The sequence below is a fragment of the Chenopodium quinoa genome, unplaced genomic scaffold, assembly GCF_001683475.1.
Source record: "Chenopodium quinoa cultivar QQ74 unplaced genomic scaffold, ASM168347v1, whole genome shotgun sequence".
NCBI lineage: Eukaryota > Viridiplantae > Streptophyta > Magnoliopsida > Caryophyllales > Amaranthaceae > Chenopodium > Chenopodium quinoa.
Genome location: NW_018743977.1, coordinates 1755326 through 1827233, shown reverse-complemented (window position 1 = coordinate 1827233; position 71908 = coordinate 1755326). Strand labels below are relative to the sequence as shown.

At 31.0% G+C, this 71908-nt stretch overlaps 7 protein-coding genes and 1 pseudogene across 10 annotated transcripts; 4 read left to right on the top strand and 4 right to left on the bottom strand.

Moving 5' to 3' along the window:
• The first annotated feature begins 4387 nt into the window (after positions 1–4387).
• Positions 4388–6877, top strand: LOC110689927. Of its 2 annotated transcripts, XM_021866752.1 has the most exons (3): positions 4388–4705; positions 5257–5329; positions 6275–6877. In XM_021866752.1, exons 2-3 carry the CDS (start codon positions 5281–5283, stop codon positions 6625–6627), a joined length of 402 nt encoding a protein of 133 aa, XP_021722444.1. In that variant the 5' UTR covers positions 4388–4705; positions 5257–5280; the 3' UTR covers positions 6628–6877. The 2 variants fall into 2 exon arrangements, with proteins under 2 accessions (XP_021722444.1, XP_021722443.1); XM_021866751.1 differs by lacking the exon at positions 4388–4705 and having other exon boundaries at positions 4731–5329.
• A 10274-nt stretch (positions 6878–17151) lies between these two features.
• LOC110689735 (probable N-succinyldiaminopimelate aminotransferase DapC) lies at positions 17152–21928 on the bottom strand. Its single transcript, XM_021866518.1, has 9 exons — positions 21625–21928; positions 19924–20054; positions 19674–19759; positions 19448–19542; positions 19070–19166; positions 18748–18862; positions 18238–18392; positions 18012–18137; positions 17152–17524 (listed from the first exon to the last, which is right to left on the bottom strand). The coding sequence occupies exons 1-9, from the start codon at positions 21804–21806 to the stop codon at positions 17285–17287; spliced, it is 1227 nt and encodes a 408-aa protein (XP_021722210.1). The 5' UTR covers positions 21807–21928; the 3' UTR covers positions 17152–17284.
• Positions 21929–23214: 1286 nt separating this feature from the next.
• LOC110689734 (protein ROOT PRIMORDIUM DEFECTIVE 1-like) lies at positions 23215–25358 on the bottom strand. Its single transcript, XM_021866517.1, has one exon. It carries the CDS (start codon positions 24850–24852, stop codon positions 23605–23607), a length of 1248 nt encoding a protein of 415 aa, XP_021722209.1. The 5' UTR covers positions 24853–25358; the 3' UTR covers positions 23215–23604.
• A 1780-nt stretch (positions 25359–27138) lies between these two features.
• LOC110689733 (DDB1- and CUL4-associated factor 13-like) lies at positions 27139–37632 on the top strand. The gene is made up of 17 exons (XM_021866516.1): positions 27139–27336; positions 27445–27534; positions 27676–27787; positions 27911–27938; positions 31575–31673; positions 31767–31836; positions 31930–31964; positions 32070–32144; positions 32225–32320; positions 33281–33344; positions 34212–34265; positions 35358–35443; positions 35539–35599; positions 35698–35762; positions 35906–36011; positions 36319–36407; positions 37159–37632. The coding sequence occupies exons 1-17, from the start codon at positions 27271–27273 to the stop codon at positions 37319–37321; spliced, it is 1359 nt and encodes a 452-aa protein (XP_021722208.1). The 5' UTR covers positions 27139–27270; the 3' UTR covers positions 37322–37632.
• Positions 37633–38410: 778 nt separating this feature from the next.
• Positions 38411–40821, top strand: LOC110689864 (annotated as a pseudogene).
• An 834-nt stretch (positions 40822–41655) lies between these two features.
• LOC110689731 (pentatricopeptide repeat-containing protein At4g20090-like) lies at positions 41656–47509 on the top strand. Of its 3 annotated transcripts, none has more exons than XM_021866515.1 (4): positions 41656–43989; positions 45218–45435; positions 45731–45784; positions 46887–47509. In XM_021866515.1, the coding sequence occupies exon 1, from the start codon at positions 42020–42022 to the stop codon at positions 43979–43981; it is 1962 nt and encodes a 653-aa protein (XP_021722207.1). In that variant the 5' UTR covers positions 41656–42019; the 3' UTR covers positions 43982–43989; positions 45218–45435; positions 45731–45784; positions 46887–47509. The 3 variants fall into 3 exon arrangements, with proteins under 3 accessions (XP_021722207.1, XP_021722206.1, XP_021722205.1); XM_021866514.1 differs by having other exon boundaries at positions 45731–46310; XM_021866513.1 differs by having other exon boundaries at positions 45731–46383.
• A 4455-nt stretch (positions 47510–51964) lies between these two features.
• LOC110689926 lies at positions 51965–53724 on the bottom strand. The gene is made up of 3 exons (XM_021866750.1): positions 53110–53724; positions 52852–52917; positions 51965–52734 (listed from the first exon to the last, which is right to left on the bottom strand). Exons 1-3 carry the CDS (start codon positions 53446–53448, stop codon positions 52597–52599), a joined length of 543 nt encoding a protein of 180 aa, XP_021722442.1. The 5' UTR covers positions 53449–53724; the 3' UTR covers positions 51965–52596.
• A 10775-nt stretch (positions 53725–64499) lies between these two features.
• On the bottom strand, positions 64500–69311 carry LOC110689730 (mitochondrial amidoxime-reducing component 1-like). Its single transcript, XM_021866512.1, has 8 exons — positions 69138–69311; positions 67327–67476; positions 66942–67118; positions 66521–66609; positions 66375–66439; positions 65949–66051; positions 65143–65253; positions 64500–64936 (listed from the first exon to the last, which is right to left on the bottom strand). The coding sequence occupies exons 1-8, from the start codon at positions 69232–69234 to the stop codon at positions 64811–64813; spliced, it is 918 nt and encodes a 305-aa protein (XP_021722204.1). The 5' UTR covers positions 69235–69311; the 3' UTR covers positions 64500–64810.
• Between the last annotated feature and the right edge of the window lie 2597 nt (positions 69312–71908).

Genomic DNA, 71908 nt, shown 5'->3' with positions numbered 1-71908 from the left:
ATATTTTGTTGCACGTGTACAGTAATGGGTGGTTCAGGTTGTTCTATTTGGATTGTTGTATCATTGAGGAGTCATAGTTGTGCTGTGTTACATGTGTATATGTAGGAGCTTGCAAGAGAGTTTGAGTCTAGGTCAGTAAGGGCCATGTGTGTTCATGTGCTGTGTACATATCGTGAAGATGTTGCAACTATTGGGCTGTTTTGGTATGCGTGTGAGGCTGCAAGAAGTTTGCTCTAATGTGGCTGCACTTTGGGCAGCGAGTGCAAATGCTATAAGAGTGTTGTAGAGTGTTAAATGAGTGTGTTAAGTGCAAAACAGGTGGCTAGTTGTTGGGCCTGTTTGATGAGTTACCTAGTTTGTAAAGTTGTAGGTTGCATACATAAAACAATTGACACAACAATAAGATATGATTTAGTAGTTTATATTAACCAAAAGGAAAAGAACAAGTAAAAAGTAAAAGTGAATGAGCTGAAGATTAGAACATAGGAAGTTTAGAACATGAGAATAAAAAATTAGAACATTGGGTTAAGAGTTTCGTCCAAGATCTTGTGAGAGCTTGTGGTGCCATGAGGTGTTGGGGTGTCGGCTTTGGTTTGAATTTCAGGCTTATTGCCTTGCCTCCTAACTTTAGGAAAGCTCAAAGTATAAGAATAAAATTTAGAACATAAAGAAAGCTCACATTATAAGAATAAAATTTAGAACATAAGTAGAAAAAAAAATGAGAACATAGTTAAAACACAGGGGAAATTAGAACATTGGTTTAGAACATAGGATAAATCATAGAAAAATGAGAAAAAAAAGGGTTTAAATCATAGGTGATTAAAACATAGGGGAAAAAACTTTGGAACATTGGTAGAAAAAGTTTAGAACATTAGGAAAAAAAAAATTAATAAGAACATTGTTTTAGAACATAGGATAAAAATTTAAAACATACGAAGAAAAATTTACAACATAGTAAATAATTAGAACATAGAAAAAAAAAAATAGAACATAGGCACAAAGAATTTAGACATAAAGAAAAAAAATTAAAACATAGGCAGAAAAAATTAAGAACATACAAAAAAAAAATTAAAACATAGGCAGAAAAAATTTAGAACATACAAAATAAAAAAAAGAAATTTTTTAGAACATGGGAAAAAAAATTTAGAACATAAGAAAAATTTTAGAACATACAGAAAAATTTAAAGCATAAAAATTTAGCACATAGAAAAAAAAAATTTAGAACATAGGTAGAAAAATTTAGAATGTAAGAAAAATGATTTCGAAAATAGAAAATAAAAATTTAGAACATAATAAAATTTTTAGAACATAGAAAAAAAATTAGAACATAGACAGAAAAATTTGAAACATTAAAAAAAAAAAAAACCGATTTCAAACATAGGAAAAGTAGAACATAGGCAGAAAAAATTTAGAACATAAGCTGAAAAATTTTAAAACATAGGATAAAAAATTTAGAACATAAGTAAAATTTTAGAATATAAGGAAAATGTTTAGAACATGGGAAAAAATAGAAAAAAAAATAATTAGTTTATAGGTTTAGAACATAGATAAAAAATTTTAAATAGATTTGGAACATAGAAAAAAAAAATTAGAATATAGGAAAATTTAGAAATAGGTTTTAGAACATAAGAACAGAGGTAAAGTTTGAACATTCATATATTTTAAACAGAAGAAAAAAAATTAGAACATAAGTTTAGAATATAGAAAAAGGTTTGGAACATAGGTTTAGTGTATAAGAGAAAAAAATTAGGACATATGAAATAATATTTAAAACATAAAAAAAATATAGAAAATAAGTTTAGAATATAGGAATTAAATTTAGAACACATGTTTAGAACATAATGTTAGAACATATTCAGTAATTTGTAGAACATATGCAAATCAATTAGAACATACGGAGTATGTTATTACCTATTAGTTCAATTAGTAGAGCACTATGCAAATACGTAGGGATGTAGGTTCTGTTACTACATAGGTTCTCTTTTAAAATAACTAAAAAAAACTTCAAAAGTAAACCATAATAACTCAAAAGTAAATGAATAAAAAAAAAGAATAAAATGAAATTTTTTATCAAATTAGCACCACTGGGAGTGGGAGCAGTATTTTGGGCGCAAAATCATTTTTACTTGAAGGAATAAAACGGAGGGCGGATGACGGTATGAGTATACGGGTGTGGGATGAGGCATGGCTGCTTGAGAACATCAATTTTATTGTTCCTACATCGAACTTGAATGCTGATCCTGAGCTTAAAGTTCTGGATTTAGTCGATTTTGAGAGCATGCAATGGGAGTCTTGCCATCAAGGAAAGGTTATGCTATTGTCACTGATAGTAATTCCAGGGATGTGGGGCTGCTAGCGAGACTATAATACATGCTTTGATCTCGGGAGCTGCTCACTTATGGTATTGATGCTTCTAATATTTCCTGTTCTGTTCGGCTGTTGTGGATTGCAAATAGGCGTGAAAAAAACGAATTAACGTGTTAAGAGATGATGCAGGAAGTATTATAGTTGCTGCTGTACAAAGAGTGAAGGCAAGATGGGATGTGGAGCAAGCTGAAATTGCTCCAAAGCTATATGACTTTGGCGAGGCTTGATTTGCGTTAATAAAATTGCCTGCCTAATGTTTCCTTCATAAGAAAAAAAAATTATACGAGCAACAAATTGGCTTGAAATGATTAATGACTATAACTTTGTTACAACTAATTATACTCTCATACAAACTCTTGTCTCTACATTAGTACATTACATAAATGAACCTACGCGGGATTCCACCACATTTTGTGCATTTGCACAATGCTCTACCTATTAAGCTAGTAGGTTAATGTATATAAATCATTTGAAAAAAAAGAAAAACTACTGAAAAGTAAATCAAATTGGTATTGATACAAGCCAAAATATGGATTGAAGTGATTATTTGCTATGAAATCTTTGTTGCAACTAAACACATAGACATAATACCCAGATTTCTACTTGTGTACAAACCCAGATTTCTACAAATCAAAGCAAAAAAGAGCAAACCAAAAAATCAAATGCAATTAGAAACCTCAATTCAGAACACCAAGCTGATATGAACCAGACCTGGAGTTTAAAGCAATATCATTTGGGGATTTCATGCATTAAACAAGAAATTTACACGATGGCACATTAACTCCCAATATTCATTCATATGTGCAATGAGACAAGTTAGTTATCAATATTAGTCATTATACAAGTCATGACTCACAATGGCACAAGTTGTAAGCTATTTTTCAGTATTTTGTGTTGAAGATAATGCTCCCAAGTCAAGTTAGTTATCCAAACATTGGGCTCTTAGCTTGATTATAGGAGATTGTTTCCTTATTTATCAAGGTTTAATACTATATTTAGTAGTCATGAGTCATGACTAGTATATAATACTTAGCCTTTACCTTGTAACTTTAAGCTTATCAATATACTTGGATTAATCTTCTACATGGTGTCTAAGCATTGAAGATATATATCTTATTCTCCTTACTTTATTCCGCTGCTACAATTTTATTTTTTTCTTCCATGGCAACTTCCAATCAGTCTCTTATTCCTAATGATGACCCGACAAAAAATGCAAAAAATAAAAAATTGAACATTATTCATTGAAAAAAACGAATAATGTAGAAGTATAACGAAAAAATTACAGAAATAACCATATGATTTCATCAAAATCGCAATAATAATCCACAACTGTAGTAATAATCGTAAAATTTCAGCAAATTCTCAAAAATAAACCCAAAATATGATAAAAATCGCAATAATAATCGAATATTGAAATAAACTATATAAAAACAAAATTTTCTACTCAAAAATCAATGAAAATATGAACTGAATAACAAAAACAAACACAGAAATTAAAAAAATAAAAATAAATAAAGAATAGAAATTATAAAATTGAATAACAAATCCTAGTTTTTCATCGTACCTTGAAATAGACCAGAAACACGATATTCGGGAAAATTTAATGAAGAATTCGAACAAAATTCATGAATATTAACAAATTTTATGGAGAATTTGATGAATCTTAACAAGTTTAATGGAAAAATTGATGAATCTGGCATGAATGAGAGGAATTGCCAACGAAATTGATGAGAGAAGAGAAAGAAAGACTTGTGGCTAGAGAGAGAAAATGACGTAAAAAACGAAGGCATTAAGTGTTCACCTAAAATTACAAAAATGCCATTACTATCATATTCATGTTAAGCGGTTAGATCTACTCTAATCCAATGGTCTGCATTAGTTCTTATATATTACCTCTAATAACTTTTATGTGCAACTTTGGAGTATTATTTAAGAGATATAAAATATTCCAAAATTGCATATAAAAGTAATCGGATATAGTAAAAGAGTGTTCTTATATAGAGGAGGGTTCTTATATAAAATTAAGATCACGTGAGAACCAAGTCTTATAATAGGAACTAAGAACTCATCTAAGCCATTGATTCATTTGATCTGATGGTTGAGATGTTGTCTGCCTTTACTGAGTAATGACATTTTTATAAATTTGTTGAACTAGCAGAATGACTACCCTAAACGTCCCTTTTTCCATGATCACTTTCTCTCTCATCAATTCATTTTCTCTCTCCTCCTACAAACTCTCTCTTCTCCTATGATTTCTCTAATCCCATTCACGCACTCTCAATTTTGCAGATTTTCATCTTCCCATCTTCGTGCATCGTTCTAACAAGTTTATGGGCAAGTAAGTTGATTCAGTTGTCATTAGTATTGCTTTCTATAATTTAATTCGATTTTGAAACCATATTTTGCGATTTTGATTTCGAAATTAGGGTTTTCCCAATTATTTGTTTGAGTATTTTTAGTATCGATCAAGTTTAAAATTAGGGATTTTGCTATTTTTGTTTGATTAATGTGTGTTTTCTCTTTGTTTTTAATCAGATCAATATTTTGTGTTGTTTATTTGTTACATGGGATTTATGATATGTAAGTATGTATCCTAAGCTTAAGGTTTTCTTACTATGTTTATATATACTTTATAGATTATTTTATTTACTTTTGAGATTGTTTGGTTTACATATGAGTAATTTTTTATTAGTGTGAAGTTTTATATAGACTAGCCTACAAGCTCAATTTTTCATGTTGCCTTACTTTGCATGACTTATTTTCTCTATACAATTGGTAATACTTAAATAGATTGATAACGCTATTCTGTTCAAATTCAGAATATTTTGGTTTACCTAATCTTTACTTTGCATTTATTTTCTTGTATAATTCTTCTTTATATAAATGCAGTTAGGGGTTAGCAAAGAAAAGGTGATGACCATTACACAAGTTGTTCAAAGATATGGAAATCTTAGTGGTTTCGGTAAATATTCTGACCTTGCTAGTCATTTTCTCCAACTTATTTTGTGGTTTGTATTATCATGTCCTCTGTTTTAGAGTAGGCCATTATCATGTATAAATGCTAGCAAGGAGATATAGTCACATGTTTGATCTTGCTTGATGTACTGGCATAGATGAGGGTAGTTCGAGTTTTCTGTTTGATCTAAAAAGCGTTCTTGCTCTTCTTGTTTCATATTAGAACATTTACTTAGTCTTATGCCTTTCTTTTATTTGAGGGTTTGATTTGTTGGTGTTTTATTATGTATGTGTATATTGGTATTTTGTAATGTGGGAGTGGACCGAAGGTCTAAAGGTTTAGCGTATAATTTTTGGTAAAGAGTGGTTACATAGCTATGATATGTTGGTTTATAGCTCCTATATGCTTATTATAGGACTAGCTTGCTGTGATATTATTTGTTATTTTCAGAATATAATTTGAACTATATTATGAGCTATTAAGCGACTGAAGGAAAGCCTACTGTCCATAAAAGCTAAGAAGGTGGCTTTGTGGTGCCTTCATTTTATTTCTGTCTTCTATTTGAGGCTACTCGTATTATTGTTCGACAAGCACCCACATTAATATAAATTTATGTGAATATTCGCTACTGCAGGACCAATTACCTGTGCTATACTATTCTACAATTTTTTTTCTTTTTCTTTTTTTCTTTTTCTTTTTTTTTTTTACTTTTGTTATATTTTGATTTACCTTAGAGTGATTTTTCTTTACTTTGATACACTAGCCTACTTGCTCAACGGGTAGAGCATTGTGCAAATGCACAAAGATGTGGGTTCGAATCCCACGTAGGTTCATTTGTGTAATGTGGCTACTAATTCAATCTATACAAAGTTGGAGGTGGTGGCATTTTAAGGTGTGATAAAGGTATTTGGCAAATAGGTTATGCTATGAATTTTAATTCTATGTCTGCAGCTTCAGCTGAGCTTCTGACTATAAGGGAGGGTCTCCTTACTTCCTGGGACAGAGAAATCAAGTTCTTGGAACTAGAAACAGTTGTGGAGGCTTTAGGAAAAATGTTGAACAATCCTAACTCCTTTAGAGACCATGGTCTGGGAAACATTATAAGGGATGTGGCTGAGTTATTGCAGAGAAACTGGTCAGTGACTGTTTTACATGCTAGCAGAACAATTAACTTCGTGGCTCACAGACTAGCACCTATTGGAAGGACTAAAGTTCAACTTGGTGAAAGGGTGCTATTCCACTCTCCCCCTGCTGAGATCTTTGACACTTATGCTGCTGAAACACCAACGATTCCTATGGCTTAATCCTGATGATGACGTCTGCTCAACACCTTTTGCTCATCTTGTCTTTCTCTGCAGGTCTTTTGTTGGCATTATGTTGGCTTTAATTTTTTGTTGCTTAGTTTATTTTATGTCTTTCCTAAGTAGTAGGATGCTGGTTTTTTGAATCTCATTGAACAATCTTTTGTTTAGGTTGGTTGTTGTCACCATGATGTAATATATAATCTATTTCCCTTTAGCGTTAAAAAAAAAAAAAAAAAAAAAAAAAAAAAAAAAAAAAAATTGTTTTGATGTTTGAAAATCTGATTTCTAAATTTTTAGTTACTTTTGTTATTGTTTTATTTACTTTAAATATGAAAACCTTTACTATGACCTCATTCTTCTTTTATATTTGATCACTCTTCATGTTGTAGAGTTTTGGCTCATTTTATAGATAGTTGAAGGTCAATGATGTAGGGTACCCATGAAGATCGACTATGCATTCCTTTGTGTCATTTGATTATACATACACTAACTTTTATTATTTGAATAATTACTTTTAAGTGTTTATTATTTACTTCTGGGATATTTGATCTACTTTTGATTTCTTGTCGAACTATTCTGATTTATTTAAGAGATATTCTAATTTTGAAATATTTTGATTTACTTTATAGTATTCTACATCGACTTTTAAGATATATTGGAGGCATGTATAACAAATTTCTTATTCTCTTTCAAAGTATAATCTCACAAGAAATATTTTAATTAACTTTTAAGATAATTTAATTTACTTTTAATATATTTTAATGTACTTTTGAGTTTTTCTTTTTACTCTTGAGATGTATTAATTTACTCTTTTGTATCAATTGGCGACTTTAAAGTACCATTTTCTGAATTATGGTAAAAAAACAAAGGCGGAGTCATTTTATAAATTGCTTATTCATGTAATGCTTGCATATTTTGATTTACTTTTGAGGTATTTTGAATAACCTATGTAGGATTCGAACCTACATCTCTATGTATCCGCATAGTGCTCTACCACTTGAGCTAATAGGTTTACTTTAAAGTCTTTTTTATTTACTTTAATTTCTTTTTCATTTTACTTCAGAGACAACTGATATAGCTAGGAATCTACCTTTCTAATCTTATTCGTTCTCTAAATTTTAAACCCCAAAAGAATTGGTGGGATAAAAAAAATATATCCATTACAATCATATATCTCTCCGATCCTAACCTTTTTCAAAAAAAAAAAAAAAAAAAATATAACATATCTAGGAACTCTCTCATTTAAGATATTCCCACCACAATCACAAATTTGCATGACAACAATATCAAACTGCAAGCCAGGACACCTTTGCCTTCACTGTTTGATCCAAATTATGTGCCATAGAACATGCTTGCTCACACACTAGAATACAGTCCAAAGCCCCAAAGGTAATTACATTTAAAGCATGCCTGCTCACACACTAGAAGACAATCCCAATGTATTTACCTTAAAGCATAAACATGCAATATAGATTGCAGGCATATTGTTGATTTTGCATCAATTTTGTGCCAATCTAATGAGCATGTTCACGTACAAGTCAATCCGATGAGGAAAATCTTGACGGTTTTGAGGTGAATGTTTACAAGTCAACTCTTGATCAAGTTTCAGTTATACAACCTGATTCTCACGCTCTCACTTGCTGCTCAAATGTTAGCAAGGTAGATAAGGCTTGCCTCTGAGAGCATTTAGAGGAAAATTGCACTAGTAGTTTATGATGTTATAATTTAATGCCAAATTGTTCATGCTCTGACAATTCAGCAGTGTTTCTCAACTTGTTTCTGAATAATTTGACAGTAGTTTATAATTTTCTGAAAAAATCTTATATTTCTAATTTTAGTTGGAGTCTTAATTATATGTTACTGCAAAATACTTAATATACAAATTGATTTACATTTACTTTTTATCTACTTTTTACAATTTACAATATCATGAATTTGTATTACAATTTGCAAACAATAAAAAAGGATGAGTAAGCACTAGTTAAAAAAGTTTGCACAAAATACAAAAATCACAACATGAATCCTTTAAAGTTGGAAAGAAGAATAAAATCACAACATAATACTTTTGAGACTAATTGCATGGTTTACTTTGACTAATTTTCTATCTACTTTTTGAAATAACAGAAACAATAACCTTTCAACTTAAATCAATTTGTAAGCAAGATACATGGATAATTCTCAGACATTAAAAAACCTCCAAATTGTTTAATTTTATAATTAGTTCAGTTGGCAGCATCAAACATCAATATAGGTAGCTACCATTGGGATTTAGGCAAATCAAATAGGGAGGTCAAAGATTCGTAGTTGAGCATCTCAAATCAAAATTTCCTTACAACATATTTCATAATTCGCACAAATTCATACACAAACTATCCAAATTTGAAAGCGTAATTTGCAAATAAAATCGACAGAAAAATACCGCTCCTAATTTTATAAATCTAGAATTCACGAACTAGATTTATAAACCTAGAAATATAGCAAATGGAACTAAAATTACAATAAAAATATGGAAAATTTTCAATGGTAGCCCTCTACTATTGCTTATTTCCAATGGTAGTCAACTTTTATTTCGATTATCTTTGGTAGCCATATACTTTTAAAAATTCTCAACCGTAACCTTAATGATATTTTTCCGTTGAATCTAACTAACAACTCAACCACAGTTAACTATTTCAAATTAAAAAAAATAAAAATAAAATAAAATACTTAATCATGGTTAGTTTTCTAACAATTAAATTATGTTTTTTTTAAAATAAAAAACAAAAACCACCTCTTCCCCAACTAGCCCAACTACCCTCTTCCCCTCCCCTCCCCTCCACAGTCGGCGGCCCGCGACCGGTGCCCAGGCTTCCCTCCCTTTCCCCCACCTCGATACCCACCCCCTTCGATTTTCCCTCACCCCTGAACCGCCCCTCCCCTTTCCCCCCACCCTAAAACGACCCCCTTCCCCTTCCTTACCCACCTTGAAACCAACCTAAACCCAATTCCTGAATGTTCACCAACGACAAACGGCAAGCAGAGAGAATAGGCAAATGCGACACACCTTCAATAACTCATCATCCAATTCCAAAATCCCACTATTGTTTGCCACCTAAATAAAAGTGACGAATGAGATTTAAGAATTTTGTCACGTAAGTAAAAACAACGAATATTGATTTATTAGGATTTAATTTATTTAAAAACTAAAAATTATCTTTTAAAATAATCATCTTTAGATATAGGATTTATATACCTACTATTATAAGATAAATTTTAATAGTGTTTATGATAAGAAATAAAAATTATTCCTTAATTATAATTAAATTAAAATTTGTGATATTTACCATTATAAATTGACGCATCATATGACACCAACAAAATTTCGTATCAATACAAAACCAAACCAAGAAAATTTTGTGTCATTAATTTTGTGTCAGTTTTATTAAGTCATCAATGGCTGGATAATTCTTAGCTTGATTATTAAAACCCATGTTTAAATGTATATTTGTGATTATTGCTTGAATTGTGTTTATTTGGGATACTTAATGATTATATGGTTATGTTTTGTTTACTGAATTTTATTTTTACATGCAGATCTAATTTAATCAGAGAATTATATTCGAGCAAAAATCTTTGGAATATCAAAGTACTAGTTTCTCGCCTGATGATCCTATTGGATGAGGAGGTATTATATCTTTCTAAATCGTTTACATTTATTTAATCTTTTAATGAACCTTTTAGTTTTTATCAATTAATTTATGATTAACACAAATTTTTTGTGATTTAGGTAGCTTAATTAAGTAATAAAATTAACTTAATTTTTTATTTTTAATTACAGGGTAATTACATTCATGCCTCAAGTAAAGTCAACTTTGTTCTACAATTTTGTTCAAAATTGATTGAAGGAAAAGTTTACTCCATTAAATACTTTTCAGTCGCTACAAATAAGAAGCAATATCGCACGCATTGTAAGCAACAACAAAATAATGATTAAATTTTCCAAAATACTATTGTTTGGGCGATTGGGGACAATGAAAAAATTCCAATGCATGGATTTAATTTTGTATAATTACAATTTTTAGATTAATTTCACAACAATTATTCACTTTCTGGTAAATATTTTAAATTATTTTATAAAACTATAATGATTAATTTTATATAATTATATTTTTGCTAACATGTTCAATTTATCCACTTTTATTAGATGGAAGAGATATGGGTGTGAACAAAGTTGGTGATCCTATCGAAATTTTTTTTAATACAAATTTTTTTACATCGAAATATTACATCTAATAACTATTATTTTTAATGTTCTTATCAAAATATTTATTAGGGGAATAAAATACATAAAATTAATAAAAAATTATCTTTAACAAACAATAGCAAAGTAATAAAAAATATTATGAGTATGATCTAGTTACAAAAATTATTTTTTCGAGCTTTTATGTATAAAACACCGTGGGATATTAGGATTTAAATTATTAAAAAAAAATAAAAATTATCTTATGAAATTAATGGTTTTATCTAAATACCAGATTAATAAGGTGTTTTTTTCATAAAAAAAATTTAAAGCTTATAATGCAGTAAAAAACTTTACCATCTTTAAATATTTTATGTTTAAAAAATTGAAAAAACAGATAATTTGTTAGAGATCACAAGAAATATACAAAATGATATATAGATTTGAGGGTTTAATGTCAAGTGTAAAAAGCAACGAATAATGATTTAGGATTTAAATTATTTTAAAAATAAAAAATTATTATCATTTCACATTAAAGATTTTATCCTAAAATGTATCAATGAAATATCATATTTACAATTTTTTTTTTTTGAAAGATATCATATTATTGTCATATGACTAACAACAACGAATAAAATACAAAACAACAAATAAATTAAGTCGCATTATAAATTACATTAAAAAAAATTATACTTCTGTAATTGGCTATATCATTTTAATTAAATTATTATTTTAAATCTCATTCGTCACTTTTGTTTAGGTGGCAAAAGAATTTTTTCATCTATGTACCAAATTTGCGATGCACGGTTTTTTCATCTATTTTTAATTATTTGATTTATAGTATTTAATAATTTTAGACAACAAAAGTTTAATATTTTTTTTTCCTATAATTTATAATGAATTTATTAAATATAAATAAATTGTAAATATGATATTTTTTCCGTTGTATAAAATCTTTAATGTGAAATGATAAATTTTTAATAATTTAAATCCTAAATCATTATTCATTGTTTTACCATTTCTTTTATTTCGATAGAATCACCAACCTCGTCCTCAACCAACCTACTACATCAATAGATAAAAAAGTTAGCCAAACTGAAATTGATATAAATTAAATCTTTACATTTATATAAAGTAAATCAATATATTTACCAATAAATGGAGAATTGTTGCAATATAAAATCAAATCTATGCATTGGAATTTTTTCATCATCTCTAAAAATAACCAAAGCCATCCATATATTAAAAGTATACAACATCTAATCGTATGTCATTACATAAACAAATAATTGTTAAGTATCCTAAATAAATACAATGTAACTAATAATAACAAATATAAATTTAAACATAAGATTTTAAAATTACCCGGACATTGATGACCTAAAACTAACACAAAATTACTAATACAAAATTCGCTTGATGGGGTATTGTATTGATACGAAATTTTATTTGTGTCACATGATGTGTTAGATCTGCATGTAAAAAAACATTTAGTAAATAAAACATAACTATATAATCGTTGAGTATCCCAAATTAATACAATGTAAGTAATAATTAAAAATACTAATTTAAACATAGGATTTTAACAATCAACCTAAAAATTACCTGACCATTGATGACCAAAAATTAACACAAAATTACTAATACAAAATTCGCTTAATGGGGTTTTTTATTGATACAAAATTTTGTTTGTGTCGTATGATGTGTCAATTTATAATGGTAGGTATCACAAATTCTAATTTAATTTTAATTAACGAACAATTTGTATTTCTTATCATAAATACTATCAAAATTTATCTTATATGATAGGTTTCAAACTTAATTATAAGCGTTTATCATTTAAATATTTTTTAGTATATTTTTTTTGGATTTCTTATACTTGTAGTATTGAATTCTTTTCCTATATTTTTACTTTATTTTTTTCATTAAAATAATTTAATTCGTGGATTATAATTTACGTGGCTTTAAAATTTTAGATATATCAAATCTAATTCGATACTTTTATTTAGGTGGCGATGCACGGTTTTTTTTTTTTTCTCATACATAAATCTCAAGAAAAGATATTTTTCCTATAAACTCTAAGTTTATATATATATAATTATTTGATTTGTTTTACTATTTAATAATTTAGATGAAAAAAACACATAATAATTTAATTAAAGTGTTATTGCCTATTACAAAAGTATATTTTTTTTAAAAAAGAAATTTATTATGCGACTTTATTTATTGTTGTTTTGTATTTTATTCGTTGTTGTTAGTTATATGACAACTGAATTTAATAATATGAATAAATTGTAAATATGATATCTAAAAAAAAAATTGTAAATATGATATTTTATCGATTACATATTAGGTTAAAATCTTTAATATGAAAAGATAAATTTTTATTTTTAGAATAATTTAAATCCTAAATCATTATTAGTTGTTTTTGAAAAAATAGAAATAATAAAAATAATAAAAACATGTATACTATTTATCTTCTATTTCAATAGAATCACCTACTTCGTTCACACCCATATCTCTTCCATCTAATAAAAGTGGATAAATAAAACATGTTAGAAAAAAAAAATTATATAAAATTAACCGTTATAATCTTATAAAATAAATCAATATATTTACCAGGAAGTGAAAAATTGTTGTGAAATTGATCTAAAAATTGTAATTGTACAAAATCAAATCTATGCATTGGAATTTTTTCATCGTCCCTAATCACCCGAACAATAGTATTTTAGAAAATTGAATCATTATTTTGTTGTCACTGACAATGCGTGCAATATTGCTTCTTATTTGTAACAAATGAAAAGTATTTAATTGAGTAAACTTTTCTTTCAATTAATTTTGGATGAATTGTACAAAGTTGTCTTTGATTGAGGTATGAACGTAATCAAAATTAAGCTAATTTGATGACTTAATTAAGCTACCTAAAATCACAAAAAATTTGTTATAATCATAAAATTAATTAATATAAACTACAAAGGTTTATAAAAAAAATTTAATAAATGTAAACAAGTTATAAAGATATAATACCTTCTCATCCAATAGGACCATCAGGCGAGAAACTCGTACTTTGATTTTCCAATCATTTTTGCTCGAATCTAATTCTCTAATTAAATCAGATCTGCGTGTGAAAACAAAATTTAGTAAACAAAACATAAACATATAATCGTTAAGTATTCCAATTAAACACAATGTAAGAAATAATCACAAATATACATTTAAACATGGATTTAAAAATTAAGCTAAGAATTACTCGGCCATTGATGACTAAAACTGACACAAAATTCGCTTGATTTGGAATTTTTGAATTCTGAGATATATGTATAAAAAAAACCGTGGGATATTAGGATTTAAATTATCAAAAAAAATTAAAATTATCTTATGAAATTAATGGTTTTATCTAAATACCCGATTAATAAGATATTTTTTTCATAAAAAAAATTTAAAGCTTATAACGCAATAAAAAAACTTTACCTTCTTTAAACATTTTATGTCTAAAAAATTGAAAAAATAGATAATTTGTTAGAGATCAAGAGATCACAAGAAATATACAAAATGATATATAGATTTGAGGGTTTAATTTTAAGTGTAAAAAGCAATGAATAATGATTTAGGATTTAAATTATTTTAAAAATAAAAAATTATTATCTTTTCACATTAAAGATTTTATCCTAATATGTAAGCAATGAAATATCATATTTACAATTTTTTTTTTTTTGTGAAAGATATCATATTATTGTCATATAACTAACAAAAACGAATAAAATACAAAACAACAATAAATTAAGTCGCATTATAAATTACATTAAAAAAAATTATACTTTTGTAATTGGAAATATCATTTTAATTAAATTATTATTATTTTTTTTTTCTGAAATTATTAAATTGTAAAATAAATCAAATAATTATAAAAAAAATAAATTATCTTTTCACATTAAAGATTTTAATCTAATATGTAATCAATAAAATATCATATTTACAATTTTTTTTTTCAGATATCATATTTACAATTTATTCATATTATTAAATAGAGTTGTCATATAACTAACAACAAAAAATAAAATACAAAAAAACAATATTTAAAGTCGCATAATAAATTACATTAAAAAAAATTATACTTTTGTAATAGGCAATAACACTTTAATTAAATTATTATGTGTTTTTTTCGTCTTAAATTATTAAATAGTAAAATAAATCAAATAATTATATATATATATATATATATATATATATATATATATATATATATATATATATATATATATATATATATATATAAACTTAGAGTCTATAGGAAGATATCTTTTCTTGAGATTTATGTATGAAAAAAAACCGTGCATCGCCACCTAGATAAAAGTAACGAATTAGATTTGATGTATCTAAAATTTAATGCCACATAGATTATAATCCACAAATTAAATTATTTTAATGAAAAAAAATAAAATTAAAAATATAGGAAAAGATAAATTTATTAATTCAATACTACGAGTATAAGAAATCCAAAAAAAATATACTAAAAAATATTTAAATGATAAACGCTTATAATAAAGTTTGAAACCTATCATATAAGATAAATTTTGATAGTATTTGTGATAAGAAATACAAATTGTTCGTTAATTATAATTAAATTAAAATTTGTGATACCTACTATTATAAATTGACACATCATACGACACAAACAAAATTTTGTATCAATAAAAAACCTCGTCAAGAGAATTTTGTGTTAGTAATTTTGTATTAATTTTTGGTCATTAATGGCCGAGTAATTTTTAGCTTAATTTTTAAAATCCTATGTTTAAATTAGTATTTCTAATTATTACTTACATTGTATTAATTTGGGATACTCAACGATTATATGTTTATGTTTTATTTACTAAATGTTTTTTTACATGCAGATCTAACACATCATACGACACAAATAAAATTTCATATCAATACAATACCCCATCAAGCGAATTTTGTGTTAGTTTTAGGTCACCAATGTCCGGGTAATTTTTAAAATCTTATGTTTAAATTTATATTTGTTATTATTAGTTACATTGTATTTATTTAGAATACTTAACAATTATTTGTTTATGTAATGACATACAATTAGATGTTGTATACTTAATATATGGATGGCTTTGGTTATTTTTAGAGATGATGAAAAAATTCCAATGCATAGATTTGATTTTATGTCGCAACAATTTTTCATTTATTGGTAAATATATTGATTTATCTTATATAAATGTAAAGATTTAATTTATATCAATTTCAGTTTGGCTAACATTTTTATCCATTGATGTAGTAGGTTGGTTGTGGACGAGGTTGGTGATTCTATTGAAATAAAAGATATGGTAAAACAATGAATAATGATTTAGGATTTAAATTATTAAAAATTTATCATTTCACATTAAAGATTTTATATAATGGAAAAAATATCATATTTACAATTTATTTATATTTAATAAATTCATTATAAATTATAGTATAAAAATAAATAAATATTAAACTTTTGTTGTCTGAAATTATTAAATACTATAAATCAAATAATTAAAAATAGATGAAAAAACCGTGCATCGTACGGGCTTCCATCTAGTATATATATATATATATATATATATATATATATATATATATATATATATATATATATATATATATATATATATATAATAATTAAAAATAGATGAAAAAACCGTGCATCGTACGGGTTTCCATCTAGTATATATATATATAGTAGACATTTTTCAAGAGCATTCGACGCGCCACATAATAATTTATTTCTCTCCACATAATAAGAAAACCCTTATCTTTATTTCTCTTAAGCTTTTTATTTCTTAGGTTAGGTTACAATAATGTCTCCCTCGAAAAAAATGATTTATCTCCTTCGAAAGACAAGGTTTTTTTATCTCCTTCGAAAGACAAGGTTTTCTTTGTGTTTAATTTGGTCTCCAGTTGTGCGGGGCTACGATTGATTTTTCCTCGGATTCGGGTTACGAAATCAGCACAAGAATTTTCTATCTCACATAATTACAAAGCGCCGACGGATCCAATCAAAAAGTCGTATGTGACAACGAATCGAGAATGTGTCGAATTGTTATATTTATGTATTTGGATTCTTAGCCCTTCCCCAATCAATTCTTGTTTGATTTTGATAAATTCGTTTTCATTATCGTTAATTGTTAATTATAAATGTCGTATGGCTTTAATTAATGAAATTTAGTGTCCTTTAGGACTTCTTTAAAAAAAAATTAGTATGTATTTTTTTATATGAAACTATTAAATAGTGAAATAAATCAAATAATTAAAATAAAAACTTAGAGTCTAAAACATCTTTTTTTGAGATTTATATAGTAAAAAATCATACATCGCACAGGCTCATCTAGTACAAATATAAGTAAGAGAATTGAATTACCATTTTAATAAAGAACAACATAATTGGTGAATATGAATAACAGATTACAAAACTGTCAAAGAATCTGGGTCATTATCAGAGTGAAATAGCTTGAGATGACCAGACGAGTTTAGAAGAGCACTTATTCTACGGAGAGCAGCAATCAGTGTCTGACTGCTTTTGCAGAAAGCAAATCTGATGTACCTTCTTTGATAACCATCAGGTGGACGCTTTGTATGGAAAAATCCACATCCTGGAACTGCAACTACGCCTGCCTGTTTTATCAGTTCTTCAACAAAATCTATCTGCAAGAAAGTGAGCCTAAAATTTAGTGAAATTTAACAAACAAGTTTTTCCCAAAAAAAAGATGAGTTATTATTGAATTGGCAAAAATTTAGCTTTGGGTTGCTATGGACTTAACTATAAACGACTCAACAAACTCTGTGTGCCGCTTATCATCCCTAGTTATGCACACAGGTAGTCATTTCATTTTAATCCAGTGTCCAAGGGTAATAACCTCTGCATATTACAAGGGTTGAGGCGATATATACATCTAATTTCCCCAAGGGTTGCCAAGAGTATAGCCATGGTACGCTTGACAAGTTTGCGATTTATACGGTTGGTAAGTTGATGAATAATGCCTCCTCTGGTATAATCCGTATTAATAAAAAATATTTGCTATAAGACAAATAATCTTTTTCTTGGAGGATGGCGAATGGTGACAAATAAACTGCAAATGCATTCCATTACTAAAATAATGCAAATAGAATTTATTGAGAAGCAACAACTTACGTCACAGTTACTGTAATCCCTGGGAAGCTCTGCAAACATGAAAAATGAACCCTGAGGCTTAAACTCAGTCCGAAAACCAATCCCGCTGAGTAATTCTGCTATAAAATCCCTTCTGGATTCAAAGTCCTAGGAAACACAAGTAGCCGTATCAGTAGTGAGAAGTTTTTTTAGAGACTGCAGCACTGCACTATAAGCAGGAGAGATAATTAGCTGTTATAAAGCTTACTTCTCTAAGGGACTCGTAATATTGTGGGGGGCTCTGCAAAGCTACCAAGGCAGCTTCTTGGAAAGGTGCTGGAGCAGAATCTGTAAGTCTTATATGGATGTTTCTTATAGCATCAGCTATACATGCAGGGGCAATGGCCCATCCGATTCTCCAACCTATAAGAGTAGAAGATGATCCAGAAAATTAATTACCAGGAAAAACAATTTACCAAGACTAAAAAATTTAACGAGAGCAAATGGCCAATATTATAACAGGGAAAAGAAAATTCATATTTCATTACTTTCAGAATTCCCAAATTTAAATACAGATAATTGACCCCATTACTTGTTTCAAAAAAAAAAAAAAAAAAAAAAAAAAAACAGACCCCATTACTCCACAAGTCATAAATCTCATAATATGGATCCAACCCTGTATGTGAGAGTGCCAATTAAGAAGATAGGATCCATCCCTGTATAAGAAAGTGCCAAATATGAAAATGGTTGCATAGTATGGGAAGGCAGTTGAGATCACCTGTCACACAATAAGTTTTAGACAAAGAAGAAGTGATGATGGTCCGCTCTTGCATTCCTGGAAGAGAAGCAAGGGATATGTGCCTTTCATTATCATAGGTTATGTATTCATACACCTGGAAAACATGATTATCTCAATATAAGATGTGGGTTTCACTGTCACCTAGTACTTTAATAGATGTCACAAGTCTTATGGAAACTATTGATCATAAAAACAGCATTAGTATGCAAAAACAAAGACATGATGGGACACCATATAGTACGCTGCACCTCAAATAAAAAAGTTTGATGCCAATAGAAGTAAGAAAATTATCTGCCCGTACTTCATCTGTAACAGCTAGGCAGTCCCATTTTTGGCAAGCTTCAGCAATTATGTCTCGCTTGTCTACTCCAAACACTTTCCCGGTAGGATTATGAGGGCTGTCATTTTGTATCAGTATTTTACATTATATGTAGCAGTTTCAGTATACTACATCGTTGTAATTTGAAACATAGTCATCATACTCATCAAACTTTTTTCATCTTTTGACAAATAGTAATTTAAGCCCATTGTAAAGTTATTCAAAAGTGCGTCCTCAAAATAAAAAAATAAAAAAAAAGTTATTCAAAAGTGATCCTTTATTTTCTCCTCAGTAGCAAAGAATTTAGGGTGTGTGACCAATTGACTATTGGAGGGTAAAGAACTGCAAAAAATTCCAAACCTGTTCAATACTATAGCTTTTGTCTTGGAAGTACAAGCCTTCATGAGTTTCTCTGGGTCCAGAGTCCAATAAGGGGGGTCTAGGGGCACAAATACCTGGCAAAAAATTCAGAGTTCAGGCAAAATATCAAATAATATACGAAGTATGTTTTAGCCATTTTCTATTTAATCATTCGGGAGTAGTGAGCTGAATTAAGCCTTAAGCAAACCATAATAAAAAGGCTTACTGGGACTCCTCCAGCCATTCTAATGCAAGATTCATATGTCTCATATGACGGGTCAAGCACGATAACTTCATCACCTCGATCAATTACTGCACGTGGCATTCAGAGAATACCATTGAAAACTTGTTAGAACTACTATCTTAAAATTACTGAAACACAATGTAATGCAATTTCTGCCAGATAGTGTGCACGTCTTCCTTTTAGCCATTGCATTACCTTGTGTTGCATTCTACCAGGCATAAGTTGAACTTACAGGCAAACATTGCTGCAGCAAACGCCTCAGTTTGACCACAAGTAATCACTATATCTGTCACAGGGTCAATATCCAAACCGTGCATGTCCTTCATATTCTTTGCTACATAATCACATATTTCCTGCACATGTCTACTAATCTATAGTCAGATTCAGACTCCATATACCAAAACAAATCTCAAGGATCACAGTCCTATAACTACAAATTCCAAACTAGACGCAATAATAGGTCACCTTTTAATCAACAAACTTGCTCGTATAAGCTATAAACCTCAACACTGCTTTAGTCGATTCTAATCAACTTGGTTGCAAAAAAGAATTCTGTGTACACAACAAAATCTAAAGTTCTAAACCCTTACAACATCCATTCTGGTTACTGATTCTGGCCTTGTCCCAACTAGCAAAAACATATGCAGATAATCATTATATTTACTCATACTTCAACCATCTTTTGAGCACCCATAGTATAATTCCAGCTCAAAACTACCTATTAGGCACATTCAATTCTCCCCTTCTATGATAAAACAGAGATGGTCCTAATAAAATTTGTCCGCATCAAATGAAATCAAAATATCAACTCCATACCTGTATACAACATATTTACTTCTAGTGCTAAAACTGCTAACAAATGCAAACCATCAGAATGTCCATTATAATCCCGGTGTAATTACACCCTCTCACGTTCTTGTGTGGCATGATCATAATCTATCCAGTATGTCCCCTCCGAACAATTTTTTTTTTTTTTTTACTCATTTGCTTATTTGGTTGTATAATAGAAATTGTCTAATTTTTCAATTTTATAACAAAGTATCTCAGGAATATCCATCAGGAATAACCCATGAATAGGAAACTAAAATAAATTAATTATGGGTCTATTAATGTAATTTTACTCCCTCTCACGTTCTTAGGTGGCGTGATCATAATTTACCCACATATCCTTGGGAAAACTCATTCTTTTTACCCGTATACTACTTATTTGGAGCTTGGCCATACAAGCAAACGACAAAAATAAAATAAAATAAATTAAATAATCTTAGTTGTATTGTGCAACCGGTTGTACAACAGAAATAACCTAAAAATACTTGTAATTAAATTTACCAGTCTATAACAATCTATTTATAACTAATACTACAGTAGCAACCAATGGCATCATTTTATTTTAAAAGTAGACATATGTCAAGTTGTCATTAAAAATTTTCCCTCCAAAATTATAAATGATATCATCATTTTCTGATTTTTATTTTATTTTATTTTATTAAAATTCTAATCAGCTATGTACATTATAATTAGTATCAATTTTCGAAAAAGGGTATAATCTCTTCAACAATAATAATTTAATTTTTCTTCTTCAGGTATCCCTTTTATCATTCAATTTCTCTATTAGCTCTATTTTTTAAAAAATATTTGATGTTTTATTTGTTTTGTGATTTTTTTTTGTGTTTAATTTTTATATGAAAAAATAAAAAATTTAGAAAATTTTATTTGATCAAATCATGCATCGCACAAGACTAATATAGTAAGTCAATAACCAAGCATCTCAAGAATATTCATGAAGAATAACCCAAAAATAGGAAACTAAATTAATTTAAATCATGGGTCAAACCATCTAAGAAAATAACATTTTGGGGAAGGTGGGTACAAATAGATACTCAAATATAGAAGAAGAAAAAAAAAATAGAGGAGAGAGAAAATAATGTAAAACCTGTATTGATTAAAGTCAGAATTAATGGCAGAAACAGCAGCATTTTTGATATGGGAAGGAGCAGGAAAGTCAGGGAAACCTTCAGCAAGATTAATGGCATTGCAACGTTGAGCAAGATGAGAAAGTTGTTGAATTGGTGAAGGTGTTGATGATTTTGCAAATGATGATAATTTTTCCTCCATTTTTTTTTTTCTGGGTTCAAAGAAATCAAATAAAAACCTTATCTTATCACATTAATCAATGCGGGTCGTGCATGAAAAAGGGCGGCTTTTGTTTAAAGATTAAACGTGGTTGTGGGTATTAATTATATCATCTGAATTACTGTTAACACGTCTTAATCAGAATAATCACCAGCTGCGGTTGTACAATACTTGTACCCGTTTCCTTCAAGTTGAGTGGACGAGTGGCGAATCAGGTAGTTTGGATTGGGTAAATTTGATTCGAGTTTTATCTAGCACGAGTAGGTAATTTGGTGGGTAATTTGATTTCTCGATCATTCATGATAAGTATTTTCTTATTAATTCTTTTTTTGGGATTGTGGTTAAATTTTGAGCCAAGTTATATCTATTTTTTTTTTTTTTTGTCAAACATATACTTCCTCCATTCTTTTTTTATTGCATCATAGGGGTTTTGGAGGCAAAATTCGGTAGTGAGAAAAAGTAAGAGAGAGAAACGTAAAAATACAAAATTGTCCATGTAATGTAAAGATAAAATAAAAAGTAAGTGTGAAAAAGTAAGGGTATGCTGAGTATTTGCAGTGTGAACATAAATATTTTTTGTCCTAAAATGGAAATGATGCAATGTTTGTGAAACTTCCCTAAAAGACAAGTGATGCGATATTAAAAGAACGGAGGAAGTATCAAATTTAATTTTATTAGACTAGATTGTTTAAATTAGATTAGGTCAACTTTAGTTTGGGTCTAAATTGAATTTTGTAATTTCAATTATAATTTGAGTTTGGGTCAAGTATTTTTGGTGCATGTTTGATTAGTTTGGTTGACAATTTACAAAAATTCATATTAAGTACTTGTTTGGTTGACATAAAAAGTAAAAATGAAAGTAGAAATTTATGGGAATTTACATTTCCTACAAAACATCAAAAATGAATTACCAAGCCCATCTTAGTCAAACAAAATTAATTGAGATTTCAAATTCTCTTGTTGTTATCTAAACTAGTTAAATTATGATTTTCAATGATAATTTAATTTCGGTGACAACGAAATAAGCACTTAATCATTAGAAAAAAAAACTTGTAAAGTTACACTTTCTAACATGTGGAGTTACACAAAGCTATTTGGAAAAATGTGTAAAGCTTTCAAACTTACTATGTACAAAGTTTTAAAATTGATAATGTGACAAATACAAATATATTTCCTCCATTGACACGTTCAATTTAGACACACACTTTAAAAGAGGAGAAAATGTTAAAACAGGTGGGTTGATCATGTGTTTAGTTTATTTAATCAAGTTTGTGGTGGGGTCACTTAAAAGAAACTTTCCAAAAAGGAATTTACGTCAACTAAAAAAACTTCCCAAAAAGGAAAATGCGTCAACTGAATAAATGGAGTTAGTAAGATAAAAAAGCCAAGAGCAAGAATTAAAGATGTTGATTTTGGGTCAAACTTGTTTTTCTACTAGGAGTCTCGAGCAGGGTAAATATTGCTACTGATAAGCTGATTGCAGAGATTACATTTCCCATAAATGTCAACCAACACACTATACACAAGAATCGTGTTGCTGAGATAGCAATAGATTACCCTAAAATGTCCCACAAGATTGATAATTCAGTGTAACAAGAAATTACAAACCAGACAATTTAGGGAAAAATTCACTGTAAGCAATTTATTCCTTCTAGTCACTAGCCCTCAAGAACAATAAACATATCCAAAGTAAATCAATGCAGAAAGACGGACTTCATTCTGAACCATAAGCAGTTAAGCACATACGAGTAAAAGGGAACCGATACAGACAGACGTATATTCAATGTAAGTCTCGATAATTATGACTAATTCCATCAGCGAAACTTGAATCCTTCCTACCGCTAAGTGCTACAAATTTAGCTTTGAATTTCAATATAGGATATTTTTGGATCAAATTTGAGCCATCATATGCTTCCTTAAGGAAAACAGTACTTCGAACACCCTTATTGGTGATATAGAAGATACCATGATGCTTAATTAAACAAAGTATTAGCCTAGCAGGTAAGAGCAGCTCGGACTGAAAGGCACTCATTTGAAAAGATGTCATCCTCTTCTCAATAGTCAAGCTTAGAAGCTCATGGAGCACTGCCACAATTCTTTTCCTAGCCTTAGGGTCCGCCTGATTAAACCTTCTTGCATTCAAGTATGGAGAAGGAAATTCTGTTTTCTGCCATCTCTCGAGTTCTTCTAGAAAACCTGTATTTGGCCGAAAACCAGCAGGATAGCATATACGAAATGCATATGGACCAGGATAATTGCCATCCTTTGAAATCTTAACTTTCTTTCCTCTCCCTCCATCCTTTAATTCCCCTTCTCGAACCAAATTCTCCTCTCGAGCAGTTACTCCTAGTGAAGAATTCCAATTTTCCAAGTGCAAGTAAGCCTTTCCATTAATCTCTTTCACTGAAAAGAACTCAGGATACTTAGGAATCAATGATTTCTTGTAATCTAATGGCAAACCCAATTCATTTTCTATAAGATCAATCTTTTCCATTGGCACCTTACAATCAACTGTCAACATTAACAACTTCCTCAGATTCTTAACCAGAATAGGCTCCATAAGCATTCGCGCTTCATCTTCTTCAACTGCAACTCGTTGCGCTTTGTCAGTAAGCCGAACTGCAACAGGAGCGCGGTCACCACCACTAACATGAAAGATTGTAGGGTACTTTTCAATGGCAGCCATACAATTCCATTTCTGCACAAAACCCACTTCCTTTTCAAGATCCCTAAGAAAGATACACTTGTTTTTCTGGGATTCAATGATGTCTTTGAGCTGCAGGATTACAGCAGGTTTCTTCTGAAGGTCCATGACTTTGTCAAGTTCATGAACCCTATAATAGACTTTCTTCTTAGGTTTGCTACCTCCACTGGTTTTATGCCTGGTTTGTACCAACATATGACTCAAATTCTGACATGGGTTTGAACTCAATGCAGCAAAATTGTTCATAAATAACCCTTTGAAGCGCATCATGATCAGAAATGTTCTTTGAGGCCTTTCGTCGAACAGGTGGTGTGCAAAGTGCATTCAGCACCACTCCAATTTATCCTGATGATTTGCTAAAATAGGTAAATTAACCAAAGCAATTCTATGAATACTTTGTAATGTTGATCCCCATTATAAACAAATTTGATCAAGTTTTTCTCTTCTTTGAAAACTGTGGAAAACAAAAAGGGTAGAAGAAGGCAATGGCGGCGCTGTTTTCTTGGTAGCCATGAATTCGCTGATGAAATTAGGAGTGAATTCACGATCACTGAGAAAGGTGGGTTTGAGATAGTGGTGATACGGAGCTGCTGGTGGTTGCAGTGGACCAACAGAGTTGCTGGTGAGAGAGGGGTAGAATTGTAGCAACCTACCCTATTCAAAAGGAGAAAATACAAGTTTATAAAGGTCATAAACAAAATCGGTTGGTCTAAGGGTATACAATCGTCTATATATGTGGCCATGTGGGTAACTTTGTAATATCAAGCAAAAAAAAAGTTAAACGTTGTCAACTTAAGAATGTTTTTGGATTGAAGGAAATGGAGGGAAAAGAAGAGAAGGGAAATGGAGAGAAGGAGTTTCTTCCATTTGGATAAAAAAATTAGAGATGAAGGGAATTGGAGAGGAGAGAAATGGAGGGACTAAATTCTAAGAAAATACTCCCTCCAACAATAAAGAAATTTGGAAGGAAAATTCATCCTTCTTCCTTCCCCTTCCTTTCCCTTCCCTCCCCTTCACCTCCCTCCCTTTCTTTTCCTTCCCTTAACATTACCCAAACAAACTGTAAAGGCGTCAAAGGAGGTTGGGTGATGGATGAGCTTCAATGGAGAAAATCACGCAAAAATCGAGCTTACGAACAACATCAATGGAGGGGGAAGAAAGACCACATGGAGTTTATCATGACTTTATTTCTCTATTTTTCTTAGTGTTTTCATTTAATTCGGCGACAAAGCCGCCAGAAGCATTGTGGTGGTTCATAGGGAGGACGCTTTCATGGAGGATGAAGCTTCAATGGTTCCATTTCCATGGAGGATGAAGCTTCAATGGAGCTGAAACTTTCAAACAACATCAAAAATTAGTACTCCAAAGATACGGAGTTAGCTAACGCTCAACATATAAACACTTTTATATTTACAAAAGTGTCATTAGATAAATATCTTATGTTTATCTTACAAGATCAACTGGGGGCCTGCGGTTCCCTTATTCAAAAGTGTGTTTTTTTAAAGTTATCAAAATTAGGGGAAACAAGATTCTATCGATTGAATCGGATCATATGATAGGATCTTACAATCTCACTTTTTAAAAAATTAGAAACTAATAAAGTTTAGTTAGGCTACTTAAATAGGCTCTTACGATTTCACTTACAAGCAAAAATAAGGTTCTAAACAAGCCCTTAGTGGATAGAAATTTTCAACTTGTCCTTATAGTATGTGACTCATGGTAAGAGTAACACCAAATTAACATTAGTTATTTGTCAAAATTGTATAACTAGACATTGGTCAACCTTTACTTGAGTGAAGAGACATATGTCAAGGTTGTTGATATTCTTTAAGGGACAAAAGAACACAACTTTGAGTCTTTGAGATATGACATTATGACATAAGGGTTGTCAAGAGTAAATGATAATATATGCCCTTGTTTTAAAAGAAGACTAAGTAACCTTTATGCCGCAAACAATATACAAATCAAATTACATGTATGTAGGTGCTTTATATAATGTACGTGTATTCAATTTGGCTCACTAGTTATTTTACTCCACGAATCAGAAAATTTTTAATACAATAGTTGTGTTATCTGGTGACACAAGCCCTAACAAAAAGGAGAACAATAGGGGGGACTTTTGGAAATCAATCTTTAAATAAATAACGTTTTCTTGTTTTTATTGGTTGAAAGAATATGTGTTTATACCACTTGTCATATGCAATAGTTATATATGATTTTTTTTTTTACCCCCGAATATAAACACAAGATGAGGATATAATTGACACTCCTTGACTATACTAAAAATCTAAAATAAGTTAAATTGATTTGCTCTTGTGATTTAGATTTAAGATATAACAAAGGCATGTATAGGTTATGTTAGCTCTTTTACATTACGTGGGTTATTTGAACTTGTGACCTAACGTACACAAACCTTTAATCTTAATCGTCAGATCAAAACCTTATTAGTATTATCGTATTATCAATAATTTGGTAGATGTACATTACTCGTATTTAATTTTAAAATTAAGGACAGACGTATCTTAATAACGTGTGTACGTGTCAACCAAAATAAAACGGAAAAAGTAACAAATTAGGCTTGGTTTCGTAATCTCTAGGGTTTAAGAAAGAGAGTTCCATATTAAGGGTTTATCTGTCAACAATCTCCAATACTCCTCCGAACGTCACAATTCCAAACCTTTTCTTGAATCCAAATTTAGGGTTTAATTGCTGCAAAAAAAATCAACTTCATTGCAAGCAGAAATGAAGGTCAAAGTGATTTCGCGTTCGACAGATGAATTCACTCGTGAACGAAGTCAAGATTTACAGGTTTAATTTTCACTATTCAATAAATGTTAGCTCAATATTACAATTTTTGCAATTAATTTTTATGCTAAAAGCTGTATTTCTTGTAAATTGATTGGAAATTAAAATCAGAGAGTATTTCGGAACTATGATCCTAGTCTTAGACCTCAGGAGAAGGCAACGGAGTATGTTCGAGCTCTTAATGCAGCTAAATTAGAAAAGGTGCATTTATATTTATTCTATTTGTATTGAATTTTTATTTCATTTTGTGAATTATGAGTTCTTTGTTAATGTTTGAGATTTTATTTTTATGACTTTTTTGAGTAATTGAATTGGTGATGAATGTTGTGGGGATTTTGATAGATTTTTGCAAAACCGTTTGTTGGGGCCATGGATGGGCATATTGATGCTGTTTCATGTATGGCTAAGAATCCAACTTATTTGAAATCGATATTTTCGGGTTCCATGGATGGAGGTACCTTGTTCCCTCCCTGAATTTGATTTCGTAATGCTTTTGTTTTATTGTCTGTGGTTTGGTATTGTCGATTGCATTTACTTGCAAAATTTGAAATTATGTTTTCTTCTCTATTTTGGACAGATATTCGTCTTTGGGATATTGCTTCCAGGTAAATTGTGCAACTTTGAATCAACTTTTACTGAGATAAATCTGTTGATTTCTGATTGTTCTCCAGAACTTCTCTTTTTGCTTGGGACTTATCTTATTTGATTAGCTTGTGCAATACTTCCGAGGTTGCATTTGTGATTTGTTCTTTGAATTAGTTACAGAAAAGTGTCGCTCATTAGGCTGGTTGACATAATGCAGTGTATGAGTGTGTGTATTCTCCTCATATAATTTTAAGTTAGTAATTGAGTTTCACCAGTGGAATTTGCTATTATGCTGCGACTTAGGCCTGCTTTTATGAACTTGTTTACTGCTAAAGCTGAATTGTTGATACAGTACAGTGTTGCTAAGTCCTTATAATTTGATGTCACTTTCTCTTGCTTGTCTATAATGAAAGTAAATTTGATACTTGAGACCTGAAAGTAGACTATCTTTTGAATAGATGCGCTACCAAGCAGAATGGTTTTGCCTTATAAATGACAAGAATCATAATTTAGACAAACTACGATGTTATCTATTTTAAATGGCTTTGGTAAATATTTGTTGCTGGTAAGAATGAGAATATGACCCTTATGTTGGTATAGCTTTTTAGATACCCAACGCTCTTAATGGAAAGATCCAATCTTTATGTTTATTGAGGTGTTTTATATCTCGAAAGTTCAAATTTAGGAATTTATGCCTTGTGGCCCAGTGGACCTATTTAACTTAGGTCATAGGACCAATTGTAGAAGACTTACCAAAAGTAGGGACTTCTAATAGACTCCTAGTTAATCTATGGTTGAGACATTTTTAAAGATGAACAACCATAGATGGGACTATTGTCAATTTTCCTAATTACAATCAAATTTTCTATTAGTTGCTGGATTGACCCAATCTAGAAAAACAACTATCAAGGCACTCCCTCCGTTTCAATTTGATAGTCCCATTTTGACTTTTTATAGTCAAACTTTTAAAAGTTTGACCAAATACTCACATTAATATATGTTAAAAATATAGTCATATGAGATATTGTTAGATTCGTATCTATATTTAGTTTTTGTTAATATATAGTTAACTTAAAGATATTGATGGTTAAAGGTACATCTTAAAGACCATGCAAAGTCAAAGTGGGACTATCAAATAGAAATAAAGGGAGTAACTAATTTGCTTATTATCATGGGTAGGTCAAACAGAAGGTTCCGTGTTTCCTTATCCTCTTTATCTTGTAAATGCTTTTTGAGTTTATAAACAGATTACTGATTTGAAGATTCAAAGTCTTATTATCTTCAATAAGTCTAGCCATTCTTCATTGATGTTTTTCCAAAGTGTCATTGAGCTCTACACTAGCGATTATTAATCTAGCAAAGAAGTTAGGGTAACAACACAGTTGTGGCAAAACCCTGATAAATAACAATGAATTTTAGGCCCAAACTATGGCCTATAGCTAATTTAATATATCTCCAAGTACAACAAAACTTTTGGATCTCAAATTTGATCAATTTATGAAGCAAAGTGAAAACACTAGAAAAACGTTAAGTAGAATAATAGTAGCAACCAAAAACTTTCAACTGTACCTAATTAAGTAGATAGAAGATAATTCTAAATATAGCCAAGAAATGTTAGAAACCTCAGGAATATCGAATCCAAGATTAAAAGGTGATTGAGGAAAAACTGTAACTAAAACTTGGATTTGTCTGAAAAAGTCTTCACCTTCTCTGCCTTTTTTGAACCTAGTTGTGACACAATTTGATCAATTCCTCATCTGCAGTGTTATGCTTTACTTGTTCTCTTTCTTTGCCAAACTTTTCACTTCCTCCCCTTACCTACTCTTTAAAAGAAGAGGTCAACTTTTACTTTAGCCACCACCCAAGTACCCAATGCACACTGTTCATTAAATCCCTTTTGAGAATTATATATAGCATTCCGCGTATGCATTTTTCTACTCTGTCTTGAGTCAGATACTGTTATAGGTAACATTGGAGATACATCTAAATTATTTGAATTTAGCAAATTAAAAGCTAAACTGGATAAGTGGATCAATTATGTGGTTTATGATGAAAATGTGAAGAATTTTTCTCAAACTCTTAGTTTGAGAAGTTTCTGAAGTCTCAGTTTGAAATTTCTTGAAGTCTCAGTTCAAAATACAAGTAACGCCTCAGTTTTGTATTTTGATTTGACTCATTGTGAATTTCAAGCAATAGATCTTAATTTCTAAAAACTCAATTCAATTTCATCTAGAACAAAGTTGGCCTTTATATAGGCTTAGCAAAACATTTAATCATTCTAATTATCTTAGGTGAACTCTTAACAAACTTCCCACACAAATCATAAACTAATCCTAACAATCTAAGGCTCTGTTATACTGTTACATTCATCCTAAATGAGGTCAGCGAGTTAAAAAACTTTTAAGTTTTTGTCTAAATTTCCTAACTAATTTTTGGGTGATACATTTTAAATTTAATTTTCTGGTATTTTGTTTGATCTGTTCTCGACAATGAGTAATAGAAACAAGTTGAATAAAACAAAGCCTTAGTTTCCAGAGTAGGGTACTGGGCTACAAGCTAACCATGGGGCTAACCCAAAAATAAAACACTGGACTCTTATTAGCCCACTAAGCCTAATTAACATATAATGCAAGTCTCTTAACCAAATTGTAACAATGCCTACTAGGCGAGCTAGCCCAAATGCATAAACTAACAAGCTGAGAGTGAGGGGTAGCTAGGTGGTTAGAGCTTCCCTCCCGGTTCCGTTGGGACCAATTCTCATCACCTGCTCTTGTGGCTCTCTAAACACCATTTAAAAAAAAAAAAAAAAAAAAAATCCCTTAAACCACTTAAATTTTAATCTAATTAGTAAAAAATTAAAAGACATTAAAAACACATTTTGTTTGATAAGTATCAGTCATATGTGTAGTGGACAAAGTAAAGTTTTCATATAAATAAGAAAATTACTTATTACCCAGCTACATTCCCTTTTGGTGGTCAATACATGTTCGGTCTGATTATTCTGATCTTTATTTTACTAAAACATGTATTGAGATGTATTGAGTGAATATGATGGAGTATTAGAACTTTTGCCGAAAGTACTTATGTAAGTTCTAATTTTTTTACTAATGGAAAGGTGATAAACAGCCATGGTCAATTTGGTAAAGAAAGACCAAACATGGGTTATTTGCCTTATTATTCTGCGACAGAGGGCTTAGGAAAGCAAGTCATCAGGATTGATTACTAAGTTTATAGCATCTGAACATCTATCTGAGATTGACCCAAGTAGTTAATATTCTCCCCTTATGAATGGTTGGTGATTTTGTGATAACCTGCTTCTTAACACAACTATATTTGGCTATATCTACTATGTTTTGCATCTGTAGCTCTCATTATATTTCGTACATTTGAGCACAATGGTGCATCAAAGAGGAAGATTTACTTTTTAAGGGATCGACCTCTACTGTTTAAAGATTGCAATTGTACTACTATTGTTGTCTTATTATTAGAGTTCTACCCTGAACATATTTAGGTTCCACTGAATTCTGCTTTCTAATTTGAGATAATATGACTGTCCCTTGTCTGTTCATGAATAATATCTGTTTGTTGCTTGTATGCGTTCTTCTTTTCTAGTTTGACTGTTTGATGCTTAATAGTTAATATTTTTGAAAATATAGGCGAACTGTTTGTCGTTTTCTTGGTCATCAAGGTGCAGTAAAAGGTTTGGCAACATCGACAGATGGACGAATTCTTGTGTCATGTGGACTTGATTGCACGTAAGTCGTGACATTCATTAGCAGCCATCAATTTTTATATGTTATTAGAGTCAGATCAGTAATTTGGGCATCTAATCCCTGTTGTTATTTTAGTGTCAGGCTGTGGAATGTTCCAGATCCGTTTATCACAGACACTGATGAATCTTCTGATATCACTCCAACGGTTTGTCTTCCTTAATTAAGGCCTTTATTATCGGTATTGATTGGGTTCTATCTTTATTGATGGCTCGATTATAATTCATCAAAAAAATTGCAGCCTTTTGCCGTTTACACTGGGCAAAATGCATACAAGTAAGTCTCCCTGATCGCATTAAGAAAGTTGATTAACTTCTTAAGGTAGTTTATCTTTTATCCTCTTTACCAATTTGATGATGATTTGTGCTTGATATCCTATAGAGCTATTGATCACCAGTGGGGCGGGGATTGTTTTGCTACAGCAGGTGCACGATTGGATGTATGGGATCAGAACAGGTTTTACTTCAAACCTTTTTTTTCATATCCCAACCCCTCCATACCAATGTATTAAATAACTTTGTGTCTTGTTACACTAGGTCACAGCCAATAAATAGCTTTGAATGGGGAGTTGACACTATTGTATCTGTTCGTTTCAATCCTGGAGAGCCAAATATGCTGGCTACATCAGGCAGGTAAGGAAAAAAAAAAATCATAGTTTGATAATTTTCTCTCGTTTGTGCACTTATGCGTAAAGTGATATGCAAACTGTTGTATCATTCATGCATACTATATATATGATGTGCCTTTGATAATATGAGGATGTATATGCATTTTCATTTACTCTACTTCATAACTTTTAACATAATCAAAATCTCTAAAAAAATTTGCAATCAAGCTTTAGGCACAGAGCAAAATATTCTTTTGCCTTTTACATTAGAAGATTTCCAAAAGCATAAGTTGTATTGTAACTCTTATATGGATTGGCACTGGCATATTTTCATATAGATCTGATAATTTGTTCTATTCTTTTTCTCTTCTTAATAAGTTTCTTAGGCAAAATTGACCCTGGAGGTCAATGAAGCTGTAATATTCTACATGTATATTTTTAACTTTCTTTCTCATCTTAGTAAATAGCTTACGGCCAATTTCATCTGATTAAGCAGATACGAGTATATGACTGATGAACCTAGGCTGATAAATGATTCTACTCTCCCTTGATCAAAAGCCTTTTCTGGAGCAATATGGTGAAATACACCGTGCTTTTTATTTGCGATAGTTTGACTGTGGAGTGTAGACTAGCATCCCTGCAATTGCATTTGTTTCATAAAGATGTTTTAGTTTGCAGAAATGTTTTACTTGAATCCTAGAAGAGATAAGTTTGTTGAGTGACCTATGGTTGTTTTATCTTCTCAAGCACCCTTTCTTACTTATATGCTTTTCTCTGTTCTAGCCTATTTTTGGTTACATGGTTTAGCTATAATCCTGAAACAATTACAAGCTTTTATATATTTAGTATTTTTTTTTTTTATGGGATTTTCAACTTAATACAGACATTGGAGCTGTAAAAGTTCTGGCTAAAAGCTTTCTAGCAATGATTGTCAATGATGATTCCAGTTTAATCGATTAATATTTTTTAATTATCTTTTCTCCAGCGATCGCAGCATTGCAATCTATGATCTTCGTTTGTCTACCCCAGTGAGGAAGATCATCATGCAGGTACTGCTAATGCACATTTATGTAGCTAATAGCAATCTTGAATGGGGCTAACCAGGTGTATTCTATGAATCTATCCTAAAAACTAAAGAAGGCAATAGAACTTTAATTTTCCAAGTCGAATATCTCATGTTTTTTACGGAGTATTTTGCAAACTAAATTAAAAAAATTTGTCTTTTAGAAAGCTAGGGAGCAAGGGCCCACGTCTTGATTTCCCTTACCCTTTATGTTAATACCTTTGGAGTCTACTCCCATGGAATTTGGACTCACAACTTGTACCCCTTTCTTTCCTGATCACAAAGTCTTTCTACCACTGTCATAGTTACAAATTAGCTCATTTCCTCTGTATTTTCCCTAATGAATAATTTGAAGTAAGCCCTAGCCCCTTAACCCATGAAGACACAGTAAGCAGACTTATGCTGCATCAAATCTCATGGAGTAACATTCCAATACCCAGCGCTATAGTAACTGTTCTTGCTTTAAAGAACAGTCTGCCAAAAACCACTATTTATACAAAGTTTCTGAAACTGCCTTTTGATTTCAAAAACTTCATTTAATCTCCGACATGCCATTATCATTTAACTTGATTAACAGGTCCTTATGTGCAAACTGTAACAGTTCAAGGGTGGCTCCAGGCAGTTTTCTTATTTTCTTTATTGTAAAGCAACCCATAATTTATTGAGGTCTTTGAAGGCCTATTCTTGATTTTCTTAAGCTTGTTTCAACATTTATGTAAATTTTACTCAGTTGATTGTATACCTAATTCCATTTATGTTTCCTTGATCCTTCAATGTATGTTGTTACTGGCAAGCATGTTTAGAGTATGTGTTGTTCTTGTCTTGACAAGGTGTCTTTTGCTTACTCTTGCAGACAAAATCTAATTCAATTGCTTGGAATCCAATGGAGCCATTGAACTTCACTGCTGTAAGCATCACTAATTACATTTTATTCAATGCAAAATGTCTCACTTCATGATACTCTTTCTATCATAGTGTTTGTTGATTTTGTCTTACACTTTGAGCAGTTGATATTGATTTGTGCATTGTATTCTCCATTCTTATTAATACTCTCTACAGTTTAGAATAAAGGTCTCTTGAAGCTAAGCATGCAAATTCAGAAGTTTTTTACTGTACTACCTCTGTTAAATATTAGTTGCAACTTTGGAATATTTTATATCTCACAAATAATATCCCAAAGTTGCAACTAGGGGTGCTAATTGAGTTGAGCAGCTCTTGAGCAACTCGAACTCGACTCGGTCAACGCTCGGTCAAAACTCGACTCGAGTTAGCTCGACTCGAGATATTAACGAGCACGAGTTGAGCAAGTTCTAACTCGACTCAATAAGCTCATGAGCAACTCGATAATATATTTTATTAATATAAAATTTACAAACAAAATAAAGTTATCATGTTTAAACAAATTTGACACTTAATAAGTGTTAATTTATATTATCAAAAAAGAATGAGTAAATCTTTAATAATAAATATACTACTATAAAAAAAGAAAATAATATAAAGTGAACAAAAAAAAATACAGGCATATAATTATAGAAGGATCAAAACTTTAACGAGTAGATCGCGAGCTACTCGACTTGACTCGAAACTTTAACGAGCACGAGTCGAGCAGGTTTTATTGGCTCGAAATTTTAGCGAGCACGAGTTGAGCACATGTAAAAAGTTTTCGAGTCGAGTCGAGCATCCCTCAGCTCGTGATCGACTCGCTCGATAAGCACCCCTAGTTGCAACTAATATTTAACGGAGGTAGTATTAGAATTGGCAACTTATTATTTTTTGGTAATCTGGTAAAATTGAAAGCACCAGTGCATTGACATAGTGACCACTTATTTTTGAACAAAAGAAGCAAGTTAAGCTGACAAATAATTTGGAATGGAGTAGTCCACTTATTTTTGATGTGATTTGTTGTGGCAGTTGTCTTTGACTGTTTTAACCATCCTAAGAGCAGGCCGTTCAGTTTAGCTGTACAACTTCGTAGTTACTCATGTATGTAATGATGCAGGCAAATGAGGATTGCAACTGCTATAGCTATGATCTTAGAAAGCTGGATGGTGCTATGTGTGTTCATCAAGATCATGTCTCTGCAGTGTATGGGTTTACTTGGCACTTTTAAGATTTAACTATAGTCTAGTAAGGATAACTGTGATAATAATGTTTGTTCGTTATTGACTATTTATGTGCAGGATGGACATTGACTACTCTCCCACAGGTCGAGAATTTGTCACCGGGTCTTATGATAGAACAGTACGTTATTTGGTCCCTCTTTCTCCTCTCTCTCTTCCTCCATTTGGCTCTTTTTTTTTTAATCACTAGTATCTATTTAGTAAATATTCTGTTTCCAGGTAAGAATTTTCTCCTATAATGGTGGCCATAGTCGGGAAATATATCATACCAAGAGGATGCAAAGGTTTGTTTATTATTCTATAGCTTGCTAGTTTGTTATATTTTGTACTCAGTAATCGCTAAACCGAAGCTCCCATCTTTCTATTGAAAGATAATATGGGAACACTAGTTGCATCAGGAATTTTAATCAGCTTTGTCTTTATGCAGGGTATTCTGTGTCAAGTTCAGTGGGGATGCTTCATATGTTATATCTGGAAGTGATGACACTAACTTGCGTCTGTGGAAAGCTAGAGCATCTGAACAACTTGGAGTTGTAAGTACTGCCAGATCTCTTGTGTTGTGTTGTCATCTGAAGTAATTTTGTGTTTTACCTATTATTATTAAATCTTTGCTTGAGGGATTTAGTAATTAGTTTGGTGATAATTGCATTTCTTCTATATAAATGTGATGTACCATCCTCTTGATTTTTCTTATTTGTATTGAGTAATTAATGTAAAACCTAGATTCTCTTGGTATAGCTGATTTAGTGATGTGTAAATGCTGATGGATTTTGAATTGAATATGTTGATATAGGTTCTTGTTCTTTCATGTTGAAAACAAAATCTTTTTTTTTTTGGCAGCTACTTCCTAGGGAGAGAAAAAAGCACGACTATGATGAGGCTGTAAAGAACCGCTATAAGCACCTCGATGAAGTGAAGCGTATTGTAAGGTTAGTTTGTCTTCTTATTTTTTTCTTTTTTTTTTTTTTTTTTTTTTTTTTTTTATTTTAATTTTTGACTTTTGAGAACTTCATTGCTGAAATCACAATGTTGCAATTTGGAAATCAAAGGAAGCCCTGTTTTATATGACTATCCTTTCTTTCTATATCAACTCTTGCCTTCTCTCTTTCTTCTATTCCATACTCTCATTCATTAAAAATGCTTTTAATGTCTGTGCTGACATGGGAGGAGGGTTGGTTAATGATATGGGACAGAAAGGGAAAAGATTGATGCATAAGAGATGAAGTAACATGGAAAATTGGCCAATTTATATGGACTGACTAAAATTATAGGCCGCTCTATGGTGGTTATAATTACAAACAGTTCACAATATATCAAGGCCTCAAGCACATGATACTTCTAGTGAGGTTGCTACATGGCAAGGGTATTGGTTAATGATATGGGACAGGAAGGGAAAACATTGATGCATAAGGGATGAAGTAACTTGGAAAATTGGCCACACTATGGAGTATGGACTGACTAAAAATATAGGCCGCTCTATGGTTGTTTGAATAGTTAACTATCATCAGGCTTTAAGAAATTGAACTTACTAACAGTTCGCGATATATCAAGGCCTAAGCACACGATACTTCTAGTGAGATTGCTACATGGCAAAAACTATTGAACTTCTGCTTTTTCTTGTGGTCTGTATGAAAGATGCATATTTAAATGACATCCATATTCTTCTTGTTTGCTCTGCAGGCACAGACACTTGCCTCTATCAATTTACAAAGCCCAGAATTTAAGACGTGTATCAGTTGCAGCACAGCGTAAGAAAGACGATAGAAGAAGAGCTCACAGCGGCCCATCCAGTGTGCAAAAGAAGCCTCTGCGAACGAGCAAAATTGTCAAAGAAATTGAATGAGTTGCATCAGCTTCAAATTGATACGCTAGACCCTGTCCCAGCTCTACAAGCTTGCTTGCAACTAAAATGTATTCATGAAGAAGGCAATGTTTATCGATTCAGCAAGGTGGGATATCTCTATTTCAGAACATAGGGACAGAATCTTGATACCTTGTACGTTAGTATCCCAATATGTAGATTAACCAATGCACCTAAACAAAATCTTGATACCTTGTATGTTAGTATTTAATATTTGATTAATTTTAATTTAGTGGACATGCTCTCGAAAACACAATAGCTCGCCATTCATTGTGTTGTCATTATTGTTGAAGATATGGCCACGAGTATGATCTTTGATGATTTTTGCAGAAATGAAAATCATCAAAGATTAGAACCCTTCGAAGTTAATTATCTGAAAGATATAGCTAAGAGTATGAGCTTTCTAGAGAAGTTACATTATTCTTCTTTTGTGCCTCCTCCAAATGATCCCTCCTGCCCTTTAATGCAACCTCATACGAAGTATTCATTTGTTTGTTCATTGTGCAACCATGTCAAAGTTTCTCCTCTAAACAACGTTGACATAATTATCCAAACTCATTCCAGGATTCGAAAACTATAAGCTGGTGCTTGGAAGCCCACCACTCCCTTGTTTTGTAGGAACAATTATTGGTGCAAAGCGACATCTCATCCAGCCTTCGTGGAGACCCTTGTTGAACGAAATTGTATGTTTCAAACTTTCAACTCTCCCATGAGTTAGAGGTGTAATGTTAATTCGAACAACTTAATCTATGCTTGTGTAAGATGTGCAATTTCAGATATCAAATGCGGAACAATATCTAATTCGAAAACTTTGGATACCTAGATTTTCGAATCGATTGAAATTTCGGAAAGTACGATTTGTATCTAAACCAAAAACCTGGAATTTTTTCGAATACTTGATCCGAAATCTAAAAACCGGGTCGAATATTTGAATTTTCATATTAGATAATTTTGTTTAGTGTCTTAACGGTTAAAAAAAAAAAAGGTGAATAATTCATGTACATTCTGTGATAAAAAGTTTGATCCATTCTTTGCATGTTCTTAGTCAAGTACGTTTGTTGGACAAACAATAAATTGCCCTTAGGAGTAGGGTACAAATTATTATTATCAAGTGGATGTTGAATAGTATGTAGTACACAACAAATTTACAAAGTCATGTCAACTGATCTTTAATAACATAGGACATCAATATGACTTTTCAAACGACTTGCCTATTGACTCTATTCAATCTAAGACATTTTGCATCACTCATTTGTATTCATCTGTATTCAATTCATCATTCAGATATCTAGTGCAAAGAAGAAGAGAAAACACTGTTTCAATCTCATGTATCTAATGATTTGATCCCGAATTTTGAGTTAGTAACAATGATCCTTGTAGTTGTTCTGATATTAGCTGTACATACCTTAGCTCAAAATGAAACACAGTTTATCTACAATGGTTTCCAAGGATCCATCAATAAACTTCATGTTGATGGGATCGCGACTATCCTCCCAAATGGTCTTCTCCGAATGACTAACTACTCGTTCCACAAAACTTCCCATGCTTTCTACCCGCGTCCTGTGACCTTCAAACCATTCCGGCCATGGAATTATTTTCGTTATTCCATCTGAGTACATAGGACTCTTTAATCCTTCCACTAATGGCAATTCTTCTAATCATATAGGAGCAGTAGAGTTAGATACTGTCCAAAATGCTTATTTTAACGACATTGATGGCAATCATGTTGGGATTGATGTCAATAGCCTCGAATCTGTTGATGCTGCTTCAGCAGCATACTACTATGATAAGGAAAAGGTGAACAAAACTTTACTACTTACTAGTGGCAAACCAATGCAAGTATGGATTGAATACGACGAGGTTGAGATGTTATTGAGTGTAACACTATCTCCATTAAGTTATCCAAAGCCTAGCAAGTGTTTACTTTCAAAGCACCTCAATCTTTCTAGCATACTCCTTCATTCCATGTATGTCGGCTTCAGTTCTGCTACTGGCCTTACGGCAAATTGTCATTACATATTAGGGTGGAGCTGGAATCAAAATGGGAAAGCGCAAGATTTAAACCTTTCCAAGCTTCCATCACTACCAAAAATCAAACATCAGATTAAAAAAAAAAAACCAGCATATTATTTTTGTAGTTCTACTTATTGTACTTTTGATATTTTTAGTAATGATTGTTGCGGTTGTTTGGTTTATTTGGAGAAAAAAGTTTGAAGAATTGCTTGAACCTTGGGAAAAGGAATACGCCCCTCATAGATATTCATACAAGGAACTTTATGTAGCAACAAAAGGTTGTAAAAACTCCGAGCTTCTTGGAGTTGGCGGTTTTGGGAAGGTCTACAAGGGTGTATTACCTGCAATAAATCGCCAAGTTGCTGTAAAACGAGTCTCCCATGATTCGAGACAAGGGATGAAAGAATTTGTTGCGGAGATCTCTAGTTTGAGAAGGCTAAGGCATAGGAACTTGGTACAGCTCCTAGGCTACTGCAGAAGAAAGGGGGAGCTTCTTTTGGTCTATGAGTATATGCCAAACGGAAGCCTAGACAAGTTCCTCCTTGACAAGGATGGTAAATCAAATTTATGTGGTCCTCGAGATTCAACATCATTAAAGGGGTGGCCTCTGCCCTTTTATACCTTCATGAGGAGTGGGAACAAGTTGTCCTGCACCGAGATGTGAAGGCAAGTAATGTCCTGTTAGATGCTGAGATGAACACGAGGTTGGGTGACTTTGGTCTGGCTAGACTCTGTGATCACAACAATGATCCTCGAACCACTCATGTGATAGGAACCATTGGATACATTGCACCTGAAGTCAGTAGAACGCAAAAACCTGCCACCAGTTCTGATGTGTTTGCTTTCGGAATGTTTCTACTTGACGTCGGTTGTGGGAGGAGGCCAACAGACAAGCAGTCTGATAATGATGCAGAAGACTTTTTCCTCAGTGATTGGGCTTATGATTGTTGGAAAAGGGGGAACATTCTTATGGCAAGTGATCCTACATTGGAAGGTAATTATCAAGAAAAAGAGATGGAGCTTATATTAAAGTTAGGCCTTCTCTGTTTGCATCCTAAGGCAGCAGAAAGGCCTACAATGAGGCATGCTGTTATGTTTCTTGATGGAAGTGCAACTTTGCCTGACATACCATCTGAATACGACACTGAAAGCGGAGTTTACTTTGGGGAGGTTTGGGGAAATTCAGGTTCATATCCATCATCATCTGGAACTGTCTCTCTCGGGCTCATGTCTAGCTCAAATTCAGTCCTTCAACATGGCCGTTGAATCATGTATTTCTAGTGTACTAGCTGTTAGAGTACTAGTTCAGATATTTAGCTGTTGATAAATTGGCATTAGTTCTTGCAATATTGTTATGTTAATAACTATAACATGCAATGTTAGTTCTTGCAATATTGTTATGTAACTCTAACATGCAATGTAAGTTTGTTGGATCATGTTTTATTATGTGCTATTCTTCAGAAGTTGAAACCTGCATTCAATAGCCTTCTAAGCAAATCTAACTTGCAATGTAAGCCTTTCTTGTGCTCTAATCTGAAAACATATAAGATCACTTGCTCAAGGGCCTTCATAGGAAAAAAGTTGTTAAAATACCTAGGCACACTAGAACCTCCAATTATCATGGGTTCATTATTTACAATTTTACAAATCTCATATCAGTTTCCTTCCAAAATCATCAACTTCAAAAACAGCAATTTTTTTGAAATAGAACAAACTACAAGGGAATTGAAACAATAAACAATTATTCTTTCAAAAAGGTGTTCCTTTTAGTACCGAAATATATACCCATATTCCGTTTTGAGGTGTTTTTATTTGATTACCTATTTTTACTTTATACTTCGTATAATTTTGGGTAAGCTGACTTAACTTCCCACACTCTCGATTTGATTTACCCTTTTTTTAACCCCACTCACCTTTTTATCCTCTCTCCATCTTACTTAATATTTTTTCTCAAACCTACTCACCTTTTTACAAACAAGAGTCAACAGTAAGTGAGTACATGAAAAGAAAACAAATGGAGTACATCATTAGTTCATTGTTGTAACTTAAGAGGCATCAAATACAATAAAAAATAAATTAAGCACTTGATTAAGTACCAGTACATATAATGATAGAATTTCTCCAGCACAACTCAATTCCAATGATTATTACTAATTTACTATGCACTAAAAAAAATTACGAAAAATAAATCTTAGAGTTGAATCTAACAAGACTCCTTATAAACTTACATAGTTACATATATATATATATATATATATATATATATATATATATATATATATATATATATATATATTCTCAAACGCCAAATCACAAAATGAAATCCAAATAACAAATCTAAATAGTTTCCAAATTCAAAACGTGTCAAATAAAAAGAAATCGAGGAGGTATATATTCGCCTAATTACAAAACCACCCTTAAATCTCCAAATTAGTTTACCTTCTTCCCCTCCTCCACAGTTCACCCTGCGCCAAGTGAAGCCACCCTCTGTTTTCTATCCACCGCCCCACCAACCGCCGCCGATAAAAATTGCCGCCTTCAAATTCACCCCTTTCCTTTGTTCTGTCACATTTGCAGCAAGGGTTTATGAATTTAAGGGGAATGATTTCAAATTTAAATCCTGAATAAACCCTAATAAGTTTTCAATAATTTGGATTTTTGCGAGTAATGCCCATCATTGGTTTCGCCTTAAAGCTGCTCAATTCCAGATTATTTTTTATTCCAAGTAAGTTGGTGTATTACTCTTTGCGTTCTTCTTGTTTCATTTCTGATATTCCAGCTCAAAATGTATCAGAATTTGAGGATGAAATTGATAGTGATATTGAACCTGTTATTATCAAAGAAATATTTGATTCGGCCCCGAGAATGGGTTCTTACCAATTGGGTGATTCCACCTTTTATCTTCTTATTGAAAATTATGCAAATTCAGGTAACTTTAGATCATTGGAGAATATATTTGATAGAATGAAACGCGAACGCCGGGTTTTTAGGGAAAGGGATTTCATTATAGTGTTTAAGGCTTATGGGAAATCAAATTTGCCTGAAAAAGCCATGGAATTGTTTGAAAGAATGGTAAATGAATTCGATTGTAAGCCGACGGTCCGATCATTTAACTCTGTTCTAACTGTTGTTATTGGAGTAGGTTTGTATGAAAAGGCCTTGAACTTTCATGATAGTGTTGTTGGAAGTATGAATGTTGTCCCAAATGTGTTAACTTATAATTTGGTTATCAAAGCTTTGTGCAAGATGGGAAAGGTTGATAAGGCTGTAGAATTGTTTAGAGAAATTCCTACTCAACAATGTGTTCCCGATGCTTTTACTTATAACACATTGATGGATGGGTTGTGCAAGATGGATAGAATTGACGAAGCAGTTTCGTTGTTGGATGAGATGCAGGTAGAGGGGTGTTATCCCATTCCAATGACATATAATGTACTGATCAATGGACTTTGCAAGAAGGGTAATATGCTTCGAGCTGCTAAACTTGTTGAGAACATGCTCTTAAAAGGTTGTAATCCTAATGTGGTGACTTACAACACCCTTATTCATGGGCTTTGTTCGGTAGGAAAATTGGATAAAGCAATGAGTCTCTTAAATCACATGGTATCAAACAAGTGTCTGCCTAGTGATATCACTTATGGAACTCTTGTTAATGGTCTTGTTAAGCAAGGAAGAGCTGTTGATGGAACTGAATTATTGCTTTCTATGGAAGAGAGGGGATTCAGAGCTAATGTGTATGTTTATTCCTCTCTTCTCAGTGGGTTGTTTAAGGAAGGAAAGCCAGAAGAAGCAATGAGACTTTGGAAGGATGTGATAGGGAAAGGAATTAGTCCAAATATTGTCCTTTATAGTGTCTTGATTGATGGTTTGTGCCGTGTTGGAAGACCTAATGATGCTAAAGAAGTTTTATCTGAGATGATCCATAAGGGCCTTAAACCTAATCCTTTTACGTATAGCTCCTTGATCAAAGGGTTTTTTAAGACAGGTAACAGCCGAGAGGCACTTCTTGTCTGGAAAGAAATGGAAGATAATGATTGTTTTCATAATGTGGTTTGTTATAGTGTGCTTATCAATGGTTTGTGTGAGGAAGGGAAACTTACAGAGGCTATGGCATTTTGGAGACATATGTTGGGTAGAGGGTTGAAGCCCGACACTGTTGCTTATAGCTCATTGATTCATGGCTTCTGCAAGGCTGGCTTGGTTGATCAGGGGTTGAAGGTTTTTAATGAGATGCTTTTTCAAGGCATAGATTGTCGGCCAGATGTAGTAACTTACAATATACTGTTTAATGGTTTATGCAACAGCAATCAAATATATCTGGCCATTGATCTTCTGAATGGTATGTTGGATCAAGGTTGTGATCCCGATCTATACACCTGTGACATTTTTTTGAGGGCTTTGAGAGACAAGATGAACCCACCACAAGATGGGAAAGAGTTCCTTGATGTGCTTGTCTTACGATTATGCCAACGACAGAGAGGTTTAGCTGCTTCCAATATACTGCAATTGATGTTGCAGAAATATTTGTCACCTGAAGCTTCTACCTGGAAAGGAGTTCTTTTGCTCTGTTGCAAATATAAGAAGACTATAGCAACTTTGGACAAGTGTAGGATTAACTTATTCCACTGACTGCAATGGTGAGACTTAGATTTGATTTCTACCATAATTACTTTTGTTTCAGGGGCTTCTTTAAGTCTATAATTTGCTCTAGATATCTATGCTTTTGCTTGGCTTCAAAAAAAAAAAAAAAAAAAGGTCAATTCTTATTCAAAATATTTGCCACCTTCTTTAAGGATCCAATAACATCTATGCTCTACGTCCTTAGCAAAATAATTTTTTGCTTTAGAAATGCTCATGCTGGTGTTGGCCTAACATAAAGGCATTGCCATTGATTCATTGTGTATTAGTCCCGCAGAGGCTGTGAGATTTCTGAATGTAGACAATTCTATCTCCATGTGACTAGTTGCAACTTACTTTTCTTTAAAGAATCTGCTAAATATGCTGCATCATGCTTTTCATTAGTTTCTCAGGTTATGGATTATTGTGAACTCTAGTTCAGAGAATATGATTTGATGTGCTTAGTAGTATCTTTGTCACTAGCTAGCCATCATTTGTAGGCTTCAGTCATGACATGTGTTAACAGACTTTGTAAAATATTTGTATCGATCACATTATTAAAGTGAGTTTACCTTGGTATTTAGTGTTTCTGAAGCAATTTTGCAGTTGTCAAAGCATTATTGTTTAAAACATCTTTTTCTTGGGATTGTTGGGTTAATTTTCTGGTGGTCTGGTGGAAGTCTATTCCTATAGGATTAGCTTCTTCTCAACATTTTGGGGACAGGATGATGTGAGGTTTGGTTTAGGGGTGAGTTTAGACTTTAGAGGTCACAGAGTTGCTGTCAATTAGATTTCGGGAATATGGTGGGGATAAGTAGATGTTGTGGCTCATCGCTTTTATGATAAGTAGAGGTGTTCAAGAAGTGCAGCAGTTCAATTTTTTCAAACACCTTTTGATGTAATCTCCCACCATACAAACACAATCTGAATGTTTTGGCAATTAGGTTTTAGATCATAGATGAGTTAGCTTGGATGTTGTTCTTTTGCGTTTTGCCTATCGTTTGTTAATCTACTCTTTTTTTTTTTTTTTTTTTTTTTTAATTAGCTAATCAAAGTGCTTCCCGAACTTTTTAAAATTTGATCTTATTGTCTTCTTCTGGGCTGATGAATGTAACTTTTTTTGACAACATGCTCATGCCACGCCAAGTTTCTCTCTAACATGTAACTTCAGAAGAAGCCTCTCCAAATTCTAATACAAAAGGTCTGTGCTGTACGATTCTGATCTTGCTTTGATGTTGTGTTTTGTAGGTTCTCGTAGCTGATCGATTAATTAAAATGTCCATCAGCTGAATTTTGGACAGATTATTTGAATCAGTTCAGAGGAAATACGGACATTTTCATGTACATGTTGCTTCAGGTTCATCTGGAAACACAGATTATTAGTGGCTGCTCATTAGACGGTTACCGCATCACTGATGTAATCATATGACTGAGATATTTAGGCCTCAATGATCATTGATCTAGAGGTATTATATGGATTCTTTCCCCTTCTTAATCAAGTATAAGATCCTGAATTTACTTGATCTACAAGAGGCTTCCATCAATTTGTAATATTAACCATTTTTCTGGCGATAAATTATGCTGCCAGCAGCTGCTCACTTTCATTTCTCATGCCAACTGTATTTATGTGCTCACTTACTTAATAGATCAATTACACTGGTTTTTTGCAAATGTTATTTATACCAAACAGAGTATACTTATCCCAAGTCCCATGAATATTGTATTATTGACCACCTTTACCTATTGGCTCTTTATTTCCAGTTTCATTGGAAGGCTAGAGGTGCTCTCATTTTTCAGGCTGATTTTCAACCTTTGGTGAGTGTCTGTGTACTTTTATTATACACAACTATGCAATCATTCTAGGCATTCTGCAGAAATAACAATGACAAGAAATTTCCAGCTGAATGGTTGGTGTCAGATCTTGAGTATTATTCTGTCAATAGAGCCTTAGGTTACTATAGAAAACATACTGTTCATTGTATTTTAAATGATGAAATTGGCAACCCTGAACTTCAATCTGCGCTATATTTCATTTCTGGTGATAACTTGCAAGTTGCAATTATTGCTGTTATTCTAGATAGATTTCAAGATGCAGATTTTCCCGACCTTAGAATCTGCAAATTATTGCATATGGAGGACTGAGGAGTGAGGACATGTTGTGAAGGTCTGAAAACTTAACATGATAGAGAATCTTGTTGCAGAAAGACTTGTTCTTTATTGCATTTATATATATGATACTTGATGTTAATTTTTTCCATGTTACTTAATACAGAAATCTAGCCTTCCATCTAGTTGGAACAACCTGTGTTACTGTTGATGCGTGTTTATCCCTGCTTCACAGGTAAGGTTGTGCCAAATATTTCTGATTTCTAAAGGCTGATGAATGGTTTAACTTCTATGGATTCCATGTTATGGTATGTGTTTACTAAGCAATTCCTTTACCTGAAGTGTTGGTGCTCAAGTCAAGTGGTAAAATATTATGTAGCCGAGTGACTGCAAGTGTATTTTGCTATTAAATTCAAACTTTTGGTTCTATTTTTCTTTTGACCAATCACCAACAAATCCTTCAAATTATTCCCTGTTTATACCCATGACTTCGAGAATAATGTTTAATAAAACTGCAACGCATTCATAAACCAGAGCTTACGTCTGTTGCTATGTGCACCAGAAACGTGGTGGTGTATATTTGGTCCTCTATATTCAGTTGGTATTTTCATTAATTCCCTTGTCGTAACACGGAAGAAATTACACACCTAGATTATTTCTGAGCCCCAATATTCACCTGTCATTAATTCCCTTGTGCCAAAAAGATTTATTTGGCACAACAGGGGAAACAATGGATAGATTTTTTCTTGCTTTCTCTTCCTATTTTTTCTTTGGATTGTTGAAGTGGGGCTCTTGACTTTTTGTTCTACAGGTGGCAGATAATTCGGAACTGAACTGTTAGTTCTTCAGTGGCCTGTACGAAGTCAACGCAGAGCTGCTCAAAATAATTCCATGGAAACATAATGTAAGTTGTGTAGAATAGTTTCTGTTCAACATGGTCTGGCTGCATATGATCAACATTACAGGACATGTTGAGAAAGTTTACCCTTCTGATGCTATTGTATACAAGTATATACTTGCATGGAAGCTGAATTTCACGGATACAGCCAGGCATCGCATTCATCTGCAAATGAAAATGGTTAGTGTAAAGCTGTAAACATTGAAGCCATAGTGAATTGGCGTAACTTGTGTTGAAGTTGCAACGGAGACGCAATATCTGGATCGGAACAAAAAGGGTTTTTTATAGTATTTATTCTCATGAGTTTCACTTGTGATGCATTTGTAAAATCATTTTATACTCTTCGTAAAGGTTTTATTTCATTTTTTGGAAGATCTTACATTTCAGATTAGAAGAAAATTGAACATGAATAACCCTCAATTTGGGAGACTATCTTGTATCTTCTCAAAGGCTTGTCAACGGCAACATTTATAGCAAGTCTAGGGTTTTTGTTTTTTTTCCAGTTAATGTTATTCCTGCTTAAGTTTTTGCTGCTTTGTGGCTCGTTTAATTTTAGATTTTTTTATTTTTGTGGTTAATTATACAAAGTATGTTGTTAATGACAAGACATAATTAATCAGTTTACAAAGAAAATATAAATGAGCAAAATTTGAAGTAAATGTTCAAAAGAACATCCTTTTTTTTTTTTGAAAGGCTCAAAAGAACATCCTTGATGCACTTAAAGCCAGATAATATAGGTTTTGTGAAGAGACTACTAAAAAGGTAATTCAGTTAGATGCGGTCATACCGGTGATTTATCCCTATGCCTACAAAAGAAAATAGATAGATCACCAAACAAACAAGTGATATGGTGAAAATTCTACAATGTTATTCTTTAAAAAAGGCACCGCAATTTGTTAATGTGGTAAAATTTGATTGGCCCATATTTTGTATTTTTATTTTCATTCTGAATTATTTTTAATGTCCATGATGTATTACAATTGTATTGTTTTTATGTATTCTTTTTAATACATGTATTTTTTTAAGAAATACATAATTATAAATTAATTTTCGAAATTATAATTATAATTAAAAACCCCAAAATTAAAATTGTTCATCATTGTTCATCAATGTTCTTCATTCATGTCATAGATTAGCCACCCATTCCCAAAATCATTGTTAATTGTTGATAAATTCTCAAATTCAGCTTTAAATCGGGATTAAAATTCGTATATCAATTGTGTTTTTGCGTTTCGTTTTTTGCAGTTTTTGATTTTAGGTTTTTGTTCATTAAAAAAATCTCATTTTACAATCTCATTTTTGTTTTATATAATTTGTTTGTAATTAAAACTAATTTTTTTAGGTAATGACCTAAATAAATACAGGTAATTACCTAACCATAAACAGATTACAAAAATAGCAAATCTCGATTTTGGATCAAACAGGTCTGCGAAAAAAAAAATGAACTCTAAATCGCAGAGCACACCCTCGTTATCCATTGATCGTTAAAAAAAAGGAAAAGTTGCCAAGAATAATCTCAACTTTGCTTCATCCACCCAAAATAATCCCAACTTTCGATTATTTTTTAATAATCCCAACTTTATACTTCATCTGCTCAAAACAGTCCCGGGTGATCGGTGACCTATTAAACAGGTAAATTTTTTTTTAATGGTTTAATGCACACGTGTCACCACGTGATTGGTAAAAAATAAATCCCCCGCACGACCCGGGCCATCCCCTCCGGCAGGCGCCACCTCTGTCCCCCTCCCCTTGCCGGCGCCGGGCCGAGCTACCCACGGTCGGCGCCATCCGTAACCTTCTCCCGCCTGAGCCCTCTCCCTTCCACTTAATTAAACCACCAACCCCTCACCCCAAAATACCACGAAATGTCCTTAAAAAATAGCCATTAAAGCAATTATAGCCAACAATAATTACACAACAGAGAACCAAATTACTAGCCTGTTCCACCACCATGAGCAAGAAAATTAATTTATCATAAAATCAAGAATAATTAATTACCAAATGGCAGCGCCATAGGTTGTCATGACTATTGCTTGGCTTAGCACATCTGAGTTTCAATAACAGATGTTTTGGGGTGAGGGGATGATGTTTGGGGTGAGGAAATAGTGGTTTAATTATGTCAGGGCGGCGCCGGCGCCGGGGAAGGGGGAAAGTGTCTGGCCGACGGCCGGCGCTTGGGAGTCAGGTGGTTGGGCTCGGCAATGCGGGTGGCTTGGTTGAAGAGGCTGGTGTTTTTTTTTTTTTTTTTCTTCTCTTTTTCTGTTTTTTTTATTATTTTAAACCTATCGTAGAATGACACGTGTCCAGTAACCTGTAATAGCAAATTGAATGATCGGATGGGACTGTTTTGGGCGGATAGTGTATAAAGTTGGGATTATCTAAAAATAATCGTAAGTTCGGATTATTTTGAGCGGATAGAGCAAAATTGGGATTATTCTTAACAATTTTTCCTATAAAAAATGAAAGATCTATGTTTTAAATCATCATAATACATGCTCCTAAGGCTAATTTTATCCTCAAAACTATCAAACAACTTGATTTTTACATAAATCAAAATTATCAATCGAACCCTAAAACGAAATTTGTATACGGATCATGGAAGCATATTCGAAACCGATAAATCCGATCTTTGGACAGAATTTTGGCGGGAATTTTGGTCTGAGTTCCGAATAGATTATACAAGATTTTGGGGGTGGTTAATTAAGATCATGAATGAAGAACAATGATGAATTTTTTATTTTCTAAATTTAATTATAATTTAATTTTCGAAAATGATTTTAAAAAGATAAAAATAGATTTTAAAAAACTAAAATTATGTATTCTTTAAAAAAAACACATGTATTTACAATTATACATACATTTATAATACATTTAGGATTTTAAAAATAAATCAAAAATTGATCAATCATAACATGACATATCATCATGTTATGGTGTCATTTTTTTGAAAAATGACACAGTAGACATCCCCGTGATATGGACCATGTGGACAAGGTGGATTACAAATTCCTATCTCTTTCCCATATACCCCTGAACAAACAAGTCGGTTAGGTAATACATACAAGATTTAAAACCAATTAACCTAATTACGAAATAAAATAGAAAAGAATAAAACATAACATCCGAAGTATATGATTAAAAACATTTTATAAAAATACCAGTTGCTTGCTGATGATCACTGAGGGTAGGGTACATAACTAAGCAAAGAAGTACATAGACTAATATAAGTATAGATTATCTATCTACAATTCAAATGTATACATATAATTCTATTATTATACATCCAAGTTTCTTTGGATCCTAATACAAGCAATCAGAACCAATCAATAACTAGTATAGAATATATCCAATTAAAAAAAATAAAAACATTATTTATCCAAGTTTCTTTGGATAATAATTAAAACAAAAAAAGAAGAATTGACTTAATTTGAAAGATGGGTGAAATGCATAAAAATAAAAACAAGTTGCTAATTATCTTTAGTGAGTAAATTAATGCTTCCTTATAGTAGGACAACCAAATGATTGGTACATAATATTATAAAATATATTTGTGGTATCCCTAGTTTTAGTTCCACATGTGGTGGGAACCCTAGCTAGCTAATTAAGTTGCTACCTGACAAAATTATAAACCTTGGCATTCATCATCTCTTTAAAGAGTCAGACAGAAGTTATACATACATACGTAGCATGCAACCCAACCTAACAATGACAGATTTATATATCTTAATTACCTGCAATTTCTAATAAGTTGAATTTGGTAAGTACCATATAATAATTGGTTTTTCAGTGGTGACATATAAATGAAAAGAGGAATGGACAAATTGTAGTTTGTAGTGTGGATGGATGGAGACACGAATCTAAATAAGTGCCTGACTCAACTATTTTGTAAGAAAGGAAAAAAAAATCATGATTTTAGCTCATATAGTATTTGTTGACGTGTTTAAATTTTACTCCTATGTTAGAGTTAAGGATTCAACCCAACTATTTGAAAAGTTCAAGTAACAATGTAACAATGAAAAGTTCGAGCTATTCAATCTCAAGTAGTTCTAGAGCTTATTCTCTTTAACATATATATTTCAAAATTATATCAAAATTAAGGTTTTAAAACTAATGTAGATTGATAATGAAAATTACCTATAATATAGATAATGAAAATACATTTTTTAATTGAGACAATTTGAATGTAACCCGATTTTACTTGATAATGTTTTTCCTTGTGTATTAGTGTAAAAATACTGTAAAATTTAGTCAAATCTATACGGTGGAGCGAAATTAATCAAATTAGATAAACCTAACAAGACCTTTATAAAATGAGAGAACATCTTATTTCAAATGAAGAGAACTTCTAACGACTTTTTTTTTTTTTTTGGTTAAAATGATGAGATTAATTAAAAATACATAAGAGTATCACATTTGATTAGATAAGTTTTGGGTGGTTTAATGGCCTAGCAGGCAAATCGGTATTTATCACATGCATGCATTTAAGGTGATGAGTTACTTTAATTTGGTGGTCTAATTAAAGAAGACTTGTAAATTAAAAGGATCCACCAAGTTGTTCTCAAAACCCTTACACAACTTTTAAATTTTCAGGTCTCCAAATCAATGAAAGAGGCTATTAGAGAAACCACCTACTGAATACTGATATGATTTTCTTATATATTAGGTTACACTTATACAGTAGATTCCAATGAAAATCTATCTAGAGTGCTTCCTCCAATCCTTAGTATTTGCCACATAATTCCAATTTTTAAAAAAAATGTAATTTACGTAGTTTTGTCCTTTATCTTGCGCGGCAGGAAATAAAGTCTACATGAAATGCGTATTTCTGGACTACCAAATTAAGAAAAATAGAGCAACCTCAAACAGGCGAACCAAACAGAAAATTAGGGTGATATATATTTAAGGAACGCAAGAATAATATTTTATTATATGTTGCTTGTGTTCTAGTTCAAAACCCTTTTCAATATGATTATTATTTACCTATTGGGTGTAATAATGTTTAATTTCTTTGAGCTCATCAAGCTAACTTAAAGAGAAAAGCTACTAGAAAAAGATCTGAATTTGAAACAAATCAGCATACTACTTGTTTTGATCATCACACCCTCCTTGATCTTTTTCTTTTTTTTGTGTTTGCTTTTATTTTTGCTTTTGCTCGAATCTAATTATATTACACGTTCAAGACTATTTTTTTCCAAAAGAAATAATAAAGTAAGTAAAATTGTAAAATTTGCCTTATTACTTCAAATATGTTACACTTAAGTAATTCATGCAAAAAATCGAAATATTTATTACAATGTTTAAAATTAATAAAATATTAGTATCTTACAAGTTACAACAACATTTAACCTAATTTTACATGTTATACATGACTAGATCTAGAATATGCAATGGCACAATAATCCTCCCTATATTTTCTTACATTATGTGCGTCATCCTAAAATATTTCGATTATCCTTCATTCGATCGATTACATGAACAAATTTAAATCTCCGGCTTAAATATATTCAAAATCGATCTCTTCGTCCCAAATAATAATCTTAATAATGTGCATATACATCTATAATTCCGTGAAGTGGGAGCTACATAAAATATTAACAAACTAGAGTTGATCTTCAAATGTTGATTAATTTGCACTAAGGTAATTTAGTAACGTAGAAGTAGGGATCAAGCAAAGTCCCTTCTTTCGTAGTTCCGATTCTAGGGAACCCGTGTTCATACTATCTCCGGCTTGCCGTGAATTATTATGTCCATTTTCTTGCATCTGAATCAACCCACATACAATAACTTGTTAAGAATTTTATTTGACATCAAAAGAATTTTTTTTTTTTTTAAAAAAAAAAATGCAAGAAAAGTCAAGGTCTTTGATTTTCTTATTTACCTGGCAAATATCTCTACTTTCTATCTCATCTTTTGACTTCATGTAGAAGAGATTCAAATGATTGACCTATTACAAATCAAGAACAAGGGTTAGAAAATTAAACATACATCAAAACTATGTAATAAAATGTCAAAAATTTTATTTATACGTTTAATATATGAAAATTATACACTCATATATGTAACGATTATTATTATGAAAATACCTCGCTAAGCTAGCTACAATAATTTGTTTAATTTATATAAATGTATACATTACCTTTGGACTTTGAACGGGTGAACTAGCAGTATCTTCCAACTCATGATCAACAAAAGCCGCCTCCATTGTTTTTCTCTTCTTAGACATAAAATTTTCGCGGTTCTCCTGCAATAGGAAATCGGATGCTGCACCGGAATAATTTGAGGAGGTTCCGAAACAAGAAAAGATGGAACTATTATCTTCATTGTCATCATAATCTTCGTCGTTAATAAAATCTTCAAGGTCTAATTTGATCCGATCATCACTCGCCTCGAATGAAGTATTATTAGCTTCAAATTTAGATGATGACATGATACATCTTCTCTTGTGATTTGTTGTGCTCATCATAGAGTAAGCCATTTTATCAATAATCTCGATCTATATATGTGTATGTAACTGTTTCGAGTATGGATTAGGGAACTTGTGTTTAGGGCCGGTATGCTATGAACAAAAATTCTTTTGAATGGGAGGGCTTGACTATTTTGGAGCAGTTGCAAGAAGGGTATGTATGTGAGTTTATATAGGAGGAATAATAATGCAAGTTGAAAGGGTAAAAAGAGATGAGAATGGAAAAAAGTGGGCCATAAGAATAAGAAAGTTCTTCTAAATTTATAAGGTGATGCAAGGAAAGGGATAGGAATTTGGTCTTCAATAGTTTCAGAATATATTAAGTCCCAACTCAGATTTGTCATAATTCTTTTGGGTCCCCCACTTTATTTGACTTGGAATTTGGATGCATTAAAGCATTGCATACATAAATTGCTTAATTATGTTATAAATTTGAGTATATAATTAAGTACATGAAATATAGTTAGTTATTTAGGTTTGAATACGGTGAGGTAATTTTGGTCGATAATATCACAATATGACGTTGATGGGGTGTAACCATTTTACTTTTAATTTAACGAGTATGATCAAGTTTTTAAAAACATAGTCCATTATCATTAGAGGGTTAATTAACGAGATAGTTGTATTGATGAGGAGCTGACTTGGTACATTAGTGTTGTATACAAATCATGCATGATTATTGCAAAATTGGAGGGAATTTATAGAGTTTTTTAATTCATTAGTAAACTTAGAGACATGGAGAGTCAAATTTGCAAGTCTTAATATGATCATACATGACAAAGCAACATGAAAAGCTGTCATACATACACTATATATCAAATATGAAGTATGTGAAGAAGAAGTCTTCTTATTATTACCCTTACTCTATCCATAAAGAAGCATGATTATTGAATTTTATGGTATCAAATGAGCAAAAAATAACCTTAAACCGGGTCTATATAATAATTTTCATGTGACAATTTGGCCATCATTTGTTATTAGACATCAAAAATACAATGTACTAATCATCATATAATAAGGTGATGATTTAGACTTCTTTAATATGTCAACTTATTTGAACAGACAAAGAACGGTATTTGCTTACATTGTATTGCATCAGATGATGCAAAAACCATATTAACAGGAATTAATAAGAAAAATACCAATTAATTTAGATTAAATTTAAGGAGACATACATTTTGGTCATAATTGTCAAATTTATCAACTTAGTTGTGAGTCACTAGTTTTGAGAAAAGGAGAAAAATATGATAAAAGTAAGATCCAATGATATGGAGTTAGCAGATAATGTATTGACTTAAGCAGGAATCAAAATATAATTAATGGTTGAATTAAATTTACCAAAATAATATTAATATCTTATGAAATGGACATTAATAGATTCTCCTTTCTTCTAATATATGTGTCACAAGATGCTTACCAAAAAAATTTAATTTAATGACAATTAATTTGCTATTGGCTGCCACTTGATTCCTATTCAATAATTGAGATTTCTTTGATTTTAATTCTTCTAAGATGAGCATTAATTAACATTTAAAACATCTAATTAAATATTAATTAGTATGGCCTACATTAAAGATTGCAGTGTCAAGATCAAAATCTACTTTATAGTGTCAAGGAATTAATTAGAATTAGCTATTCTCTGACAGTGAAATATTTTTAGCTAATGACATAGTTTATATACATGGGGTTTAATTGTATGATTAATTATGTGCTTTAGAAGATTGTCACTTATCTTCAAAAATCTTGAAATGATGTCATTTTGGTATTATTCTTTATCTAGGATCCTTATACGTCATGTTCTACGTAATTTGAACTAAGCTAAAAAAATAAAAATAAAAACATTCAATAACCAGTAATTTTGACTCATTAGGTCCTTAACTTATAATGTCAAATGTGTTTTTATACATTTACGTAGACAATAACATATTTAACTTCACATTTGCAAATTACTCACCAATAAACTGTTGCGATTATCGTGATTCTCTCTAGTAACTAGACGGTAATTAAATAGGCCGGGAATGTACATAATGGAGTTTGTGGGATACATTTTGTTACAACAAATAAAACAGGCAACAAAACCGGTCATAAAATCCATGCAGATGAAATTTCTTCGTAATTAGTGCGTTTTATTTATCAGATTTTCACTCTATTTAACTCATTAAACCTTATCATAATTTATTTTAGTTGTAATTTGAAACTGATGAACAACAAACCCTTATCAACTAATTCTTATCAAAATTTATTAGGATTTTTTGTGAAAAACTACCTTATATACATCAAATTTTGTGAAAAAACTACCTTAATTATAGAAAAATTGTTGTAGGAAACTACCTTATAAAAATTAAATGTTTTAAGTTGCTACCATGTGCTTGATATAACAATGAAAGAGAAGAGGAATTAGGGGTTATAAGGGGGCTATGGAGAAATTGGGTGGGAAAAGGAGAAAAAATGATTGAAAATGGATCATTAAACGTCCCTTATTCAATGCAATAATTCGACAAAAGGTAGCTTCTTACAACATTAAGTGATTTATAAGGTAGTTTCTTACAACATCTAGTGTTTATAAGATAGTTTCTTACAATATTTTTTTAATAAAGTAGTTTTTCACAAAAACAAAAATGTGTAAGGTAGTTATTCACAAAAAGTCCAATTTATTATTTCCTTACCTAAACTTATTATTTTTTTTATATTATTAAAATAAGTAAAAATAAGGTGAATAGAACAAACCCTTAGCACAGAATATACAAGTACACCCTCGCTCCGTCTTGATCTAAATTGCAACAAGAACTTTTAAAGATGGAATTGAAGATTAGACAATAAGATAAAAATAACAAGCTAAGCTAGGGCAGGTAGGAGGTCAAAATTCATGCAGATTCTCTCATAATCTGCAATTCTCAAATCTCAGAAAGGATGATCATCATCCTCTAGGACAAGCTTACAAGCTAACGCATAATCGAACGCGGGTCCCGCGTTCGGCGGAATCTTGAAGATCTTCTGTGGACTGTTTTATGCATGATCTGATACTGATCATAAGAGTGATAACAATCTTCATTTCTTATCTTGAATACTGTAGGTTATTTGGCAACAGAAATACAGGAAATAAAAAACTTGTCTAAAATACCCATGATATATTAGTGACATAATAATAAACTTGTATTAATGAAAAGGATTCATTTCTGTTAGGATTTTATTTATATTGTTTTTTTATGATATAGTCATTGATCTTCATCATATCATCACCTTGTTAATCATCTCTTAATCACATAATTTATTTTTAATCTTGAAGATTTTGTCTAATATTTTTCTCATAAAAAGATATTGTTCCATTATTATGGTGCATATCATGTATATGTTGACCTATTAGGGCTAATATGATCTTCATTACCTTTCTTTAAAACGAGATGATATAATTTCCAAACTTAAAGCTAATACAAATTAAATATATATAGTCTCTCTACTGATAGCATTGAACCTTTTTTTTTATCTGAATGTATCTCCTGAATTATATATAGTCAAGGCATGGAAGGTTCTTGCATACAGATAGAGAACCGCCACGTTTTTAAATAGATTAGAATGAAATGCAACATTAAAAAAGAAAATACCGTGAGGGTTGATGTCTAGTCAGTTTCATTATATTCTCATTAAAATGAAATGCAACCCACCTTAATTATAGCATATATGATTTTTATCCACTACCTAAGACCTGTGATTAAATCCTATCTATATCACATACTATATACAGTTTTTTTAAGTAAGAAGGATCCCGACCGTATGTACCTCAACCCTCACGATTTTTTTGGTCTGGTATTTGCGGGTCAGATACTTCGAGAGTGAGGAGGAAAGGGTAAGGGATCCCTACCCTCAAAGTGTCTCTATTAATTTGGCAATTCATGTCAAAATCTCAATTCATGTCAAAATTTCACGTTAATCGATGTAATTGAATTTTTTTCATTCTATAATTTCTACTTAGTCATCTTGTCTAACGCCCAGAGGTGTTAATTAATTTTTGTTTAATAATAATCCTACGTGTATGTATTAACTCAAGACTTTGAAGATAATCTGAATAGTTCAAAAGAATTAAAGGATAATACATGCATAAATAAAAATAATTAAGATTAAAGCACATGGAAAAAGAGGTAGCTAGCATTGAATTGAAGTAGGTAATATTAAGCACAATCTGTACCACATGACACCACATGTATAAGCCGCAAACTCAGACAAAAATCATTTAATTCAACCATTAATGATAATCAACCCGTTGAGAAATTTAAATTTGTTCAGTTTAATTTTCATGGAACGAACAAAGAATGAGATGCTTCATTAATTTGAAGAGGTATTTTTGAACTTTTTTTGGGATAATTTTATATAGTTAATTCATCATGCCAATTTTATACACCTGTATTAAACCTAGTTTATCTTTATTATGATGAATTTAATTCAGTGATGACTTTGTAATTAGTAGCCATTAATTTTTACTTGATGAATGGGTAGGTTGGTATTATTTCTTTCAGCAACACTTAATGGAAGTTCCTCGAAACTAAACAAGAAATGAATAAAAATGTTAGGGATTGTAATTGCTCATGACTTTTTGCTCCCTCTTTGAAGATTTTAAAGAAATGGTGTATAAATATATTTCTATGGAACATGGTAAAGGTGGCATACAAGTTGTTTATATGGATGAGCTCACTTACGGCTAAATAATTATTCACTTTGATTTATTCTCTATGTTTCTAGAGTCACAAAAGAACATAAATGTAACTAAGCTAATTGTCCACATGTTTCAATCACAAAACCATTTAATCTATATAGGTCATATTCGGGAGATCAATTATACACATAGTACTTCTTATTAAACACTTCAATTCCTCCGTTCCAAATTAGACAACACAGTTTGACTTTTTCCACAATTCACATAACCTGCTTTGACTTCATTTTATGATTTCTTGTTGAGAAAAAGTATAGTCGTGTGAGGTTGTGTTAGATTCGTCTCAACATCTATATTTTAAATATTAAATTTTTATAATTTTTATTAATACGTAATCAAAGATATTTCGATTAGAAAGTATGCATTGGCAAACATGCCTAAATAAAATGTGTCATCTAATATGAAACGGAGGAAGTATGTTTTTGGTTGTTAGTTTGAGTTTAAATGATTTGTAGGAAGTGGTGAATTGGAGGTTTAGTGAAGTAGACATAATTAATCTTTACTTCATCAACTAAGCTAAATATTATTTACTAAGATTTCACTCTATTCACCTAGCTTATTTTCACTAATTTTACTAAGTCTAAAAAGTTCAAATAGAGTAAAGGTAATAAGTTTGGACACGATAAAATCAAAATTAATAAATTCAGATATGATATGATGCATGAAATTCAAGGGAAGACGACACTACTTAAGAAATCACTGTATGTCAAGTTTATATGAGATAATATAACGGTTAATAAGATTCAATAAGTCTAATAAAGTTCAAATTGGTTTTATAAAAAACTAGTTTCGTGCTCCGTGCGATGTCCCGAGTTGTTTATTAAATTTTAAGATTTTTTTTTTTTCTATATGCTAAATTTTAAAATATATTATTAACATAAACTTTTTATCTATCCAAATAAATCATATGTGTCAATAATGGTTATTTGTTACCTACATGCACCACACTTACGAAAAGTTGAAATGCCATATCTCGTCCCCTGCTGGCTAATCGAACCGCTTAGGTTTTGTTATATCGCGTGACTTTGATTAATCGTACAACTTTATATATTTACTTTATGGAAGCCCGTGCGATGCAGGGTTTTTTCATCTAAGATTTGTAATTATTTGATTTATTGTATTTAATAATTTCAGACAAAATTACAAAAGTTTTAATATTTTTTTTTACTGTAATTTATAATGAATTTATTAAATATAAATAAATTGATATAATATTTTTTCCGTTATATAAAATCTTTAATGTGAAATGATAAATTTTTAATAATTTAAATCCTAAATCATTATTCATTTTTTTACCATATCTTTTATTTCGATATAATCACCAACCTCGTCCACAACCAACCTACTACATCAATGGATAAATTGAACCGTGAAATGTTAGCCAAACTGAAATTGATATAAATTAAATCTTTACATTTATATAAAATAAATCAATATATTTACCAATAAATGAAAAATTGTTGCGATAATTGGAATTTTTTCATCATCTCCAAAAATACCAAAGTCATCCATATATTAAGTATACAACATCTAATCGTATGTCATTACATAAACAAATAATCGTTAAGTATCTAAATAAATACAATGTAACTAATAATTACAAATATAAATTTAAGCATAAGATTTTAAAAATTACCCGGACATTGATGACCTAAAATTAACACAAAATTACTAACACAAAATTCGCTTGATGGGGTTTCGTATTAATACGAATTTTATTTGTGTCGTATGATGTGTTAAATCTGCATGTAAAAAAACATTTAGTAAATAAAATATAAACATATAATTGTTGAGTATCCCAAATTAATACAATGTAAGTAATAATTAGAAATACTAATTTGAACATATGATTTTAAAAATTAAGCTAAAAACTACCCGGCCATTGATAACCAAAAATTAACACAAAATTACTAACACAAAATTCGCTTGATGGGGTTTTTTATTGATACGAAATTTTGTTTGTGTTGTATGATGTGTCAATTAATAATGGTAGGTGTCACAAATTTTAATTTAATTATAATTAACGAACAATTTGTATTTCTTATCATAAATACTATCAAAATTTATCTTATAATGATAGGTATCAAACTTTATTATAAGCGTTTATCATTTAAATTTTTCTTAGTATATTTTTTTTGGATTTCTTATACTCGTAGTATTGAATTAATAAATTTATCTTTTCCTATATTTTTACTTTATTTTTTTTAATTAAAATAATTTAATTCGTGGATTATAATCTACGTGGCATTAAAATTTTAGATACGAAGTATATTAAATCTAATTCGTTACTTTTATCTAGGTGGCGACATAATTTATTAATTCAAAAATAAAATACAAATATTTCTTCTTATTGGTTGAAATAAGTATATTTCTTACGTGGCGCTCTGAATGCTCTCCAAAAATGCTTACTTTATTTATATATACTAGATGGAAGCTCGTGCGATGCACGATTTTTTATCTAAGATTTTTAATTATTTGATTTATTGTATTTAATAACTTCAGACATAATTACAAAAGTTTAATATTTATTTTTTTTACTATAATTTATAATGAATTTATTAAATATAAATAAATTGTAAATAATTTTTTCCGTTATATAAAATCTTTAATGTGCAATGATAAATTTATAACAATTTAAATCCTAAATCATCATTCATTGTTTTATCATATCTTTTATTTCGATAGAATCATCAACCTCGTCCACAACCGACCTACTACATCAATGGATAAAAATGTTAGCCAAACTGAAATTGATATAAATTAATAAATCTTTACATTTATATAAATTAAATCAATATATTTACCAATAAATGAAAAATTGTTGCGATATAAAATCAAATCTATGCATTGAAATGTTTTCATCTTATCTAAAAATAACCAAAGTCATCCATATATTAAGTATACAACATCTAATCGTATGCCATTACATAAACAAATAATTGTTAAGTATCCTAAATTTTAGATATATCAAATCTAATTTGTTACTTTTATCTAGGTGGCAACGCACGATTTTTTTTTTCATACATAAATCTCAAGAAAAGATATTTTCCTATATACTCTAAGGTTTTTTTTTTAATTATTTGATTTATTTTAAAATTTAAAAATTTCAGACAACAAAAAAAAATATTAATTAAAATGATATTGCCAATTACAAAAGTATAGTTTTTTTAATGTAATTTATAATGCGACTTAATTTATTATTGTTTTGTATTTATTCGTTGTTGTTAGTTATATGACAATAATATGATATCTTTCAAAAAAAAAAATGTAAATATGATATTTCATTGATTACATATTAGGATAAAATCTTTAATGTGAAAAGATAATAATTTTTAATTTTAAAATAATTTAAATCCCAAATCATTATTCGTTGCTTTTTACATTTGAAACTAAACTCTCAAATCTATATATCATTTTGTATATTTCTTGTAATCTCTTGATCTCTAACAAATAATCTGTCTTTTCAATTTTTTAGACATAAAATGTTTAAATAAAGAAGTTAAATTTTTTTATTGCATTATAAGTTTTAAATTTTTTTATGAAAAAATATCTTATTAATAAAGTATTTAGATAACACCATTAATTTCATAAGATAATTTTTATTATTTTTAATAATAAAATTCTAATATCCCACGGTTTTTTATACATAAAATCTCATAAGAATAATTTTTTTAATTAGATCATACTCATAATATTTTTTATTACTTTGCTATTGTTTGTTAAGGATGATTTTTTATTAATTTATGTAATTTATTCCCCTAGTAAAATTTTGATAAGAACATTAAAATTAATAGTTATTAGATGTAATATTTCAATGTAAAAAAATTTCGATAGGATCACCAACTTTGTTCACACCCATATCTCTTCCATCTAATAAAAGTGGATAAATAAAACATGTTAGCAAAAATAAAATTTATATAAAATTAATCTTTATAGTCTTATAAAATAAATTAAAATATTTACCAGAAAGTGAATAATTTTTGTGAAATTAATCTAACAATTGTAATTATACAAAATTAAATCTATGCATTGGAATTTTTTATCGTCCCCAATCGCTTAAACAATAGTATTTTGGAAAATTGAATCATTATTTTGTTGTCGCTGACAATGCGTGCGATATTGCTTCTTATTTGTTACGATTGAAAAGTATCTAATGGAGTAAACTTTTCCTTCAATCAATTTCGAACAAAATTGTAGAACAAAGTTGACTTTAATTGAGGCATGAACGTAATCACCCTGTAATCAAAAATAAAAAAAATTAAGTTAATTTTATGACTTAATTAAGCTACCTAAATCACAAAAAAATTTATTTTAATCATAAAATTAATTGATAAAAAACAAAAAGGTTCATTAAAAAATTTAATAAATGTAAACAATGTATAAAGATATAATACCTCCTCATCCAATAGTATCATCAGACGAGAAAACTCGTACTTTGTTATTCCAAAGATTTTTGCTCAAATATAATTCTCTAATTAAATTAGATCTGCATGTAAAAACAAAATTCAGTAAACAAAACATAAACATATAATCATTAATTATCCCAAATAAACACAATTTAAGCAATAATCACAAATATACATTTAAACATGGGTTTTAAAAATTAGGCTAAGAATTAACCAGCCATTGATGACCTAATAAAACTGACACAAAATTTGTTTGGTTTGGTTTTGTATTGATACGAAATTTTTTTGGTGTCATATGATGCGTCAATTTATAACGGTAAATGTCACAAATTTTGATTTAATTATAATTAAGGAATAATTTTTATTTCTTATCATAAACACTATAAAAATTTATCTTATAATAGTAGGTATATAAATCCTATATCTAAAGATGATTATTTTAAAAGATAATTTTTAGTTCTTTAAATAAATTAAATCCTAATAAATCAATATTCGTTGTTTTTACTTACGTCGCAAAATTCTTAAATTTCATTCGTCACTTTTGTTTAGGTGGCAAACGAATTTTTTAATTCCAAAATAAAATAAAAATCTAACTTTTAATTGGTCGAAAATATACCTTTGCTTATGTGGCGTTCCGAATGCTCTCGAAAAATGCCTACTTTATATATATATATATATTAGATTAGATTATAGGAAATATTATGTTTTTATCATTTATTTTCAAGTTCCATTTATTTAATTCTTATTGAAATTTAATTTCAAATGAATAAATACCCTAATTAATATTATTATTTCATATATGCTTTTTTATTATTAGAAGTATACTTTATCTCTATTTCTATTTGCCTAATAGTTAAGAAAGTAACTTCTAACGTTGTGGCTGTGATTTAATCCTATTAAGGACACTTGGAGTTACTCTAAATCTCTTATAACTTGAATCATGAACGATACTAAGAAAGTAAAAAGTGGGTGGGTAAAAAAAGCAAAAAAGAAATTTAAAACAAAATATAAGTAAATATTTTGTTCACAAATTCTCCAAAAAGGCGGGTGTACGTTAATTTATTGTAAGACGAGTTAATATTATGTTAAAAGTATTTAAAGTTACCCTTTATACTACGAAAGTTATTATTTTTCTACCAATAAATTTCATCTTATAAAAAAACTTATAATGTATTAGATTAATCATATTAGCATTTATGGTTTCAGAAAAAAAAAAAATCATATTAGCCTTTATAGTATGTAATCATGAATCTATAAGAAATTACATATTAATATAAAATTCAAACCAACGACAAATTAAAAGTTATCCTTTAAGGGTTAAAGTTACCATAAAAATAAAAGTTACTCTCATACTTACAATAAAATTAACGTACACCCACCTTATACAAAACTTATTGTATTTTGTTTAGCTTATTGCTGGAAAATAATAGGAATGTGTTAGAAAATTTTAGTAAAACAAATGAGAATAACAAAATATAGAAAGTTAAACTGCTAAATATGTTAATCGAGTGATGAAAAGAGTATACAAGTACTGTATAAATCAACCTTATTAGTCCAACTCTAGACAAGGCCATGACACAATTATACAGTATATCCTTAAAATTATGTTACGTGTATCCTTAATCTTTGGGCCGTTAAGCTCCAAGGGCCTATTTCACCCCTTAGCAAACCCTTATATTTCATTACCTTGTATGACTCGCACACTTTTCTAAAACTATGTACGGAGGCTACAAACACAAACACAAGTGATGCGAGTATTTATTAATGAAGGGACAAACTTTTTAACTTTTTATAAATAATGTGAATTTGAAGATTAATACTCCGTATGTTTATATGTGTGCATTGAAAACTGATAAAAGTGAATTTGAACGGTAAAAAAAATAGGTGTATTAGTCATGGCCATTTCTCTATAAATGATTTTATTAAACCACTTTTTTTTTCCTAGAAGCTTGGAAAAAAAGTGCATCAGATGCACATCAATGTTATTCCTGAAAAGCATGATACCTTACAAGATGCATAGAGCTATATATGTAGAGTTTCTGGTAATGTTTGTCTATCAAAGGAAGCATGATTCCTTACAAGATGCATAGAGTTAAATATGTAGAGTTTCAGGTAATGTTTGTCTATCAAAGGACAACGTTTGACATAAGAAAACACCAACACCTGGTGCTCATTATTTAGATATTAAAGTATCTCCCTTAGCTTATGCTTTGGCACATACGCGTGTTATAAGGTACTGTAATACAATTTGAGTCGGGTGGTATTATGCTGCAGCCTCTGCAGTTGAAGAAAGTTGCTGCACAACGTAAACCGGATCTCCCACCTGAATAACGTTGCCCCTATCCCTGGTAAAGCAGTCCTTACAAACTAAGTGCTGTCCTACATAAATCTGCACCACAATCTCAAAAAAGTTATCACCTTACACTATTGCTATGAAGTCAAGTGAATTCAAATAAACATACACATATATGGCGTCTTTTTCCTTAATATATCTTATCTTAACTTATTAACCCTCTATTTGAAATTGTAACTTATATTTTCTGAAATAAGTAGAAACAAGATGAACGAAACAAGGCCTTAGATTTGATAGCATACCTCTCCTTGAGGTTTTTTATTCGGAAGCAAGACTTTATCTGATCTGAATTCCATGAGAGTTTTATTTGGCTCTGAACCAGCAATCCCTGTTTCTTGATTGATCGTAGGTATCTGCAGTATGGCCAAGCCACAGTCCCAACACCATAGGGAAAAATGAGGGAGGGTGAACATTTGACAAAATTTCAAAACTTCATATATGTAATTATGTACACACTGAATTTTGAATAACATGTCGTAATATCATACCGAGTATTTACAACTGGTATAACTCCTTGTATTATCGCAACAGTTAAAATCGTGTTAATAATTTATCTTTTTAGTCTCTACACCTTAAATCCGTATTTTACCTATGACAAATGTATACATTTACTCATGTCTTCACAAAATAACAAGGTACGGTATTGGAGAGTGTAATTTCGATAATCTTACAGAAAACAAATAAACAATAAGTACTTGAAATATACAAGTAATACGTATATTGGCATTATCCTTTAGTTTTCAATCAGGCTGCATTGGTTATGACCTGCAAATAATGCAATGTAACACCTGCATGATGCAACTCCCAATGCTTCACAACCAGTTCACTACTGCCCTCTTGAGTTTGTTATCTTGATCATGACCACAATTCTGCTGTAAAATTTACTTGATACAGAACATTTCCCTTATTTAACCAAAAAAGTTAACTCGTCTGTAAAGACCTTAATAAATTATAGTCCATGCTATTATTGTTATTAAGGGATTGAGGATTAATGATTTACAATTTTCATTAAGCAGAAAATGGTTATGCAAAAGCAAAAGTTGCTTACCTTGCACCGTGAACAAAGCCTTACGCCAACAAAAGTTGACTTGTTGATTTTGATCTCCTTCCACAAGTCTTCGGTAAATGGTCCACAACCTTCAACAAGAATGCTGCAACATCAAAAGCAGGGTAATGGTATCAAAAATAGAAGCAAATCCAAGAATTCCAAAATCAGATGGTGATATAGTACAAATAGTCTGTTAAGACTATTCGCAATGAAAATTTGTCAATAACACCCATACACCTTAAATTAACAGCACAATCAATTACCCCTAAAAGCATTTTTTATTTTTTTTGTGGCAATGCTAATAGCATACAATTATTACTTCATAAGCAACAAGTACCAAAGAGAGTGATCTATGGAACAAGAGAAACATAAATATCCTGTGAATGGAAAACGGAATTTTGAAGACATCAGAAAACTTGTAAGTACTTGGGTCTGAAACGGTTTATCGGTACTGGCTCCTTGAGAGATTTATTCAGTGCGTCCAGTGAGCCCTGTAAAGACATGCTAGTGAGATCCTTCATTTAAAACTGGCAAATGAGCAAAATTCTATTTTATTATTGCATATAATTAACCTGGGATATCAGCAGGAAAGGAAACTGGTCAGAAAACATGGTTTTATATCCATTAGCAAACTCAGGATTTGTCGCTCTAGTTTGTGATGCTGCAGTAAAAAAACACTACAGTATAAGATCTCTCATCTACTATATAAATGCGAGAAAATGAAACTCTATATAGGATAGTCCCTTGTAACTGTCATAACTCATAAGAGTATTTTTGCAATGACCTCCAAATATATTGGAGCCTTGGAGCCGAAAACATGGGCTTAACTTAAGAAGTGCTAATAGATTCCTGTACTAGGATTTTCTGCTAAAGATAAGCTCTTAACATGCAATTAGATACTACAAAATTAGACATAATCAGCCAATCTTTAAGCAGACCTTTTCATGACTTTTATAAGACTAATTAAAGACATAAAAGTCAAGCAGGAAATACCTGGATCAAATCGCACCAACCGACTTGTTTTACCAATGTAACTTGAAAGCCATGCAGCTGCTGTGGCTCCTTCATCTAATGCAGAGCCATTCCAATTCCATACAGATACATGCTCAACCATATCACGAGGCTTACCCAAAGAAACCTTCAGTGTATCCATCCCTGGAGCTCTTATCACTACAGGAAAAAAATATACACATCAAAGACAAAACATCACTTCAATTTAAATTTATTATGAAAGGGCCAATACATCACCTCATAATCTCGGGGAATGAAGATCAAATGAAATATGTATGTTAAAAATTTCACAATCCAATAGCCATAGGAACTGTTTGGTGCATAGACATCACAGATAAATGTGTGGGGTGAAAGTACAAGGCTTTACCCATGTATGAGTCACTTGAAGGTTCCCAACTCTCAGAAAAAGCTTCAGAAGGCAACTCAATTTCAATCAGAGCAAGCTTTGGCTCAACCCTTTGAGTGATCATCCTCCCATTTGCATTGACAATCATCCATTGTCTGTCCCACCGAAACCCTGAAAATTGTGAGCGCAAAAAAATTTTAAGTCATTTTGCACCTGCAACATTGGACTACCCAAAATTTACCCTAAAGCGGTAGTATTATTTAAAATAAATGAAAATCATGCAAAATGTTTTTCACTTTTCAGTGCAAGATTCTTGAGTATAATACTGTATCTTTTAAGTAATTAGTTTGTGATCTGTTCTATTGCAAAGGTTGAAACTTGAAATAATTTCACAAGGATCTCAAAATGCCATGGACGTGAAGTTAATTCCTAGTGCACATTTTGATGATTTACTTTCTTAGTCTCTTCCATCTTTGGAATGTTACAGAACATCCACCCTTCGTTACTTGTTACAGTTGTTAATTCCTACCCTCCCCTTGTCCTAAAGAGTTTCCGTAACACAGCCTATCTGCGTCATTACATATTATATGTTCTCATGTTAATTAGATTCACATAATCTCATGGGGTAGTTAGTAGCTACTGGTTTCCCAAACTATTCCATATTGTTTGAGTTATCCCCATTTTAGATAAATTTCTAACACATTTTTGTAATAGAAAATTGACAATTTTTGAGGAAGAACAAAACTAAAGCAAATAAGCAATTCACTCTAGGGAAAAAAACATAGATACATATCACCCCTGCATCAAGGAGTGCGTTTTTGCTCGCAAGAACAAACTTAGAGATGTCACATCTCGTGGTACTAAGCCCCAAGGTATAATGCAACATGAACATGAAACCAAGACAATTCCTTAGTATCTTCATATTGACAAAAACTCGGTCACCTTTTGGTGGCTAAAGGTAACTAAGGCTCTAAACCTATACTGATTAAAGGGACAATACAGTGTAGAGAAACAATACATGTTTATGATGGCTGTATACTTGGGTATTGGCTTAAATTAATCTGCATTTTTTTAGCAAAACTTATTCTGTTGAGCTGCTTCTTGGTGTTCATACCTTCTTGGGATTTTGCAGCCAATTTACACGAATTTCAGTACGATTTTGAGTGTTAATAAAACCTTGATTAAGTCATGCCTTGCCTCGAGAGGTCTTATTTCATGAATTCCGAACAACAAATTCTCATTCCTTCATACTCCGTAATATTTACAACCAAGCACAACATTGGTCTTATTTCATGAATTCCCAACAACAAATCCTCATTCCTTATCCCAACCTCTATTCCCCTGAAATATTTTATACACACCCGGGTCTACTGTGTACCCAATTAACCCAAAGTTAGTTTTTGCTCTTCGTTTGATGATTAAATGAATAACAATCCTCAAGATAAGAACAAAATGCTCATGGATATACCGTACACTCGGGTGTATATAACAATCTCTCCTAATACTCTTATTCCTACTTACCAAACGCCCCGTTAGTATCAAATTATCAACCAAACAACTCGAAAGACCATTCCAATTACAAAAATTATCTCTCGTGATATACAACTTCCAAAAAAATCTAATTCTCACATTAACCAAACAATCACTTAAACTCTAAAGGGTAGTTCTCCACATCCAAAAACTCGGATTGGATCCGTCTACATTATTATCTACAAAATTCATATCTTATGCCAAATATAAAGAAAATTCCACAAAATTATGGCAATTAAACATAAATTAATGAAGCTAATTGTAATCATAAAGAATCAAAACACAAGAAAGAGAGAAATTACCAGTAGAGGTGATAGGTGCATGAGCAACTGAAATTCCTCGACATGATTTAATTGGATAAACAAAAATTGATTTTACTCTCCCACTTTCTTTTTCCATTCTTTCTGATTTTTTTAATTTTTTTTTATTTTTTTTTATTTGAGAGTATTGTATTTCTTCTGTTACACTTTGCTCTAATATTTAGGTCACAAAATTTTCATTGTCATCTTACCTTTATTATTATTATTTTATTTTTATCTTCTAAATGCAGAGAATTTTCAAATTTTCCAAGAAAGGAGAAGTGGACAGCTCGTAAATTGTACGCAATAAATATAAGAACGGTCAAAATCGATTTTCATAGCATTTCATTTAAGTGACTACTGAATACGACATGGGTTATGTACTTATGTGTTTCATGTGACTCATACACTCATTTCATTTGCCAAACAATTTGCCGGAAAATTGCCTAAAAAAAAAATACAATTTGCCGGAAAATGTCAAAAAAAAATTGGTACTTGTATCAATGAGAGCGCCCGATACATACTTCAGAATGGAGGATTTATTTGATAAAGTTTAATTGGTATACACAAACAAAGGTATATCCATATATCACTATATCATGTAGTCTCTCTATTTTTTTTTATTGGTTACGTTTTGATTTTTGACACTTTTATAAGCTAAGAAAATTTTCTAATTTAATCCCAAAGTTAAGGCATAATATAATCAAGAAAGATCTTGTTTGATTCACCTCAACTGAGTACTTTATTAATATTCAATCGTTATAACTTTTATAAATATACAATAGAAAGATATTAATGACAAACAAGTACATTAACAAACGTGCAAAGTCAAAATGTAACCAATAAATAGAAACAGAGGGAGTCGTATGTTGATAAATTTGCTTAATATTTAGAAGACAAACTAGTTATTGGCCTAATGCCCCGGGTCATTATAAATTTATTACTTTAATCGAACTATATATTTCGGCTTGTTTGTCACTGAGAGCTTAAGTGTTTTTTTTTTTTTTTTTTTTTTAAAGATGATAGCTTAAGTAGTTTATTGTTTGTATGAGCTAGTTTAACTATAAAAATAATTATTTTGCATTAAAATCAACTCGTTGTTAAAAAAAAATGATAAATCAAATCTTTATAAATTTGATGTCAAAATATATACTACTCCATAATGCACAAAAATCTTTTACTCTATAGTTACAATTTTATGAATTAATGCACAAAATAAAAATGGAGTAATGTTTAATTTCTTACAAACTTTATTATTGTATAATTATTAATTAAGGAGTTACATTCCAATGGAAATTGTTATGCATATGAAGAGTTTATCAATTAAACTAATCATTAATACATGGAGGTTAATTAATGCATGGAGTTTTTTAATTATTAATGGTATGATATGATTTGGCGACACATCATATGCCAAATGACAAAATTGATGACACATGGCAAAACAACATGTCTTGCCATGAATTTTAATAATATATATATTGATATTGATGCTTAATTAAGAATGAATAATGGATTAATGGATATTAAATTAATACAAGTAATATTTTATGTTCTATAATACTCGTGCTTGGAACTCTAAGGCAATGATTTATTTGATCAAGTTTAGTTAGTTTAAGAGGAAACCATAGGAGAAAATTACAAGATTTAGTGTCTTCAATTTATTTTATTTTTTTGCATTGGATAGTATAATGCTTGATTCATAGGAGAAAAATACAAGACTTAGTGTTTTTTATTTTATTTTATTTTATTTTATTGGACAATATAATGCTTGATTTTAGTAAAAACACAAGTATTTTTAGTATTTTGATAACCAATAAAACAAGACCAAAAACCTATATGCATATAGAAGACTATTTCTTACATTAGGAGTACCCCTCGTGAGAAGGGCATCCTAATGTTTTTGGAAAAATTGACTGGAATATTATGACCTTTGCCCGATCCGCCATAAATAAAACCAACTTTAGATTGCACATGATCTTCCATAAATGGGGTGAAACTGGTTGGTAACCTGTTTAATGGGTTAGTATGACACATGTCACTTTGTAATTAGTTAATTTTTTATTTTTATTTTTTTACAATTTTCTTATTTTTTAAAAAAATTAATAAAAAAAATTGATTTTAATTTTAAAAAAAACAAAAACAAAATCCCCCATTCCCGTGAACTCCCACCTATCCCCACACCGTCACGACCTCACCCAACTAGTAGAGAAGGGGCGGTGGCCTGGTGGTTGGGTCTGGGTGCAGTGGTGGCCTAATGGTCGGGTTTAGGCTGAGAAAATGATGTGTTAAAATGATATACTTACTCCGTACATGATATTAGATTGTGTTAACTAAGGTTTTAAGTGTACTAAAACTTTTGCGTAAACTTTTAGCTAATATAATGAAGGTCGGTGATTATATGGGCCTGGTTTATTGAGGTCAAATCGGGTCAAGTTGAAACAAGTTCATTTCATTGGCGGAATGGCATGTCAATTTAAATCAGTGAAAATAATTGATGGGTCAGTTTAATTCATATAAATTTTGGCCAGGTTGAAATCAGGTTTTAAGCGGAGTTTTGTCGAATTATAATAGGTTTGTTTTATATAAATTCGAGATTTAAAACATTATATACTATACAAATTTAGAAGGTACTCCGTATTATCATTTCATCATCACATTATTATCGACTACTTGTTTGATCATCGAATTTTTGAAAATTCCCCTTTTCTCTTTCGTCTTCTCAGCAAAACAAGAGTCGTCCTCTCCAAGAGGTACTATAACCTATAACGGGA

Excerpts from the sequence above, each read along its gene's own strand:
- LOC110689735 (XM_021866518.1), bottom strand. The coding sequence starts at position 21,806 with ATGGAGGAAAAATTATCATCATTTGCAAAATCATCAACACCTTCACCA. Across the intron at positions 19,543-19,673 it reads GAATGGCTGGAGGAGTCCCA|GTATTTGTGCCCCTAGACCC; the intron begins GTAAGCCTTTTT and ends ATTTTTTGCCAG. Across the intron at positions 18,863-19,069 it reads GCCTAGCTGTTACAGATGAA|GTGTATGAATACATAACCTA; the intron begins GTACGGGCAGAT and ends CATGTTTTCCAG.
- LOC110689733 (XM_021866516.1), top strand. The coding sequence starts at position 27,271 with ATGAAGGTCAAAGTGATTTCGCGTTCGACAGATGAATTCACTCGTGAA. Across the intron at positions 27,788-27,910 it reads TTCGGGTTCCATGGATGGAG|ATATTCGTCTTTGGGATATT; the intron begins GTACCTTGTTCC and ends TATTTTGGACAG. Across the intron at positions 35,444-35,538 it reads CAAGATCATGTCTCTGCAGT|GATGGACATTGACTACTCTC; the intron begins GTATGGGTTTAC and ends ATTTATGTGCAG.
- LOC110689926 (XM_021866750.1), bottom strand. The coding sequence starts at position 53,448 with ATGGCTTACTCTATGATGAGCACAACAAATCACAAGAGAAGATGTATC. Across the intron at positions 52,918-53,109 it reads CACCCGTTCAAAGTCCAAAG|GTCAATCATTTGAATCTCTT; the intron begins GTAATGTATACA and ends GATTTGTAATAG. Across the intron at positions 52,735-52,851 it reads AAAGTAGAGATATTTGCCAG|ATGCAAGAAAATGGACATAA; the intron begins GTAAATAAGAAA and ends GGGTTGATTCAG.
- LOC110689730 (XM_021866512.1), bottom strand. The coding sequence starts at position 69,234 with ATGGAAAAAGAAAGTGGGAGAGTAAAATCAATTTTTGTTTATCCAATT. Across the intron at positions 65,254-65,948 it reads GGCTTTGTTCACGGTGCAAG|ATACCTACGATCAATCAAGA; the intron begins GTAAGCAACTTT and ends GCCATACTGCAG. Across the intron at positions 64,937-65,142 it reads ATAAAAAACCTCAAGGAGAG|ATTTATGTAGGACAGCACTT; the intron begins GTATGCTATCAA and ends ATTGTGGTGCAG.
- LOC110689731 (XM_021866515.1), top strand. The coding sequence starts at position 42,020 with ATGCCCATCATTGGTTTCGCCTTAAAGCTGCTCAATTCCAGATTATTT.
- LOC110689734 (XM_021866517.1), bottom strand. The coding sequence starts at position 24,852 with ATGCACTTTGCACACCACCTGTTCGACGAAAGGCCTCAAAGAACATTT.
- LOC110689927 (XM_021866751.1), top strand. The coding sequence starts at position 5,251 with ATGCAGTTAGGGGTTAGCAAAGAAAAGGTGATGACCATTACACAAGTT. Across the intron at positions 5,330-6,274 it reads TGGAAATCTTAGTGGTTTCG|CTTCAGCTGAGCTTCTGACT; the intron begins GTAAATATTCTG and ends CTATGTCTGCAG.